Source organism: Miniopterus schreibersii (assembly GCF_964146895.1).
Source record: "Miniopterus schreibersii genome assembly, chromosome: 10".
NCBI lineage: Eukaryota > Metazoa > Chordata > Mammalia > Chiroptera > Miniopteridae > Miniopterus > Miniopterus schreibersii.
Window position 1 is genome coordinate 35,603,983 of NC_138110.1, and position 72,089 is coordinate 35,676,071.

Here is a 72,089-nt window from a genome sequence, read left to right on the forward strand (position 1 = left end):
TTTTTCTTAAACATCACCCTCTTAAATTACTGAAACTCAAGGTCCAACAAAACAAGATACACTCATATATGTCATAAACTACATTTTCTATCTCAACTGGAGCTTGAATTCGGTTCTCATGGTACATGTCTGCCCTATTTATAAACAGCACACATTAAATTGAAATTAGTGTCTAGGGTGAAATAAAGAAAAAACATTCTGCTAAATGTTTTACCTTATTAGAACTTGACCCCCTGCTAAAACTTTCTCAAATATTGTTCCTAAACAGTTGGAACTGCCCATTTCAGTCTTGGAATGACACATTATTGCTCAGAGGGATTTTTTATGACTAGGTTTAAAATGGAAATGCCAGCAGATTTAATTATGGTACTACTGCAGAGGGCATACACAACACATTAGCATTATTGCGTGAAAAATATCAATCTGCTCCATGAATATATTGAGCACCCTTAATATTTTCATTTGCATTTACAAAAACTCACACTTAATTTTTCATCAAAGCTAAATAAGATCTTACAGACAAATGCCCTCTGAAGATATTTCCGTTTGAAATCCCTTATTTTAGAAAAGGTGGTAAGAGAATGTGAAGAATTATTATTATTGATACAAATCAAATGGACTATGGTCCTTCTGATTGTCATACGTGACTCACTTTTCTGGGGGGCAAATAATATTATAATAAGCCATACATTCAACTGTTAGGCATTTAAGAGAATGCAGTTATATATATTTAAATGACTCAAAACAATGCTGTTATAAAGCTAGATGGAGCCATTGGCTAAGATATTTTGGGCCAACTTTTTTTTCTTTCCTTTTTTTAAAAGTCCATATATATGGCAGAATCAAAAACATATACGAAAAAACTATTTTTGTACCTTCAAAAAATATGGTCCTATGCTACAGTAGACAGTATTTTCATCTGAGTTTTAGTCTCCCCCAAGCCGTCAGATGGTTATGAAGTGGTCCACTGCTACAGACAAAAACTTTTTCTTTGTCCAAACTCTGACATAGCTTCTAGTTGCTTAAGGCCATGTCACTAGGATAACCCCAGCCTCCACTTAAAATGCCTGCCTAAAAAAGCCTGTAATTAAAAATCCTCCTCTGACCTATGAGGTGTAACTCTTATAACACCTAAAATTGTCGCCTCAAGAACCTGGGAGCAATCTCTTTGGAATGAAAACATCCAGGGGCCAACTTTCACTCTCTGCTTCCCAGTTCCTGAGAACAAGGGCTGAACTTTGGTGGGCACCTTATTCCAACTTGTGCCATTATACCACCTGCCATAAGGATATGTTTTCTTCTGGATAAGTACCAATTAGCAAACCCAGATGGCCTAATCACATGGATCAACCCCTCCACCCCTTAACGTCCTTCAGTGCCTTTTCTTAAGCACACCTCAATATTTACAACGTCTCCTGCCTTTCATTTTAGTGGAGTTGCGCTCAAGTTACACTGAGTTTTCTCTTCTATTACCATAGTCATCAATGAATAAAATCTGTCTTTATAGCTTTTTACTAGTGTCCAGCTTTATCTTCGACACTACATTCATTCAAAATAATGATGATCCTGTGTAGCATTTTATTTTTTAATCTTAGGAGAGTCAGAGGGACTTAGACCCCATTTATTTCAACTTCCTCTTTTACAATAAAGACACTGCAGCTTAAAAAGACTAAGCAAAGCGTGCACCAGTAACTGGAGCTGAAACCAGGAGCTGGCTCTTTTCATTGCCATGTCCCTGGTTTGGGGATAAAGTTTCGCCTTCTACGAAATCATTTTTAAAGTAGAAGGAGGGATGGAATTAGTGCTTTAGCAGATTCTGAGCTAAAAAAGGCTTTATTTTTCAGATTTAAGTTCAACTTTTTACAGGTGTTATGATAAACAAGACACATACTTGTGCTAAACAACAAAAAATACTGTGAAATTTCCTAACTTAGGCAATAAAGTCCAACAATTTGATCAATTTAATGTACATAATTTGAATTAGATTCTCCTTTTTTCACACTGAGGTTAGGACTAAAGTGAAGATTTTGCTCAAGATTAGAGCAAATGTTAGAATATATTAGAGCTGTTTTAATATGTAGATCTAATTCCAAGGCTCAAACACAAATACTCTATACATTTTATTTTATGTAATTTATTTCTTATATGAATTTCATAACCCCTAAGAACAGGACTTGGTCTGATATATTTAGCATCAACAGTGGGGCAGATCTAAGATTTCTGATTCTCTTATCTCCATTATAAATATGAGTAAGCAAATAAGTCTCCTTTTGGCAAAAAAGAGGAAAAAAAAATTGAAAATGAGCTTTAAAAGAGATGCCTGCACTTTTATCCTTACTCTAAATCTGTGAAAATAGCAAATAATAGCCTACTAGGCAAGATATGTCATTCACTGCATCTAGCTGGGCTTTAAACAACACTTCCTTGATTACTCAGTGCATATCTGCAGGCACTGGAGTGATTAGGAGGAAAATAGTGCAATTGCAGCGAAAGGCAAAAACCAGCTCTTCTAATGGTTTGGAATTGAGATCAATGATGACACAGTTCAATTATAGCATTAGTTCTTGATGTCAGAGAGGGGTTAAAAATGGATTATAATGACTCTTTAGCAGATAAATTTGGAGCAATTAGAGGTCTGAAAATGTCTCTTTATGTAACTAAAAAAATAATTACCCTTAAATTATCTGGGCTCCAGAACCTGTTTCTTTCGCATGTTAGAAGCTGTTTTAAAATTCTATTGCTTCTCAATGTGGACTTAATTGACTGAATTTCTAAACTCCAGAACTCAAGTGAGGACAGATCAGATTTTAAGTTAGTCTGGACTGCAAGCATTTAAAAGGTTAGTAAGTAAACATATAATGAAAAAAATATTTTTAAAAAGATAGATTTTATTAAAACCTAGTGGAATCTAAAGAACTTAATAAACTGATGAACAGAATAGATTCAATGGCATGGAAGCATAGATGAGACTGACGAATGTCAGAGGGATGGAGGAGGGCGGGTGGGTGGAGGGGGAGAGAGTAACTAAAGAATTTATATGCATATATGCACAACCCAAGGACACGAACAACGGTGGGGAGAGGGACTGGGGAGGGGGAAGGAACGGGGTGGAATGGGTCATTGGGGAGAAAAAGGGACATCTGTAATATTTTAAACAAAAATAAAATAAAAAACTAAAATAAAACCTAGCATAGCACCTTGTAAACAGTAGGGGTTAAATAAATGCTTATTGAATTAAATTTTATGTTCCTTCTTTAGATGTGGCTGAAAAGTAGTGACTAAATACCAGTCATGCCAAACAATCTCAGTTCAATGGCACTGTCCCTAAAATATTAGACTCTATTGTTTGATGCATATAGGAGTTGAATAAATTTATGAACTAAGGCAACACAATTCTTTTCTCGTATGTGCTGTGGGCTAAGACTATCAATTTTGAATTTGTTGTTCTCTAAGTTCCTAACCTGTCCCTGGGAAGTCTATGTTTGCGCTGAAGCCATAAACACTGCCATTGCCTTTTGTTTTCCCCATCATTAGGATTATTGAAATGACATATTTATTGCTTCATCTCAATCCATAGATGTATTTTAGGGAGAAAATTTAAACTAAATTGTTTTTTTTGAGTTGCACAAATGGACAAAAAGAAGCATCTTTGGTTCATGGATGTTTTGTACAAATTAACAAAGCTTTCAACTTGGCTACTGTGAAACACATCTAGACATTACATATAGAAAAAGGAAAACTGTGTTATCTTCTCCTCCTTCTGTTTGCATTAACCTGGTTATTTAGGTCTCTCTTTCCTACCCTCTGGCTCCTTTTGGGCCTCTGTTGTCTGTATAGTCTTTACTCTGACAGTCTATTATGGCATTTAAATTACTGTCAATATGGAGAAAGCATAAAGAAAGGAGAGAGATTTCTTGTAAAATTATTGTTTGTTGATGCTGTACATTATGTAAGATTCTCTATATTTTCTTGAACAGGTATAGGAGTTTTCTCTTGCTCTTAAAAATTTTGAAATTACAGAAATCGCTGTATTTCAATGAAGGTGTTAAGCAGTACTTATTTCTAATGAAGACTCTAATGTTTCTGACATGTTTATAATCTCATTTAAGTCACATACCAATACTTAGAAGTAGATATTATTTTTATTTACAGATGATAAAACTGAGCTTCAGAAAACTTAAATAACTTGCTTATTTTTGCACAATTGATTTTTTTTTACAATTAGATAGCCTACTTAAAAAGATAAAGTAGAGGCATTGTTCATAAATTTTAATATTAATAATATAACATAGGTTCCCAATGCTTTGATGTTTACAATGTATTTTCAAAGGGCATTAACTTATTAATTCCAATGGAGTTCTTTTGTTTATGAATTTACTTTTGAAGGGTTTTAGAGAAGTCATGCATTGCCTGTCTCAGAAGAAACACATGTACTGTCTATATTTCAAGACTTTATGTTTTGATTTCTTGAGATGCGCCTGTGATTGAGTTTATATACATCAAGATGATTTCAATTCTTCCTCATGGCTTGGATCACTCTTGGTATGTAATGTAATGACATTGTGAATTTCTGGCATGTTCCAACTACACATTGTGAAACTGAATGAAATAAATTTTTAAAAATTCCTTTTTTGAATGATAGTTTGCAAAAGTATAGCTTTTCTTTTTTCATTTAGAAAAACTATAAAAATATTTTCTCATTAACTCTTGTTATGTTATCTTTAAGGTTTCTAATTCAATGGTATAAATATCAGGCAACATAAAAATTTAGGTCTGGAGCTTGATCTTTTACTTGGGGGCTTAAGGATACTTTCTAACAGAACTAAAACTTCCTTTTGGTTAATTTTAGTTCATGTGTCTGTATTTATACACAAAAATTTCCCTTGCTAGACCAACAGTACTTTGAGTATTTTATTGTTTTTCGGTTGTTAAGTGTGAAGGAGCAAATTTTTTAGATTTATGTTGATTAGTATAATCCAGTGATTTGGGGTAGGTGCCTCATATAGGAAATTTGGCATAATTTCATTTCAGTAAGTACTTACAGAGAAGCTACTATGTTTCAGACATTATGCAAGTGCTGAATCTATAAAAATGGATAAAACATACTCTGTTCTCAAAGATCTCATAGGGCAGTGAAAAGCCATATTAAAAGTATGAATGTAGGATTAGCAGAAAGGGACTTTAAGAGATGTCCTAACACCTGATTTGATGGCCTATTGCTCATTAGCCTTTCCAGAGCTGGTCTCCACTATTACTTCCTATCAAAATGTGGACACATAAAAGGGACAGGGAGATTTTGAGGGGCCACAGGAGAACACTTCTATGACATTTTGGTTGCTCATTTCCCCAAAGCCAGAATGATTATTCTTTATCTCAGAAATCTTCCCTCTTCAACCAATCATGTAGCTTCACATAAAGAGAAAAGAAAGGGCAATAGTCATATTGATTAAATCAGCAGGTGGTATTCTTCAGCCAAACCCTCTCATACCTTTGTGCCACAGGACATTTTATTGACTGAGCCATGAGAACCCATGAACAGAGATGATATTGGATCTCTCCAAAGTTTTCATTCTTAAATCTGGCTCCATTTGCTCTAAGAGACCATAATTTGAGCCAATGTACAAGAAGAGGAAGAGGGGTTGGATTGATGGGGGAGCTGGATTCCATGTACTGATGCACATGGACCTGTCCACCACTCTGGCAGCAATTACAGAAAGAATCATCTTGCTACAAGATGTTGTGATCTCTATAGCATGGATAGATACAAGATCCATAAAGGACCTCAAAGTAAGGTTCTGGGAATGAGGAATGAAATAAATGGCACAGTGCACAGAAAACACTAATAGAGGGTTTCAGGGCAACATTTAGAATTAATGAAAGAAATGAATGAAGCAATGGGTAGAAAACACTTTCTCTATTGTCTGGTTTTTGCTGCCCATCATTTTCAGGTCTCTCTACCTTGCCAACACTCTGGACAGATATAGCATTTATCTAAGTATAGAACAGCTGCCTGTAAGGATATAACATCCTCACCTCCCACGTCATGGCACCAAAGATGCAGTTCCTATTCCCAAGGGAAGCTGAATTGGAAAGAAAAGAGAGTGTGTTTGGCACCCCCATGGTTTTCTACAGGACACAAGGATGTGCGGAAACCTGGAAATGTGTCAGCTAAACAGTGGGGCTGCACAGGCCGACTGAGAGGCTGGGTAGCTGAGCACAGTGAGCGTATGTGAGCTGATGATGCAAATGAGCTTTGCTTCAATTTTAGCAGCTGTCTCAGCATCAGCCTATTTTAGTAGTTTCAGGTAACAAAGCCTTTTGATATACCAGAAATCTGCCTCGGCCATCCTTCTTATTTTCTCTTATCTTGGGTCCTACTCCAGTTAGAAGCCTCCCTTTGACAGCATGTGCTCTGGAGGTTAAACAGAACAATTAAACTCTATCTCATCCTTCTCAGAATTTCTTGCTATTCTGAGAAACTGTAGCCAATTCTTCCAAGTCGATCAAATATAATATTCGTGTAAAGCTACTGGAGTTCAGCCTTTATTGTTTGTGGTTTCTCTTTATAGCAATATTTTATATCAAAAATCTCTATTGTATTTCCCATATTTATGATTCAATAGGAACTGAGGAGACTCTGTAGGGGAGATTGTCTAGAAATCTTTTGAATTAGATATGATCCAAAAATCAATGTAGGAACATGGATTTATTTCACTGGAACATCTCTTCATGCTACAAGTCCTTTGAGGGAAAAGACCCTGCTTATAAATCTTTGAATCCCCAGCCCCCAGAGCCTAGCACCATACTTTAAAACGGGAAAGTTCTTGATAAATAATTGCTGGTAAAACATATGTGCTTTTAAAGCAATATGTTCTTCCTCTGAAGAGTGAATTATCTCAAGAAAGGAAATATAATACATAATTAAAAAAATCTTTTGGACCAAACTTTTCAAATTAGTTTCATCAGCATCTTTTAAGGAATATTTGTAAGGAGCCATTTGTTAATAAATTCAGACTCAAATTTCCTCTCAGAAATAATGGAATCTGTTTGTGGGAGATAAGAGTGAGGATCTTTTGCAATTTGTAAAATGAAAACTCACTCAATCTGGCCTTGCCACTTGTCACCCACATATACACTGGTTCTTCTTCCATCCTAGACTAAAGTTGTTAAAGAAAAAACTGCTATGTAAAGAAAAAAAAAAGTCCATTATGAAGTTTGCCATGGGGATTCCCTTTCCCCTCCCCCCCAAACCATCATTTCTGGAACAATATAATTATAATGCTTTTCTTCTCTCTCTTGCTATCTACAGTTTTTATTCCTTTGTAGCTCTTAGAATAACGTGACTGAGAATTCTGTTTATGCGTGTGAGCTGAATTTTCCTTTAACTATTCAAAACATACTCCTGTGTTGCTGCAACGGCAATGCTATCACACTCTGACATTTTGCTTTTCCCCTTTTCAATCCTCTTCTTTGACCAGAATCGAGTTTTCCCAGCTAGAAGACAATTCAAGAGCTTTGGGTCAAAGGGGTGCTTTGACCTAGAGCCCTCACTCGGAGAAGATGAAGGAACGATTGAAGCAGCATTCTTCCCCTTACCCCTTACGGGAGATCTCTGCTGTGCAGGTTGAGAACACACACACACACACACACACACACACACACACACACACACACACACTCACCCTGGTAACATGGCCTGCGCCATCTCCTTCCACCTAACACTAATTTGGGATTCCCCATCTGATGGGCACTTGCACAATGATCTCTTTCATATACAGGGTGGTAATTTCACACTAAATACTTCAATTATTTATAAATGGATCTCAGAGACCACAACCAGCAGCTGGGCTATAGAAGCTGCTTTGACTGAGGCATGGCCAACAGAACCACATGCTACTTTAAAACAGGGTTATTAATATTTATGTGGCTTGATCAGCTGGTTTAGATGCAGTTCTTCTGCGGGCTGTGTGGAAGAAGCCTTCCTATTTTCCCTTGCCTCTAATTATGAGCTAGTTATTTTCTTTGTCAAACTTTAGGGGTAATGGAAGGTTAGGCACCTGGGCTGAAAAGTGTGCCAAACACTTCCAAACCATAATGCTTCCTCTACTTTCCCTTCAGGTTTTTGCAGTCAAATAAAGTAGGGAGTCTGGAAGCTCACACTATGAACCTCGGATGAGGATTTTGGTGTTAAATTTTGACAGAGTAACATTGTATGTGTGAATGGCAGTGAGTACTCTGACATAAGGGAAATTACCAAAGTAGATTGAGACTTGGGTTAATGAATTTACATCTTTAAAGGAGAAATACATACATACATGAAAAATAATCAGTACACTTAAAATGCACTGCTGCCAACTCCAGGTCTTGCTTGCTTCCTGATAAATATCTACTTTGTTTTCAATATACTACTATCTAAAACAGAAGTCTTAGTGCTCCATGATGTATTAATGAAAGAGTATAAGGTATTGGCTTCTGAGAGTTCCATAATTTCTCAAGAAGTCAAATGCAAATGTAGAAAAGTGGTAATTCTAATGTGGATTAAACAATGATGGTTCTTTTGAAAAGATGATGTGAGTTTGGTGTAGAGTTTATCTTGTGCATTGCATATCTGATGATTTCTTGCAGTGGTGGTTCAATAGCACAACTGCAACAACTTTGTCACCTCCGTGGTGACAACCATTAGAGGGCAGCACAGTTACATTTTCTTAGCAGGAAACCAGAGGGAACAGATGATACAAACCTTCCTTGCAAAAGTCTTCATGACTAAGGCAGTGTATCAGCCACCAGGCAGTTTATGCCCTTCCCATTAAGACAGACAGATAGTAGAAGCTCATATTGACAAATGAAGCTGTGCCAGTAAAATGTCAGTACAGGAATACACTACACTCTAACTTGTGTGTAGTTATAGTCCTTATATAAAAACCATTTTCCTAAATGCCTTTTTCTGTTTTAATCAACAGAGGCTGATTGACTTTTTGATTTAGTTTTTTCATTATCATCTGTCCCTTTGAGATTTGTAGTGTTTGTGTGCGTGTGTGTTTGTGCGCTTGTGTAGTTTGGGAAACTGTAAGCAAACATGGGAAATTTCCCTCCTAATAAAGTCCAAATTCCCAATTGTTCCATGACCCAGAGCTACAGAAAAGATAGCTATTGTGGAAAAGATGGGTTTAGACACACACAGAACTAATGACCTGCAATAATGACAAATCACCTTGTATGTTATCTCATTTGTTAGCTACGGACATCTTAGCTGCAAGCTGCCAGGGAGATGAGATCTGGGTAAATAACCCATAATTACATTAGAGTAGATGGAGATTGATTGGTGAAGGGAAGTTGTATCCTTTGGGATCAAAGAACTTTTCCTTTGGCTCTACTGATGCATTAGTTGTTACAGGATAAATAAAAACAAGACAGTGTAGCTTACTATACACTTAAAAACGCTCCCTACCTGCCCACACACCTACCTCAATAGGTAAAAGAATACCTCAGGAGTAGGAAGAAGCTCAACAGCTGAAGGGGTGGAGCGTGTAGCCCAGCCCAAGCCCCAGAACGGAGCGTGACTCAGGAGCACTCTCATTCCACAGCCCACTGGGCTGGAAACTGGGGTAACGAGATAATTGTCTCAGTTTTTAAATAACCAAAGCCAACATCTTTCCTGATTCGTTGCTCTTTTCTCTGATCTCCCAAGGACCTGGTCTGCTCAGGCAAAGCTTAATAGAAGCAATTCAGGGATGCTGAGTTTGAAAACAGAAACGAATTTAAATGTAGAAGGATAAGAAGAATCACGTTACCTTTGAGAGTGGTTGCACATAATTAGCATGTAGGCAGCTTCCTCACACTGAATATAATGAGATATTTTCTGTCCTTTTACAGAATGGGACTAAGAGGTAAAAAGTGGGGACATGTGATTGGGCACTGGAGGTTTGCATATACACTGTACATTCAAGGGAAACAAAAAAGGTCAGAGAAATATTCCGTGCACATTCTTGAGACTGAATGAAAGCTTGTATCGCTGAATTAAGTTTTCAATCAACCTAATTGTTAGTCAAAATCAATGTTCTCATTTTTTCCCTGTGTACTTTGACATCATTTTTGACTCTTCCAAGTACTAACAGCTTTGGCCAAACTCTGCTTTCGGGAGCTTGACAAACAGTGGAAAACGGAAGGCACACATAGAACTTGACTCTGCAACTCTCACTGCCACTCTCAATCAGCCACATTATCTTTAACCATTAAGCTGCATAGACTGAATTTAAAGCAGGTCATACCTTTACATTGTACTATATGAATAAGGCCATGGTCTATGCTACCGGAGCTGACCATTGGGCAGGGGAGCCTTTGAACACAGATCAGCTGCATTAGTGAGCACAGTTCTCAGGGGTGAGAAGTGTGGCTATGACTGACTTCAGAGGAGAACTGAGAAAGGCATTATTGAGCTGCTTGGGCATCATATCCCTATACTCAGACTCTTTTTATTAAGCAAGCTACAGATTGATGCCCATCTGGGAGGTATCTTACACTACTGCATTGTTTGTGACACTGGACATATCAATCTGTTTACTCCCCTTGCCCATTAAACTAAAATCCCTCTCTTGGGTGCCATTACAATGTACTACAAACTGAGTGGCTTAAACATAGAATTTTATTGTCAATTTTAATGTCTGTTTTGGAGGCTATATGCTGGAGATCAAGGTCCTCCTCAGGGTTGGTTCCTTCTGAGGGCTGTAGGGATGCATCTCTTCCATACCTCTCCCCTAGCTTCTGGTGGTCTGTTGGAAACCTTGGAGGTTGTTGGCTTGTGACGGTATCTGATCTCCGCCTTGATCTTCACGTGGTGTTCTCCATGTGTGTTTACATTGTCATCTCTGTACCTGTCACCAAATTTTCCCTTTTTATAAGGACACCAGTCCCATCAGATTAGGATCCCACCCTACTCTAGTCTGACCTCATCCTAACTTAACTAGTTACATCTACAATGATTCTATCCAAATAAGGTCACATTTGGAGGTACTCAGGGTTAGGACTTCAACATATAACTATAGGATGGAACAAAATTCAACTTATAAAAAGGAGAGACTTAATTAATAATGTGAATTTAATTTATTTAAATATGGCTTTACTGTTTGCTCTTTATCTGTTCAAAGTAAACCATAATATTATTTAAAGAGGCACAATGGAAATATTTTTATGGTGGTTTATGTGTTTCTTGAATTTTTCATTGAAATAGTGTATTTTTCTAAATAGTGTAGCTATACCTGTTTTTTGGAATTAATGTAACCAATTGGGACAATCAGAGAACATTATTTTGTTCCCTTTCCTTCAGCAGAAGAGCTCTTCAGCCAATTCAAACTTCTGTGATGCACCTAACAAGCCCATTACGATACTAATAATCCTCAGTACCACCAAATTCTCTTTGCCTCTAAATCCCCCAGGCTTCATGTTAAGTAGCTTCCACTTGTTCCTTCCTCCATGGGTACAAAGACCAGGTGACCAAGGTGCTTTGTAGAGAAATCTACTTAATAAGCATTATTAGATTTCCTCTTTATGTTCCATCTGATAAATAATTTTTCACTTAGGTTTTATTCTAACTCTGAATCATCTTTGTAGCTCTTATCAAACCTCTCCAGGATCTCCTGATATTCTTCAGTGAGTTATCTTAGAACTAGAGAGAAGTCTCTAGGCAGGTTTGACTTCAGCACCATAGAGGAAGGCAAACCATTGTGGATTCAGATGTGTCTGTCATTTTCTTGCACAGCTATCTGCAGGTGAAGTGACAAACCTTCCTCTGAATTCTACACTTCTCTTTTTCCCAGCTGTATTTCATTTCTTTAAATTATGTCTATTTAATTCTCTCTGTGAGCTTGATCCTAGGGCTAGAAGCTGCATGATGAGGCTCCTGGTGGTGAAGAGATTATAGTCTAGAAGTTTAGATATCAATTCACCTCAGGACCCTTTACACCCTCAAAAATTATTGAGGACCCCAAACTCATTTTTTTCACTTAATACATGAGGAAGCTGAGGCCCAGAGAGAGGAAGTGATCACTCAGTGTCCAAATGCCTGGGCAACAGCAGGGCATGGGAGTGAGGGGCAGTTTTGTGGGACTCAAAATATTTGGGTCTGCGAATGGTGTTGCTAGAAAATCCAGGAACCTTTCTCAGGACCATATTGGTAATTGAGTGAGAAGCAGCCAGGCCCTCATTCGTGTTATTGGTGTTCCACACCCCTCCTCCATAGCAGAAGGAACCAAGTAGGGGAGGGCTGGGGAGGTTCTGGGAGACAGGTAGATGGACAATGCCTGCATCCACTAAGGAGTTTCTGATCTGGGCATTTAGTGTCACTCCTCTCTACTGAGGAGAGGGTAGTTTCACTCCTTAGTCTTCTCCCTCTGTGTCACCCATTGTCTCCCTCTGTCCGTTCTTTTGCCCCTTGCTCTGGCCATCTTCTTCATTTACCTTGGCTTTGGCAGGGTCACGTCATCAAGCTTTCCACGTCCATGATTAGCTGCCCTGGAAAATGAAGAAACTGAGCACAGAAACAGCATGGGAACTTTGCTAAACTAAATAAGATTTTTTAACCTTTCTTGGACCTTCCTCCTGCTCACAGGACAGCGGTCCTGACCTTTGAGTCAGCCTTTTTATCATCACTCAAGAAAGATGCCAAGCTTTCTGCTCACACCCCTGGGATGTATTCCTGGCTCCCTGTCGGCAGCCTCTGCAGCTGATACATTTGTCAGCCTGGGCCATGGTGTCAGTACCTTCCTCTAACAGTTTTGGTTTCGATATGAGGCATAATTATCACCTCAGTCCTCCATCTGTACTTGTTACCTGCTTTACTGACTCTGAGTTCATTTCTTTCCATAAAAGAGAGAGTTATCATGGCTATCCCCAAACTCATATTTTGGGGTAATCTGTTTTGTCTTTATAAATTATATTCTGAAAAGATGAGGAAAGATCATATTGGAAAGTTGCTCATCTCTAAAGCTTTGTCTGTTTAAATCAAGTTCTTCCAGGTCCATAGAAAATTGGAAGAAAATTTAAAGTTAATTTATATTTTCATTCTCTGTGGTCATCACTTGCCTCAGCCTTCTTGTCTGAAGCCAGTTTCTTATTTAAGATAATATGGGCTATGCGTTGACCCCATGGTTTTCATAGTTGTGTGTGTTTTTTTAATGTTTGTTGGAAGATGCTGTGAAACTCAAAGAAAAGGAAAATATAAGATTTATTGCACAAGTGTAATACTATTTATATAATCATATCTAGGTAAAAAATAAATAAAAACTGTGCTAACTCCTTGCACTGGCCACATCTGTGCCTCCCTCTCCACACTCTCCTAGCAGGAGGCAACTAGAACTATCAAGCATTGCAAACTGCGTGCAAGCTTCTCATCCTAATTCAGAACACAGTACTAATATTTATTTTTGCACTGTGACAGGTTTCAACTGGCTGATGAGAACAGGGAAATGGCTGTATAACCTGGGATTTTTACTCACCACAGAACTCAGTTCTTAATTCTGCAGGAAACTCCATATACCTACAAGGAAAAAATGCCTCTTGACATTCTTAGGAAAGAGTTGGGGGAAGGCAGGGCTTGGGGAATTTAGGGATGGCCAAGTGAAGATACCCAGGTGATCTCTGAATGAAATGAGCTTACCTGTGATGTGGCTATATCTATTAGTAGCCAAGATTTCCTTGGGAAATATTCATGTAAATCCTCTCATTCTGGGAGAGACTGCTGCTTTTCTAAACAGAGCTCACCTTTACTCTCAGGGTCAATAAAGAGATGGAAGGTTCTCTAGGCTGGATGCCTCCTACCACACGTAACCTGAGGCTTGAGTTAATGAGAGGAGCCAATCGATCCCAGCAATACTACAACCACAGAAGAACATTTTGCACCTAATTAAATTGTTTTCTAAATTATGTAGTTTTTCTTCACAAAGCTCTTTTTTCTTATTATGCATGAAACCTTGACATGTCTGTGGACACCGCTGATATTTGCAGGCTCATGCCATGGAAGGGGCAAGATGAATATTCAGAATGACCATACAGCCTTCACTGTCTGAGGTCGGGCACTAGGGACAGTTGACCATTAGAGCCATACCACCTGTCATCTTTGCTGTCCAACTCTTCATCGCAGACTAAAAAGTAGGTACAGTGCTTGGAATGACTGAGCTAAGTAAAGATAGGCAAAATTGCACATTTTTTAATATTTAGATTTCAACATATTTTTATGTCTGAATTGATATCAGCAAGAGAGGTTTTCCTGCTGAACAAGGTGGTAGTTGTTCTAGTAAGGATTAAACTTTCTCTTACCCCATTATATCCAGGTGGAGTGTTCCAGAAAGTACTCATTCCCATTAGTACTTTGCAGGGGTTTGTTCATTATAGATCCAGTTCTGAGGTTCAAGGCAAAGTATTTGCAAATTTCTACCCATAATGCACAACTAACCCCCAAGAAGCTAATTTTTCTTCCCACTCTTTCTATTTTATGATAGAGGATTATGTTGATGTCATGAAAAATTTAAAAATGAAAATTCTTGCCTGCAGAGTAACAATGCTCCAGGAAACCCAGGAAAGATGAGACTTCCTAATTAGACATTCAGATGAGCAAGCCAAGCACAGCAGAAGAAAGTTGAAAAGGAAAAATATAAGAAAATAAGTTCCTAAACAGCATTTGATTATACATAATCTTCTTGAGATAAAAAAAGAAAGTTGTTATTTTTCTTTTCTGTTCTGTTGGAGCTTAATGGAAGAGTTAGACTTGTAAACAGTAGGACACTTTTTGTGTAGGCCAAAAGAAGACAAGTGCCCCATGAGGTAACAAGTTTCCCTTTCAATCGAAGTGCTCAAGTAGAGCCTGAGTCATATCAAAGATACTGTGACGAGGTACAATACATGACCTCTAAAGTGCCCCAAAGCTCTGAAAGTACATACAACTTTATTAATATTTTCTTACTTTCAAGAAAATAACTTGAGCCCTGGCCGGTGTGGCTCAGTTGGTTGGGTGACATCCCTGCACTGAAAGGCTGCCAGTCGATTCCCGGGAGGGCACATGCCTGGGTTGTGGGCTCAAGCCCCGGCGGAGTGGGGGGAGTGTAGCTGATGGATGTTTTGCTCTCACATTGATTTTTCTCTCTCTCCCTCTCTCTTCCTCTCTGTCTAAAAATATGAAATAAAAAAATCTTAAAAAAAAAAGGAACTTGAAAGTGGAACTACGATTTTGGGGCATCTACTAAGTGGCAATTGTCTTCCAAACAACACGAAGCATATAGTTATCCATCATTAGTGTTGGTCATTTTAATCTTAATACCTTAAATTTACATATCTAAAAAGTTTTTACCTGCACTGTGTTGTTTGATTCTCTTATAAGCCTGTGAGGTGGGGAGGGCAGATATCACCATTCCCATTTTGAAGATGGGGATACACACCGGAGAGGCTGTGTAACTGATCCTCAGACACACAGCTAGTTCAATGAAGGTTTACTTAGGGTTAAGCAAGGTGGACTGGGCGACCAATAAGCATAATCCACTAGGTTGTCTGCCTCTGTAACAGCTCCTGAAATGAGAAGCTGGGTGTGCCAGTTTTAAGGTTTTGTGTGTTTTTTCTCACCTGTAAAATGGAAAGGATTAATAACCACCACATCGACTATAAAGATTTATCAAAAACAAACAATACGTTGAAGGTTAGCATGGCTTTAGATGCAGTTTTCAAAAAAAGTGTGGTTATTATATGTGTGGAAGTATAAGATACAATTGTGCACCATAAAAATAGCAATTGATAGTTTATAATAGAGTGCAATATACCAAACAAATTTCAATTTCATTCACAGTTTCTATTTATTGAATTTGTTTATTTGGTTTCTGCTGAATAAATGAAAATATCTCCAAAATACAGAAAGGTAGAAAGGATAATTTTTAAAAAGTCATAGTTCAACAGCAATTTATTAATAATTTGGTGAATTTTCTTGTCTTTTCTCTAGATACAGTTTTTTAATTTATGTTATTTTTTAAATCATCACTGGAGGATACGTTGTTATTGATTTTCTTTTTAGAGAGAGAGGAAGGGAAAGAGAGAAACATCACTCGGTTGCCTCTAGTATGCGCCCTGACTGGGGATTCAACCCACAACCTAAGTATGTGCCCTGACCTGGAGTCAAACCCTCAACCTTTTTGGTGCACAGGACGGTGGTCTAACCAACTGAGCCACCTGACCAGGGCTTTAGATACAGTTTTTTAAATAGTTTAGTTATATTATTAATTATTTAATAGTTTTATAATATATTTTAGATATTACATCACATAGTTTTACAAAACAATTTTTAATGACCGTATATAATTTCATCGAAGGGATTAATTATTTTCTGATTGATAGGCATTTAGGTTGAAAAAGAATCACTTCTAACATTTACTGGTTATCTTCGATGTGCCAGACCCACTTAAGTAAATTAAGTAACTATTCTCTTCTTTTCTTTTATTAACAAAGAAACAGGCTTAGGCTCGGTAAATCCAGGATTTGAAGCATCTCATTACAAAATCTGTTTTTCTAGCCCATATCTACTGTAATAACACAACACAACTTTTAAAAAGGAGCATTCATCTAAGAATAGTTGCGCAGACTACGGTGTTTGGAGGGCCAAAGGAAATTGATGTAGAATTATTTTTTCTGTGACAGTTTTCTATAAATTTTCAATTTAGATCCAAACATTAAGGTTCCCAGAAAATAAGGGATTGCTTTGGTAACCCAGATAAAACATGTCCACACTCTAACATTACCATAGGGGAGGATCTGGGCTCAAGCAACTGACTGACATTTAGAATTCAATAGAGTTCTAAGTGGAGTATAGGATCCTATGGAAATCTAGGATCTTCACTAACTTCATTTCCTCCTTGAACTACCGGGTAGCCTTAGGTGCTCCCATTGTGTTTTCATTTATGATGTATTAATGCTTTTCGATCTAAAAGAGAAATGAGGGACAACTGTTCTAACCTGGAAAATGAACCAAGGACTCTATTCCCTGAAGGCTAATAAATGTCCCTTTTTAAAAACACAGAAAATTTAGTTAATTTAAATGATCACATCTGTGATTCAAAATACATCTGGCCTTACAGAAAACAGCTGGGTCCAGAAGCCAAGCTAGTGAAGGCTGAATACATTGGAGCAGGAAGATAATTGGTCTCAGAAGTAAAGGCTTCCAAATGCACAGCTATTCAACATTATTTCAAGGAGTGTCTCTGGAGGAAGATTGATCTTGACATGCCATTCTTCTTTCTGTGGTGTCCTCTGACAGTGCATGAAGACAATGACAGTTAGCAGGGGAGCTGGAGAGAAGAGCTCCCAGAGCATTTGCAGGAGATTCAATTCAGTAGCAAAGTGGATCACGATGTAGACTCTGTGCAGTCCACTGCCTTCAAAGCAATCTCTAACTATGAGCAAAAGAGTAAGGCCATTTGAAGAGGCATCTAATGGCTTGGGATAAGGGTGAACATTTATCTAGTCCTTTATGCCAAAGGTTCCTAATCCACGGGCCTGGAGGTTCTGGGAAACGGAGCGACTACTGTCAAAGCTGGATTTTTGATGTCTTCAAGAGTAAGTTTTGTGCACAAAAAAGATTATTCGTAAGTGACTTCTTTTTTAAACATTAATACTCAGTTTAGTAAAGTTAATCATTTAAAGCCAGAGTTTTTCCTTTGACTTAAAAATCTTAATATTTTGTTATATAACACTGGTAAATTTTTGTAGAATCCTTTGTTAATGTTTGCTACCATATACAAACTTAGATCATTAACCTCCTTTAAATATTTTAAGCTGCAATTATAAATTTAATAGTAGACTTCCTTTCTAAGTAATCCGTCCGATTTAACAATTTTCCCAAGTTCTTAGGCATTTTTTAGACATTTCATAAATTTATATTATAAAGGAGAAAGCAAATCTTAAGATCCTGTAAGTCAGTTTCAAGGTCTGGTCCTAGGCCAGCAGCAGCAGCATCACCTGGGAATGTGTTAGAAATGCAAATTCTCAAGCTCCATTCCAGAGGTACTGAATAAGAAACTGGGGGATGGGGCTAGCAAGCCCTCCAGGTGATTCTGAGGCATGCTAAGGTTTAAGAACCAATGCTTTATATGTTCCAATATTATATGCAAACATAAAATTTCAAATTAACATCACAAATCTAAATCAATTCCTTAATTAAAGATTTTCCATCAAAATCATAGGTTTATGCATTAAATACCCCCTATTATGTCAGCTCCTCTTACACATTATCAATACTTAAAATAACTCTCATACATTAGGTTATTTATAAGTTTAATTTGAAAAATATGAGTACTAAATAGTATAATTTACTTAATTTCTTCTTAAAGAATTTACCCTCTAAGGAAACAATAGTGATTTACCTACCAAGGGAATTGAGTTTTAAATTACCTTGTTAGCTTCAGGAGGTTGCTAATTGACCAGACATTTGGTTGGGTGGAGACTTGGAACTGGTTACATTCAAAATAAGCTTCGTTAGTAGTAACCATGACGTAGAACCCAAAGTTTAATGAGAGGAGTGGTTACCTTAGCGCTCCTTCTTAGGTGTAAGATAGTGCACTCCTTGATTTCCAAGGGAAATTACAGTCCACACCTTCCACCCTTGTAAACCGCATGCTCAGATTTTGTTAATCAACCTAGTACTTCTAGTCTGAATTCTTTTGTTGCTTTTCCTATCTATCCAGTGACAATGATCTCCATATTTAAATAACTTCTGGCTGAGTTCGGTGTATTACAGAGCTGTCTGATTTGGATTTCACTATCTATAGAGGCCATTTCCTTGAAAATGACAAGGGGCCTGTGAGCCCTTGTGCACCCTGCATATGGTCAATGAATTATAAGTACTTGGTTTTATTCATATACCTGCAATTACTTTTCAGTTGAGTGGAGATGCTGTTGTACTGGTAAAATATGGCATTTTAAAGCATTATTGATTTTTATTGTAGCTTTTTGTCATTATATATTATTTTCATCTGAGGGTGCTAAAAATAAGCTGAATGTAAATCTTCACAAAATCCTTTTCTGTTAAAAGGGTCCTCATTTGGAAGAATGCACTATTAAAAAAGGACAGTTGCTTTATGTGAAATGCATTTTGTTATTTGTCTTATTAATTATGATCCAAAAGCAACACATTTTCAGCCAAAATGAAGCAATTGGGCACTGTGGCTACAAATATAAAGTGAATTTTGGTATAATATGCAGGTGTAGAGATGACACTGTCTACCTACCATCATCAAGAGGTTATATTTATAATGGATTTTCCAGTGGAGTGTTGCAGATATAATTCTGGTTAGCTTGATGAATTTTTTATTTCTACTTATTGTAAACAAACTGCTTAGCAACACCTCCACTAGCACCACTGCAGGCCATCTCTCCCCTGGAATATTGCAATGGTCTCTTTGCCTTCACCCTTACTCACTGCACCCCCACGTATCTCTCTCTACCCATTCACACAGCCTCCATAGTGATCCCATAAAACCCTAAATCAGATCATGTCACCCCTTCACTCTAAATTCTCCATGTTCCTATCTCATCTGAGAAAGAGCCGTTCTGTACAATGGCCTTGGGTCCCTCTGTGACTGACCTTTATTTTCCTTTCTGACCTCATCTCTGCTTCTCTGCCCCAGCCACACAGAGCTGTGCGCTAAACACATCAAGCATATTTTGCTTCAGGTAGAGCCTCCCTTGGTGCTCTCATGACTTCTTCATTCACTTTCTTGAAGTCTTTGCTCAAATGTTACCTCTTCAATAAACCCTGTTTCATCTAATTAATTAAAATGGCAAAGTCTCCCTCTGCACTGCCTCTCCCCTTGCCCGCTCTTTGCCCCATAATACTTACCAGCTTTTAAATACATGCTTGGCTCCCTTCTCCCTGAACAATGTACACTCTATGAAGGGAGGGATTTATGTCTTTTTTCCCCCTTTCTCCACTGTATTCCCTATGCCTGAAATAATGCTTACACATAGTCAGCACTCAACAAATAATAGTTAAATGAAATAAATAAACAGACTCCAAAAAGGAGAAGAGATCTGTTTATTACTTATCCCACTACCTCCCATTCATGGTCCAAGAATATAATTCTACAAATTCTTGCCCCAGTTCTCTCTGGAAGGAAACATCTCCCAGTGGATGTGCTGTGAGTCAAAAACAAGGTGGGTGTCAGCTTCATTTGCACAGGATGACTATAGCTCCCAACTCTAACTCCCATCTATAATAGAGAATCAGAATTCTTGCAAAGCTCTCTCCCTGTCCTCCCACCCACTTCCCCCACCCTGGACCCAGTCTCAAGCCTGTAAATCAGAAGTGGGGAGGATGGGACCTACCCCTTTGTCACTCACTTCTTCCTAGGAACATTCAGGGTCATAGCAATCTAGTATTATAGGCTTAACTTTTTTATCTCTTTAAAAGAGCAAGCTTAATAAATCAGAACATTCTTCTGGCTTGAATTTTTTATCTAGTTTAGGCCAAAACATATTTACTGTCTGTGCTCAACAGCGTCTGTTGTTCTGTCAGCCCTACACTTACTCTCCCCACACTGGGGGTGGGGTGGGGGTGGGGGGGTCGGAAGGCTGCAATCTATGTTTCCCAAACCTTCCCTCTCAGCTGTCCCGCTGTGTGCCCTCTCAATGAAAAGCACTGGCAGGACATTGCAAAGTGAAAAAGAGGAAAAGCCATGTTTGAATCCTTCAGGCAGTAGCCTCTGGCAGGGACGGCAATGGTGTTGGCTCTAGCATTGTGCAGGGCAATTCAGCAGCATAATAGGAGTGCAGCTCCCATTCTTCTGCTATGGAGTCAGGTGTGGTTCCATCAAAATATCAGTCTGTGGGCTCATAGAATTCAGTCCAGGAGTGGTCATAGGTTCTGATTTTAGACTGACAACCATTGCCTCCTTCCCTCTTCTAACACTCCTGCCTTTAACCTCAGCCATTCCAGCTCCTCTGTAGCCAGTGTCCTTCCAGGATGTCCCTCTGTGTTAAATACATAGAGTAGTTTCTCTTTTCCTGACTCAATGCTGATTCATGGTTTGAATCTTAAACATATGATTTTGCTTCATTTTCCATGTGTGTAAATCATAACAATAAGGCTATTGTTCTCTAGAATCAGAATAACAAAGAGAACCTCTCAGTTGATGGGCTAACTAGAAGCAGGGTATTCTATGTGCTTGGCTGGGGGTGAATATTTGGCTTTTTCTGGCTGGGCTGAAGTTGGAAGCAGGGTCAAAAATTAAGAAAGCTGTCAGTTATTAATCAAGTCCTGGTTATTTGCGATCTATTATTACAAAAGTGGTTGCTTGGCTTCCTAGATTGTTATTAGAGATAGGAGTCTGACTTCCTTCAAGTCTGGCTTATAGTATCCTGGCTTCCTGGGCTGATGATTATAGATAAAAAGTTAGTTTCTTGGGCAGGTTGCTGCTGGTTCTTTTTTGTATAAGGTCTGGTCATTATCTATTTATATATTCAGTCTCTCAGAGTTAATAGTCTTGTGAAAGCTTCCTTTTCCCACTGACCTTTGGGAAGAGTGTTGGATCTAGGGCAAGGCTACAAGTTGGGTGAAAGGGAAGATGAACCATCTTGGATCTTTTAAAAACTTCAAGTCAGGTCATGAACCATGTAGCATAGCGAGGGTTGGTATCAAGCGACAGATTTGGTATTTCACCCTGATGCCAGGAACTCAGAATTACCTGGGCCTGTCAACTGACTTTTGAGATCCAGGTTCCTAACTAAAATCTAGGAACATGAGGAAAGTGAATTTTATTAGCTATGTAAATTTAATAGCTACGTAAATTGACAATTTGCTGCTTATTTTATTTATTTATTGTATTTTAACCCTAACCTGAGGACATGCTTGGAGAGGAAAGGAGAAAGAGACAGAGAGACAGAGAAACATTGGTGTGAAAGGGAAACATCCGTGGATTGCCTTCTGTCCGTGTCTCAACTGGGGATTGAACCCGCAATTCCTTCCGTGCATAGGACAATGCTCAATGAACTGAGCCAATCAGTCCAGGCTGTTGTTTGTTTTTCAGAAACTTTTTTTAGAATTATATTTTTAGGAGTTTGTGCACATTTCTAGTAACCCCTGAACAATGCTGCACACATTTGATCATTTCATCTCTTTGCTGGTTTTGGCCAAAAGAAAAAAGAAAAAAAGAAAGAAAAAGAAAGAAAAAAGCCTTGCAAGAGAGTCCCCAAAGGAGAGTTAACAGTTACATTAGCAGCAATCACATTGTGTGGCTTGGTGGGTGTTCCAGTCTGCCTGGAATGGGGCCCCAGCAATGCTCTTTGCACGACATAATTATAAATGAAAATACATCTGTGGTGAGCACAAGCATTTCAGCCCATGATATTGATCCTGCATTATGTCTCCTTCAGCTGAGAAGTCATGGCTTGTTAAAAATACAATATATTTTCCACTAAGAAATTCATTGCTTCTACAACTGATTTCTTCTATTTTGTCAAACCAGCTCTTGGTTTCCTCCTGAATTCACTTAGTACCAATGGGCACAGGATGGGAGAAAGAGAACATGACAGAGTTATTACGCAAACACATTGGTTGTGGCAAAAGACCAGAAAGAAACATAAACACAGAGCCTTGTTATTTCTGGATTAATGCTGCAAAGCTATCAAGTAGCATTTGCTTTTTTTTTTCTTCTGTCTTGCTTTGTGTCCTAAAATGATCCGGATCATCCTCACCTTGTGGAAAACAACAGCCTCTTAATCCAGGAGACTTCTCTTCTATTGGCAAGTTTTACTGATTCTTTAAAATTTCTTTTGCTGGACAGACTGCTATTCTCAGCTGCGGTCTTTTGTGATGGTGGCATAGTGCTGGCTCAAATGTTTAAGCAGTCCTCCCATTTTTTCCCCTTCTGGAGATAAAAAAAAGTCCTTGTCATTTGATACCCTTGAAGCAGAAGCAGGAGCTTCAAAGGACTCCCAGGAGAGTCACGGGGACAGGTTCCCCAGCTGCTTTCCTGAGTGATGTTTCATATAAACTCCTTCCAAAACCATTGGCATCCCCAGCAAAAGGCCCCAAGAAATCTGTCTCAGGAAGCAGCATGCCTTAAAATAGATTTTTTTAGCCTGTGTGTGGTGGGAGTATGTGTTTTAGGCTAATCCTACAACTATGCCTTTGAGTTGTCAAATATCTATAGGGACACTGAGATACCCAGACTGTGTATGTGTGTGTGCATGCGTGTGTGCGTGTGTGTGTGTGTGTGTGTGTGTGTGTCTATCTCCTGGGCATCCAGCATTATTCAGCATCCGTAGTGATCAACTTGCAGTGGGAAGAGCCTTCAGCAAGGCTCTCTAGTTGGCGATAAACTCCATTTCTGCTAAATTGAAGTACAAAGGTAGTCTGTTTAGGTATTTCTTAAGGGAAGAGCCATTTTACTGCAAGTTCCCATTCCTTTCCCAAGCTTATTCTCTGCATGAACTACACAGCATGATGCCTTTTTTCCTATAAGAAAGATTCATTCAAGCCCAATGAAGCCCCTTCTAGTTTAATGGGTAGAGAAAGGGCTTTTCTTCTGATTCTCTAAGCCATAGCAGGATGCAATAGCTGGGTGGTATTTTTTATTTTTTAATTTAATTTGATTAAACCATATGATCTCTGGGAAAGCATGAAGAAGGTATATTTTAGATTAGGACTTTCACCTTGGCCTCCCGGTGTTCCCTGCCCCTTCCCCTTTTAGCTCTCTCTCCCTGCACCTCAACTAAATAAAGGGGGCTACAGTGTTGAAACCCAGGGGCCTGACCTTGCTTTGGAGAATTTGGCAGACTAGTCAGGCTGCCAAATTCCTGATGATCAGAGGGGTCTTGCTGAGGACCAATTTCAACTGGAAAGCACATAAGCTTCAATGGGCTATTTCAAAGTTCATGCAGCTTTAGCACTAATCCTCTTAACATATTAGTCCAAGTGACTCACATACCATGATGGCAGTGGCACAAAAGCCTCTTCCATTTTTATTTACATTTCTTTGCATGGTAGAGCGCAAGCCCATTCATTCTCCTCTGAGATGCCTCCCTCACCATCACGCCCTGCCCCAAGGTGGATGAAATTGTTTGAAGGCCAAAAGATGCTTAGACTAACATATTTGCAGATTTTATATAATACTGCTTTCCCAAAGCACTGGAACACTTGCAGCTTGTTGGCTTAGTGATTTCTTTTTTTTTTTTCTTTCCCTTCTGCAAAAGATAACATCTTGGCTGTAGACAAGGTAAGCATTTCCAGTATGAATATTTAATGAAGATGAAGTCAGCATGCAGCATGCTGTTTATTTTGCTTTCTAATAAACCCATGCTCAGCAATGGTCTTATTACTGCTGCGATTTCTTGTGACAATTTCCTACCTTCTACGCTCAGAAGAAATTTCTTTCAACATTGCTAATTCTTTGGATAAATTAATTACATGAAGCCTGAAGAATTCAAGGTTGTAAAGCAATGATCAGCTAAAAATAACTCCAAAGAATATTTTTTAACCTCCAAATAACATGTGCAAGTTCATACATGACAGAAACAGAGCAAGAAAGAGCGAACTCTGAGGTTATCAGAATCTATTTCAGATTCCAAATGGGTCTCAGATGTCATGGGTACTACCAAAAAATCTATCATTGATGGGATAAAAATACTTGTGTGAGCAAAGAGTTAGAAACCAGAAAAAGACATACTGTTATAGAAAAGTCTAGAAACATCAGGAGAGAATGGGAAGCATCAAAGAGAACCGAGCATATGACAGAGTCAAGATTATGTCCCAGTCCCCAGATCACGTGCTAGCTGGCTGTGTGACCTTGGACACGCTACTTCTCCTTTCTCTTATAAAATGTTCAGGTATAACTAGTATAGCCATTCATTGAAAACTTTTTATATCCCAGCCAACTATGTTAGGCACATTATATATATGAGTCCTCAAAAATTACCCAAAAAGGTTGGTATTATTATGTCCATTTTAAAGTGGTACAAGGCTTGGAGAGTTATCTGCCCAAAGTCCCGCTGATTGTAAATGGTGGATATGGGATTCACATTTAGGTTTGTCTAACTTGAAAGCCCATTTCCTTTTAATTATGCTATTTTGAATTTGCACAGCTGGAAAAAACTCTAGTGGCCTTTGATAAATATAGAGAAGTAGTTACAACCATCTATTTTCCTCTCCTCTTCCCCTGAAGTATTATAAAAAGGACTTGCTTTGAATGTCAAAATAGAGTAATACCAGAGAAATAGAGAAAGGAAGTCTTCATTTGTTCAGTTTCACAAGACAGCTCATAGTAGAAATGAAGGTGTCCAGAAATAGAAGGTGAAATGTTGAAGTATGTGTGCTTGTGTTTAAAACTTGTTCATTTTTAGACCAGTGGGAGATTAGTAACAAGATTAAATGGAAAACCAATCATTTTAGAACAAATTTGATATCTTATCAAAAGAATTAAAGACTCCCTGTGTCATTGGCAACTCATCCAACCTCAAATAAGCATCAAAATGTGTCTGATGACCAAGTGTTTGTGTTTGAAAACTAAAAGTAACAGTTATAAGGCTTAGAATGCATTTCTTGTATGTGTAGTCATTAGTTCTGCTCTTTCTGGTACTCATACTAAAATTTTAAGATACATAGATGGGAATAACTGGTACATTGCTAGCTAGGGACAGAAACACTAATATAACTAGATCATCAGATGGGAGAGCCACCTGATGGATTTCAGAGATGATGTGATGGAAATACCATTGACCTTGAAATTAGGTGAGTTCCTGTCACAGATCCACAATGTGTGACCATGAGTCTTAGTTTTCATGTCTATAAAATGAGACTAGTAATACCTACCTCAAAATTGGACATTAAGTGTGATAACATATATAAAAGCACTTAACACAGTTAGTGGCACATGGTAAAAACAAAAAAGATGACCTATCTTTATCACCCCTTTATGTTTTACCCAATTCCCTCATTTCACAGTTGAATTCAACTTATCTTAGGAAAGAGGTCAATGGAAGCAGAAGAGCTGTTTGCCATCTTCGTCACGATGATCTTTCAAATATCTACATATGCACAACATATAATTGAGCCTCAGACATGTCCTTCCCCTTCCAAAATATCTTACAGATTTTGATGGGTCTTATTTTCTCTTTTGAACATTTTCTCTGATTCCTAACATATCACTGGTTTTGAGATACAATTCAATATACTATCATCATTAAAAATATAATAATTAAGAACACTGCCTCTGCAATTAGATTGCTATATTCAAATCCCATACACAACATCTAAAGTTTCTATGATCAGGAGAAACATAACCCTCTATGACTCAGTTTTTCTCATTTGTAAAATTAGAGTAACAATAGTCCCTAACTCCCATTTTTGTAAGCTAATACTTTTAAAGATCTTGGGAATAATACCTGGGAAGTAATAAGCACAAATGAAGCTAGTTATTATTATTATTATTAGTAGTAGTAGTATTTTATCATATTTTAAAATGAGAGCTTATTGCTCAGGATTTTCATGAGTATCTGAACATTCTGTACATTTAATGTGTTCTTCCCACTCACTTTCATGCCTTTATTTGCATATGGATATCTGTGGATCACAGGTACAGTTATTATGTGTGTAGGTTTACATAGATTTGTTATACCATATATTGTCTTTGCTTATCTTTTAGATTCATCGTTATGTTTCTGAGATTTATAACACATGTATAAGTGAACCTAGTTAATTTCTTTCTTAGTTCCATATTCTTTCTTAGTCATGTAGCTTCTTTCTTTATATTCTCCCCTTGAAATCCATTTAGGTTGATCTAGCCTTTTGCTTTCCCCAATTTGCCTGGTTTTTCATTTGGGATGTCTTCCTCTTGCTGGATTGCAGGGATTCCTTATGTTGTCTAACTATGAATCTTCTGTCAGTTATATACAGTGAGAAGCAGTGTACTATTGCAGTTATTAGCACAATGTTAAGCCAGACTGCCCTGGTTCAAACTTTGGTTCCCTCATTCACTAGCTTTGTGACCTCGCTCAAACCCGTTAATCCCTTCTGAGGTTCAGTTTCCTCATCTATAAAATGGAATAGTAGAAGTGACTGTCCTGACTTCATGATGAAGACTAAAGGAGTCAATGTATGCAAACAACTTAGAATGGAGCCCAGTACAGAAAGGCTCAGTTGTCTTTTGGAAGCTTTTGACATGCCTGATACAGTAACTTTTCACTTTCTTTTTTTCACTCTGTCTGAACTCTTTACCCCAACTTTATGCACACCCAATTTAATGTATTCTCTCTGATGGCCTTTTGTGTTCTTTGAATCAGGAACCATATCTCAGTACTTTTTCATTCCCAAATCCTTAATAAACTGCCTGGTCTATATGGGAGTTCATTAAATGTTTATAGAATGAATGGATGAATGGATGCTTTGGGTATCATATCACCTCTCTCATTACTAAAGTTCTCTTTCATTTCTTCAAGGTATAGTTGTGTCCACCTGAAGGACAAGTTACTTTTCTCCACTGTGCCTGTGATTAAATCAATGGAACGGCTCCTTTTGGAGATTTATAATAGCTTGGCTCCTGAGACCTAGTTCCTTCTACATTTAAAATTTATCTTCAACAGAACTAACTTCTATCCACATATTGCTACCATCTGCAAACTGAAAACATTTATTCTAGTTCCATCACGTGGATCAATTTTTGAAGTTCAGATGTCCCTGTAGTATATAAATGGAACTACACTACTGATCTCTTGAAAAAAATTCTCTGAGTAAGGCCCAGGGAGACCTGCCCAGGACCCAGAATGAATTGTGGGTGGACTTAAGGTTAGACATCCCATCCAACTTATAGGTACATTCTCTTAGTTTTTTTGTGTATTGTTTTTTTTTTCTAGCTTAAAATTATAGAAATTTTCAGATGACTTCAAAAAGTGACCTTGAGTTTTAAGAGCCTCTGAACTCATATAAGAAAAATGTGTTTCCAACCGTGGTAGTATTCCTTAACTTGGCATGAAGCTTCAATTTTGATAAAAAAGAACTTAAGTGTTTATAAACATAACCCATGGACACAGACATTAGTCTGGGGAAGACCTGAGGGTGGGGTGAATATGGGGTGAAGGGGATCAATGGGGGTAAAAAGGGGATATCTGTAATGTTTTCAACAATAAAGATTTTTTTAAAAATCAATAAAAGGTATCTCATAGAACAAAAGGTAAATGATAAGTACGTATTTATGCAACTTAGAAGGGCTGAGAAAATGCAAGAAGGAATGAAAACAAGCAAAAAAAAAAAGGTGACATTGAATGATAATATGGTTTTTACAATACATTAGAATCTAGTAGGATTTTAATTTTTTCATAATTCATACACTAAATATTTGGCTAAAACTGTGAGGATAAATGAAAAATTTATAAAAAAGGAACATAGGAGCTGTTACATTTTCTCTAAATATTGCCAAAGCAATAAACAGATGTATGGTGAAATATTTGCTATTACTGTTCATGTCTAAATGAAAATGTATGGTCACTTTATTAGTTTTGATTTAGGATTATCATTAGTGAATTCTTATTTATTCTACCTAACCTATTAAGTATAAGACTTTCAAGGGGTCTGAGTCATAAGGAACATGGATATATTACAAACTCAGTGTTTCCTATATCTTTATTTAGTTTATCAGTATCTTTTGCTATTTTAATGACTCTGTTTTCCACCAAGTTGCCTTAATGAATTTTATAATTTTTAGTTGATGGGTGGGAATTAGTACTTAGCAACTAAAATATTACCTGTCCTGTTTCCCCTCCTCATCTAGTTTTTTTTGGCTCTCCTAAGTAAATCATATTAATGTAGTCTGGGTATTACACTTGTACTGAACAACAAAGTTGTGGTTTTCATTGACTATTTGCAATGGAGCCTCTTTCCTCCCCTGTCCTAAGCAGGACTGTACACAGACTCAGAGCTCCTCTCATTCCTCAAGTGTACAGGGCTTTTGAGGTTTTTTAATAACACATAAGGACCAAACTAGGAATGCATGGACTTCTCCCTGCATTCATTCATTCATCAAACAGGACACTTATTCAGTGGATGCAGGAAAAAAAAAAATGTTGTCCTGTTTTTACCGAAATGGCATCGAGTTAAGAGACAATAAAATTGTTACTACATTGTGAGTTAAGTACTCTGGGGACTGTGAGAGAAGAACTGAGAGGCAATCTCACCCTGAGAGGGGAAGAAGTGATTTTTTAAAAAGTAATTCTGGGTGAAAAATGGGATAAACTGAAGTTTCCAAAAATGAGTCAAGATCAGTCATGGGAGAGTGAGCAGAGAGCATTGCAGGCCTGGAGAACCATGTAAACAATGGCTCGGCTATATAAAACTCCATGTCTGGTTTGAGGACATTACAAATCTCTCAGAATTTACAGGAGGAGGAGAGTAGAGATAAATGAGATTGGGAGAGTTACAAAAGGACCTTCTTACCCGTTTCTTCCCTGCTTAGGAATGCTGGGTTGGTGTAAATTCTGAGAACCAGAACCTCATCCACATTACCTTCCCTCAGATTCATGGCAAAGGCCATCCATACGTATCCTTTGGCCCTGTTATGGACTGAATATTTGTGTCCCTTTCCCCACCCCAGATTCATATCTTGTAATCCTAACCCCAGTCTCATGGTATTTGGAAGTGGGAGCTTTGGGAGGTGGTTAGGGTTAGACTAGGTCATGAAGGTGGTGTCCTCACAATAAGATTAATGCCCTTATAGAAAGAGGAGACACAGGATCTCTCCCTGCCATGAGAATACAAGAGGATGAAGGCCATCTGCAAACCAAGAAGGAGTTCAACAGGTCCTGGATCTGCTGGAACCCTGATGTTGCACTTCCAGCCTCCAGAACCACATGAAAGAAATGTATGTTGCTCAAGCCATGCGGCCTATGGTATTTGTTATGCAGCCTGAACTAGATACAGCCCATTAGAAATGCTATTCCAGGAGAGTTGTGTGTCTTTCTTGCACCCCTCCAGCACACTTTCCAGTTTTTGGTGTTGCAGGGAGTGTGTCAGAGGCCTCAGTCTTCCTCCCACTAGAAAACCCCTGTGCTTCTATTGCAAGTGGGCCAATATTAAAGTGGACAGGAGTTTGCTAAACTTCACTAATGCAGACAACATCCCCTCTCCCCAAAGGTGCTGTTACGCACGTTTCCCAGGACAAGCAGTGCTGCCTGCCTTTTACTTGTATAACTAGGTGAGGCACTCTGGCGCTTCTCACAGCTGGAAAAACGTCTCTTCAATGACTGGCTCACCCTCCTCCCAGGCTCATGAAAGCTTGATCTGACAAGGCGCTGACTATGTAAGTCTGGGGCTTAGTAGGAAGATGTGGACAGAACACAGACATCTTGAGCGAGAACACCCAGGGCAGGACTGCAGGACAAGAAGCTATGAAGGGAGGGTTGATATTTAGGGAATACCAACATGGAAGAGGAGAGGGGAGCCACAGGAGAGTAGAGGAGAGGGAAGAAGATTGGCCAGAGAGAGGAGAAAAGGTTGTGCCAGGAGCCAACTGGGAGAGAGTTTCAAGGAAGTCGTGGCCCAGAATGAGTGTCCGATGTGCAGGAATTTAAGTGAGACAAAAGGCTGAAAAGCGTTGCCTTTTGCACCAGGAGGCAAAGTGGAGCCTTGCAGTTGTGTTGACAGCTGGGCTCTGTGTGCAATGGGCCAAAAGCAAGGTTTATGTCAGAGGACAGCTTGAATGAGTCTACCTTAAACATTTTGTGAAAGAATCAAGGCAGGACTGAGGCTCTGAGATGCAGAGTAGAACAGGGTTCAGATAGAAGATAAAACAAGAGTTTGAGGATCACAGGAGACCACAGTTACCCTTAGGAGTTTGGGCAGGGCCAGGGAGGAGCTGCTGGGGGTGGCATTCCCTTCCTGCCACCATCTGTCCTTGCCACAGCTCTGCCGGACCCGGCTCCGTACAGGTCACGAGCCGAGGTGGGAAGTGCCTGGAGATGAGGCAGAGGCAGGGTCCTAGAGAAGAGACGACTGAAGAGAGGGGACAGGAAGGGAAGAGGCAATCCCAAATAATGTGGAGGGGACAGACAGGGGCTGCTTGCAAAGGACTGGAACCGAACAAGTTTAAGGTAAATACTGTAATCAGTACTTCAACACCTTAGCAGGCTTGCTGTTTAAAAAAAATTAAACGGCCTACACTTATTTAGACCCATCGCAGGACACACGTCTGAACAACCGCGGTGATTCCGAGAGAAGAGGAGAATGAGCGCATCGATATGGGCTTATTGTTCTCAGCCATTTAAGGCTGTATCTTTATGTTGCCAAAACAAGCAGTTAATTTAGTTAATTTAGTCAACCAGCCCGGTCATTTCAGGAGGGAAACAAGGCTTTCAGAGCAATAATGTTTCAAAATGCAGGCCCCAAGCCCCAGCTGTTTGGCTGGACTTTCCCCTTTTCTGTTTGTAATATTGGCATTGAAAGGCGGCTCTTGAGGCCTGGAATGGAAATGAAAGAAAGGCTGTTAAAACGTGAACAGTAGCTGAGGATTATAGCAAAAAATAAATAAAATTCTACAACATCTTCTGATACAGTGATTGTTTTTTAAAAACATTGTATGTTGTTGTATGATTTCCCGTAAAATCGTAAGGATTGATGAGAGGCCGGCATGGGTATTATTTACATTTTAGAGAAGTAGAAATGAGAGCCTCAAGAAATTACAGGTTTGGAGCCATTTTAGGCAACACATCACAGGCAGGACCGTAAACAAAGATTGTTTATTTCAGAATCCCACTCCTGGGCTTCATCTTTTCTCCCGTGTGATCTCCACGTTGTAATGAAGCAATCTCCCTCTAGCGGCACGCACCCTGTGGGTGCCCAGGGCCTCTTTGTTGAAGACGATCATGATGATGGTGATAATGGTCATCATCTGCAATGAACAAATGGTAAGTAGCGAAAGGGAGCCAAATGAGAGATAAGTGTTTACAGAATTTATCTGAGAATTGTGTAAATGGAAAATTGATGGAACATCTAAAGAAGAACAGAAACATTGGGGAGCAGGCCTCTCTTCATTTCAGCTCAATTAAACTTTCATTTTTATGACACTGAAAAAATGGAAGAGCATTTTTAAACTAGTTCCTAACAAAAAAGAAACGTAAATACCAGGATATGATGACAATTTTGATATAAAGCAACTAATAAAATTCCAAGTGGGGAGTGAATACCTATTAAAACTGAGCATCAACTCTAACCACCAGCAGATGTGAAAACTCTTCACCCTGAGGTCATCAGGAAAAGAATTAATGAATTCACAAATAATTCTTTTTCTAATTGTCACATAAGAAAACTTAAGGCACTACCCAAACACCTGTGGCAAGCAATTTATTTGGCATTTGACTAATGGCGTGCAGCCCCGAGATGTTATAATGTTGGCCTGAAGACTACAATGCTATGCTTTGCTACTACAATCTACAAAATGACACACAGCAGGACAACTTTGGTTATGGACTTTTTAATGTGTATCATCTTTGTTTTCTACCACAGTTGAAATTTTTTTTCTTTCTTGCCCCATTTTGGAACAAAACCACTGCGAGCTGGAACTGAATTTCTACTTTAAGGGTAGCATAATCTGATCCAAAATAGAGCACAGTGCTGGCTAGAGCTTTCTATTAAATTCTACTTCCCTATAAAATATTTAATCGGCTGTACAACTCTGGGCAAACGACAAAGGCACTGGGTCTGACTTTCCTGGTTTAAGAGTTAGGGTCTTTCCAGTTTATCTGTTTCATCGAACCAGTGAATCACTACACAAATTGCTCTAGTGTGAAATATCACAGTTGTACAGAAATCAAGGCAGAGATGACCACAGTGACATTATTGAGCTCACAGGAATTATAAGGACATTTGCTGTGGGCCTTCAGCAAGGCAAACAGAGGCAGGAGAAATAGAGTGAGGTAAAAGGCACTCCCAGAGCTGCTTAGTTCAGAGTATACCTGGGGGGAGTCACCTGCATCTTTCCCAGCTGGCAGTAGTCCAAGAGGCAGAATTTTATCCCGGGTTAATATTTCTGAAAATGCATTCTTCAGAACATGAATTGCAAGGATAGTTTATAGAAATTACATTAAAGAGGGCTCAGTGGTAGTAAAAATATGGAGACATGCTGGGCTACATAAAATCAAACACAGTTCTTCCCCCGAAGGGTTTTTAGAGACCTTGATGGACTAATAGGCATTCAAAACTGCCTGAGGCATATTTCCCAGTATTCAGTAGTTCCCAAACTCATCTGAACATGAAACACTTTTTTCCCCTCATGAGCATTCTCAAGGGTTTAATTTTTCAATGAACGTATTCTGCAAACATTCCTGGCAGTGATCCTCGGCAAGTTCACGTTCACCCCAGAGGGGGACCCAAGGGATCTTTTCAATGTGAGGTCCTGGCATTTATATTAAACCTGTCCTTAACAAGCCCTGAATTTACAGATAACTCTTGGGGCAAAATCAGCTTCCAGAATTCCTAAGTTTGCCTTCCATTTGTTTTTGTTTGTTTGTACCGTTTTCTTTATTTGCTTCATCTTAACCTCCTGAGTGAGGATTGGTTCAATTTTAACTAAAAGAATATATTTTTTAAAAATATATTTTTATTGATTTTAGAGAGGAAGGGAGAGGGAGAGAGAGATAGAAACAGCAATGATGAGTCATTGATCGGCTGCCTCCTGCACGCCCTCTTCTGGAGATTGAGCCCTCAGCCCCTGCATGTGCCCTGACCAGGAATCGAACCACGATTTTTTGGATCAAAGGTAGATGCTCAACAACTGAGCTGCACCAGCAGGGCACTGAAAGGATGTTTTTTAAATGTGTCATCTATTTATGTATTTCCCCCTGAGATGTTATTAATATATATTCCTTTGTATTCATATAGAATTTCAGGAAATATTTTATCATTAATCTGTTTATCATTAAATTGTTGAACTTTACAACTTATCTTCACTGAATGGCAGTAAAATCTCCATTAATGTGTCTGGTTGGTTTTCATATATTCAATTACATTAAAAACCCACTACATCCTATGTAATTAATAATGCATAAAGTTTCAAATTTCTGGTCTTCCTAGTATAGGATCAAAATTTGAGAATTGGCCAAAAGACATATAATGTTCCTTTATAATTTTTAAAACTTTTTGAATGAGAAGAAATTCATTTTAGAGATACACAAATCAAAGGAAAATCTAAAGACTTTTAGATGACTCTTTATCTTCCATTTGAACATACAAAGGATATCATAGTAATTCACATTTGGGGAAGCAAGTTTAAACAAAGGAAAGCAAAATTCTAAGTGGAGGGTGAACCATTACTTACTACAGAGTCTGACTTCTGCCATTGGACAGCAAAGAGTCACTTATGATGTGTCCAAGAGCAATTTATGATTTTTATTTCACCTGCAAATAATCAAGAAAACAATATGTAGATGGAAAAATGGCAAAGTGATTTTATCAAGGTGCCATACGTATGCATTTGACAAATGCCTCTTGTTATTTCTCAAATATATTCAGTTTGATGGGTGCCTTAGTATGGTTTTGCTCAGCATATTTCTAATCATTTTGAAAAGCTTCATATAGACCCTGAGAAATACATGACTGAGATTCATTTAATTTTAGCTTATCAGGATACTGGTAGGTGAGAGCTATTTGGTATCTAAACATTTCTCCATTCTACTTAGATATAATTTTATTAATCTAAAAAAAGCACTAGGGTGGACTGCAAAAGTGTAAGAGCAATTCATATTTATTGTTGTCACAGTTTATCTGTCACATACTCATATTATTATATCTATCCTATCAGATGCAAGATGCTTTAGCATAATAAAATAAAAGAATAATTGGGGAGAGTGAAGTGAAATATTATTGGTTTAACATTTGAGGCCAGACTGTGAGGATCCTTACTGATTACAATTAAAATTGTATATTTAAAAATTATATGTTTGAAAGTTAGGAGAGTAGATTTTAAAAGTTCTCATTACAAGAAAAAAAGTATAACTTATGTGTGGTGGTGGATGATAACTGGACTTATGATAATCATTTCGCAATACATACATATATCAAATCATTGTGTTGTATACCTGAAACTAATATAACAACATGTATCTCAATAAAAAATTATATCTCAATTTTTAAAAGAACACAAATACTTGATTACTCTATCGTCTTTTTTTCACCCTGGCATAACAAAATCATTGCTTGAATTTGAAAGACATTTCAATGATTAATTCTTCAACCCCTGCACTTTTTGGTTTCAGGAGACTTTGCATTCTCAAAAATTTTCAGGACCCTGAAAAGATCCTGTTTATGTGGGTTATACTTATCAACATTTAAGGTGTTAAAAATTAAAGTAGAGCCATTTATAAAATGTAAGCATGCACAAGCACACATTTTATTAGCCATTAGAGCAATGGCATTACTTATTATATAGTTTTTGGAAACTTTTTTGGACACTTGTAAGAGAATTGGAATAACACAGGCAAAAATGTTTTAGTATTATGAAGACTAATATGGACTTTACGGACACCTAAAAAGGGATTTAGAAACTCCTACGGGACCCTGGAATATAATTTTGAACTGTTGTAATTCATTAATTGATTTAACAAATATTAACAAACATCTACTATGTGCTGGTCACTGAAAAATACTGCAGATGCATGGTTAAAGGCCATGACCTCTTGATACTTTAATTGCTTAAACATAATTCAGCCTGTAAGTTTCAAAATAAGCCTCTTGAAGGCAGAGATCATGTTTTAGTCATAGTGTAGCCTCAAAGTTCTGTGGATATACATTGTAAATGCTCAATAAATATTTGCATAATAAATGGTAGTTCAAGGCTTATGTGTACCACTAAATTTCTATCTTTTGTCTCTGAACCTGTGATTATATACTTTATCTGAAAACAGAGTTACACCATCTTAACCAAAGAAATGTGAGTAACTGACTCTTATTATATTGCATTCCCAAAATCAAATAGAGTGAGAAGACTAGAATAGGAGAAACCAATGTCATGGCCAAAGAGACATAAAAGTCAACTGATTCTATTCAGTTCTGTAACATCATTCTTTGAGGAATTTTGAAAGTTGAAGATGGTACAATGGAACATGTGTCCAAGATACCCTCTTGGACTCAGCCAGACCTGGGTCCAAATGCAGCCAGACCTCAGTCCAAGCTGTGGAACCATGGGGAAAAGTTTTATTTTTCTGAGTCTATTTCTTCCTCTTTAAAGAAACAAGGTGGTTGGGGGTATGTGGGGGAGGTAATTAAAGCCAAATTACATAATGGATATGAATAAAGTCTACCACCGTTAAAAGACAATACAAATATTAATTATAACAGTTTAAATCCTCAGTAATTAATGTCAGCAATTGTTATTTGCATTTACAGAGAGAAAATACATATGGTAGAAAATAATTCCAAAGATGTGGGAAAGAGACAATGAGATGGTCCCAATTCCTTTATAAATTTAGGAGATAGGAGTGAGAATGTAGATGTAATATTAGAAGGGCCTCTGATAACAATAAGAAGAAGCAGAGGGTGACATTGATATGAAATATGTGCCTCAGAGAGGAAGGTTTTGTTTTGTGGGTGTTTTGTTTTGCTTTTTTGCTGGAGAGCAGAGGTGGAATGAGTTTGAAAGAGAAATGTGGAGGCCTAAGAGATTCTAAGACCATTTTATGCACAATGGCTCTTGGTTCATAATTGAATAAGAAGCCTGCTTTTAAGTTTCATAATTTCTTGGCAATTTCTATGGCTAGTTATTTCAGAAGTTTTTCTAGGTGATCACACACACACACACACACACACACACACACACACCCCGTGTTTCTGGAAGTAGGAAAATGTGAAGAATGGAATGATTAGAATTTCACTGGTTTTGAACCAAAAATAAAAACACAGGCAGAATATTTTAATTAGAAATATTTCTGTATTATTTTTTTAGTCATGAAAATTATATGATTTTCCTTCTGGGATATATTACACAATCAAATGCCAAGACACATTAGTCTTCTAACAGCTTTATTGAGATTCTTCACATCAGATATATCAATCTGATGAAAAAGAAAATAATAAGGTTATCATACATGACTTCAATTTTAAAAACAGTCTTTGCATATATGCCTATATAAGAACTGGTTTTAGGAATACTTTATTGTTTATATTAACTTTTTTTTTTCATTTTCAAGCAAAGTAAATCTCTGAAAAAGATATCTAATCGTTATCATAAACAATTAAAACTAACTTTAGCATTTCTAAGATTTAGTGTTAAAATGAAGAGAAAAGGTGCTGAGAGAGAAATAATTTAAGACCAATGTAAAATATAGGCCAAGCTATATAGATCACCTTTTACATTTACAGCTATTGTAGAAAAATGAGTTCTTGAATACAAGTATTTTAACCCTGGTTACAGATTCCAGGCATGCATAGGATTACAATTTTTTTTAACCAAGAGCTTGGATACTTTTCAAAACTCAGAATTTTTTGTGAATTGATTCTCTCTCCTTAAATTCAGTTCTTCTATTGATACTGAATAAACACCTTTCACTAATTCAACAGATTACTCTGCAGACAGTACATGTAGAGTCACTATGTAGCATTGAAACTGAGAACCTTAATTCGTTATGCTGGGAAGAATAATATCCTATTGCACCAAAATGTCTAAAAGCAGAATAAATAATGAATTATCAGGTGAATAAACTGTGCCCCACATGTGCCTATAAATATTTGTATCTAATTTGGAGTTATTCATTTGTGTTTGTTCTGATGGTGCATCACATCGATTCACTGTTGTGTTGTTGGTGACAGGAGAAGGCAACAGACATCCATATTGAAGTAAGGCAGATACATGATTTATTGGATTTCTGTCATTAGTCTGTACTAGCTTACCAAATCTACTTAAGATTTAAGCCACTGCCATCATATTCTTGTCAGGTAAAAATTAATCAAGACTTGGCTAGAATGCTGTGATAAACATGAACATTTAACCCATGAATCTGAAAATCTAGGTGATCTGGAAAAAGTTAATTGAAAATAACAATTTAACAAAACTAAAACAAAAAGAAATAGAAAGTCTGAGTAGTCCTATATTTATGAAAGGAATAGAATACATCATTTACAACTTTTCCATGATGAAAATCTCCAGGTACAGAGGACATAATCATTTATTTTTACCAAACTTTTAAGTAATAAATAACAACAAACATATAAACATATTCTCTGGATATAAATTATCCAGACAATAGAAAAAGATAATACATTTTCCAACTCACTTTGTGAAGTTAGCATAACTGTGATACCAATAAAAATTACATGGTACTTTTTCTTAAGACCATAGACACAAAAACACAGAAACAAAATATTAGGAATTTAACTAAATCTAGTTATATATAAAAATGATAATCACAACCAAATTGGGTTAATTCCAACCCAATGTGGCTTAATATTTGAAAATCAATCACTGTAATTCAGCATTAACTAAATAAAGAAGAAAAAATAGTATGGTTAACTAATTTAAATAGGCATTTAATAAAATCTAATATTTGTTTATGATTAAAACTTAGAAAATCAGAAGTAAAAGAATAGAAGAAAACTTCTCTAACCTAATTATGAAAACCCACAAAACTCTTATACCTATCATCAAACTCAATAATGAAATATTAAAAGCTTTTCTCTTGAGTTCAAGAATAAAACAAGGATTGCCACTGTAATCACTTCAATTTAACATTGTTCTTTGGAGATCATGGGAGCTCTTTGTTAGTGCAATAAGGCAAGAAAATAAAATAAAAGACATACGTTTTAAGAAGAAAGACTTAAAATTTATCATTGTTTATGTAGGAAATCTAAAAATATTCTATAGATAATTAGAATTAATAAGTACATTTAGCAGAGCTGTTAGACACAAGGTAAATAGTATTTCCATATAAAGCAACAAACAACTGAAAATAAAATAGAAAGCCATTATTTACAATAACATAAAAAATATTAAGCTCCTAAGAATAAATCAACAAAATATATGTCCATAGACAGAAATCCACAAAACTATTTAGAAAGCTGGTTACCTGTGAGAGAACTTCTATTATTATTTTTTTTTTTTCTAAATTTACCTTAAGATAAACTCTATGTTTTAAAATATATAAAAGCCCAAACATAACCATGGCTTGAGATCCTTTTCTTCAACAGGTGAAAGCAATATATCTGGCTAGACCTAGTCCTATGAAACCAGCTCAGAATTTTCGTTAATGGCAGATCTCTGCTATTTGCTTCCTCTTTCCACCCTTTAATAATTAAACAGAAGTACCCTAATCCAATATTCTGTTGTCCACTGAGATTATCTCCTCTTGATTAGAACTGCAATTAATTCTCTCCTGTGTATTGTTTCACATTCCAAATATCAGACACCTCCAGAAGATTCAGGACTACAAATAATGTCTCTTTAGCTATAATTTTAAAACAAACACTTCATGTGCTATTTACTTGTATTTTGATCCAGTGACAAATTTGAATGGCTTTATGTAAATGAACTCTAAAATGTAAAATATTTTACTTAAGAAACAATTCTCACTCATTCAGCTCTCACTAGGAGCAAGAAGCATGAAAGTTTGGGGAAAAAATGTTTCAAAAGATTCACTCAGACACAAAGTTAAAGAAAGCTATAAATTTCCCCTCTGGTGGATTAAAGTGCCACAAAGCAGGGACTAACAAAAAGTGGGGGGAAATCCTTTCTGACTAGCTGACATTTTACTTTCTTTGGAAATAAAGGTGAAGATGTCCCTATAACTGCCAACAGCTCTATTCAAGTTGAGAATTTGCAGACAGCTGCTTCAGCTTGAAACAAAGATGCCATTTCCTTGATGGTTTCAAGTCTCAGAGCAAACATTGGTCTAAAGCCTGCAGTCATTCTATTGCTCATCTCCTGATATTCAGCTTCTGGAGACAGAGAAATTGTCTTGCAAAAAAGACAGATTGTTAAGAAAGTGAAAGGCATGCTATATTGATAATTTTGTTTACAGAGAGCAAGTATAAAAATACTTTGCAAAAAGTTTCCTTGTATACTTTTTGCCTTTCCTGTCTATCTCCATCTCTATGTTTGCTTTATACTCAGTGCCACCTCAGGTCAATTTTGCAGAAATAGATTAGGCAGATTGGGCTGCTCATTTCCCCCTGTTCTAAACAGATTCATTAGCTCTATGCTGCAAAGAGAAGCTACCATTTTCTCTTCTGTTCTCTTTGGATCTCTGTGATTGCAGAAGCTGAGCTGATTTTAGTGACATAGAGAAGGAAAAAACCACCCCCTGCTCTGCTTTGCAAACTGCCATTCATTTCAGGAAAATAACTCTCTGCCTGTTGGCTGGAGATCCAGCTGCTTGTCATGTTAGACCATGTGGCGTCTGCTGCTGGTTCCAGCTGTACAGCCGAGATCAGTGCCCTAAGGACTGAGCACAGAAACGCTGTGATCCCTGGCGGTGACAGGGTCTCAGCTAACAAGCCTCTAGACATTCAAGATGAAATGTCATCACCCCAGCACAGCTATCACTGAAGGATGAAACAAAACATCTAAAGACCTTTAATAGCATCAGAGTCTGGGAAATAAGTGAAGCATCCAGGTGTAGTTCCCCATTTTATGGAGTTGATGTCAATTCTGTTAGCAACTGTGACCTGTTTTTTATTACCTTCATCCCCAACACTCCGAGATGAAAAGATAACTTATAATAACAAGTTTTTCCATGATTGAGCTTAAAGCATTTTTAGAGTTTACTGTTAGTTGTCATCCATTACTCAATAATTATTATGAAACACCTATTGTGTATAAGGTTAAGTAGACAAATAAATTAATAGATTCTCTACCTTCATAGAGTAACAAGTAAGAATTAATAAATTTTTATTGCAGGTTTCAGTCCTACTCTGCTGGCCGTAATCCTATGACTGGTGTCCTTATGAGAAGAGGAAAATTTGGACACAGGCACATGGGGAAGAAAACCATGTGAAGACGACAGAGATTGCCGTGAGGCATCTACAAGCCAAAGAACGTCAAGCATTTCCAAGAACCACAAGAAACTGGAAGGAGCCATAGAACAAATTCCATGTCTGCTTCCAGAAGGACCCAACCCTGCCCGCACCTTGATTTCAGACCTCAGACCACCAAAGCTGTGCAACACTGAATTCATGGTGTTTTAAGTCACCCAATTTGTGGTAATGTTTTATTGCAGCCCCAGGGAACTAATATTTCTTATCTTCAATTTTTGGACTAGGTTATAAAAGAGAAGCTTTCGAATTGAGTATAGTCCAAAGGAGCTGGGAAAGACACAGAACACAGTAAGTAGTCAACACACAGCCCCCAACCATGAATTCTTCCTTTAAAGCCTTATGAAACTAGTTCCAATCTTGTAACAATTGATAAGGGCCAAGATCTCTTTCTGGGGCTACTTCTACAAGTACTGCAACCTGAAGAAGGTTCTATAAGCCATACACTGAGAAGGCACCAGTCAGTGGGAATGTTTTTCTCCAGGTCACTTCCTTTGTTAGAACAGATAAGACTCAAGCCCGAGCTCCTTTCCGACTATGACAAAGAACAAATCATATGTGCTATCAGCTGTCTTATAGCTTTGTCAAAAATGAAAGAACAGTCATTAGAAAATGACATTATCTTGGTTGTGGATGTGGCTAAATTTTTACTGAGTCTAGTATTTTTTGGCAATATATGATATAGAACCATAGCAATGCGTGTGTTTTAAAAACATGCCAGTACTAATACATCCAAAGAGTGCCATCCATCAAAATAGTTACTTTAGCACCACACCTTCATCCTTGCCACCTCTACTCTGGACATTGCTAGAACTCCTCTTGTGCAATTTTCTTCAAATCTGGTTAATGAACCAGGCAAGAAAATCAGCCTCATAAATTTATAGCCACATATAATTTTAACCATTAAAAATGTCATCATGTTTGATGGATATTACCCACCTCATCTATCAGAATTGACTTTGAATAACTTTTGACCATTTCCCCAAATAAAATCCACCATCCATGGAGTAATATTCACTTCCAATGAGCACATTCAAAAGAATAATAGCTTCTAAAATTCCTTTCAGTTGAATGCTTAGCACAGTGCCTTGCAGATGGTTGACACCCAGTAAATATTTGTGGGATTGCTTTAAATGAAGTGTGTGGGATCTGAAGACAGCACCAAAGGAGAAATTCCAGAAATAAAATTATAAAAAGTATTGCAACAATATGTAGCTTTCCAACATGAATTGCAGAAAGAAAACAATATTCAATTACATAGTTAAATTGTAATTCATATTAAAAATAAGAGATATAGCTTTGGTCAGTGAGGTTGGACATTGTCCCATGCATGGAGAGGTTACCAGTTAGATTCCTGGTCAGGGCACATGCCCTGGCTGTGGGCTCGATCCCCAGTAGCGGATGTGCAGGAGGCAGCCGATCCATGTTTGGCTCTCACATGGATGTTTCGCTCTCTCCCTCCCTCTCTCTTCCTCTCTCTAAAAATCAATAAAAATATTTACCTTTAAAAAAATTAGAAATATTGCCTTATTGCTACACTAATACAAAATGTATCTTACTGTTAAGAGATACAATTTTATAGATTTTACACATTTCAAACAAAGAACACATGTACTACTATGCTTATGACTAAGTTTTGCTTTTGTTTACTTTTTCTTTTATTGGATGATGAATAACATAGCGAAATATGATTTCATGAAAAATTTATTTTTTTGTTCCATTTTGTTGTTAGGCTTCACCTATTCATTTTCTTGTCAAACTATAACTGTGAAATTAGAGGCTACATTTATAAAAGCAGCAGGAAAGCAGTTAGACTGATTCAAAGACTAAAGCCACTAACATTGGGATAACTAATGCACAGTCACCATGAATTGTTTTCTTACCCCGAGAACACTGTCGAATAAAGTTCAGAGAGGAAAAAAATGAATTATAGCTGAAAAATTAGACAAAGAGTATGACTGGATTATAAACAGAAAAGAAAGTGATAGAAGATGTTCAATAAAACATTTTTGTGATTCAATGTGTGATAATATTTTCCTTCAGTAGCTGCATCACTTCACCTGACTTCTTGGCCACTTACACTAACAAATGTAAAGTGACAGATGAAAGCAAAGCCACTAACTTTTTTAAAAAGTGAACATGAGTATTAGGCATTAAAAGTGGCTCAACCTGTAGGAATGTAAAATGGGACAGTTGCTTTGGAAAAAAGTTTGGAGGTTTCTCAAAAGGTTAAACAGAGAGTTATCATATGACCCAGCAAGTCTACTCCTTCTTATATACCCAAGAAAAATGAAATATATATCCACAGGAAAATTTGTATATAACTGTTCATAGAATCATTATTATTCATAATAGCCAAAAAGGAGAAGCAGCCAAAATGTCAATCAACTGTGAATGGGTAAACAAAAATGATGTATTTATACAAAGGAATGTTATTTGGTAATAAAAAAAAGTAAGTAGTGATATGTGCTACTAAATGAATGGACCTTGAAAACAATATGGTATGGGGGAGTAGCCAGTCACAAAGAACCACATATTATATGATTCCATTTATATGAAATGTCCCAAGTAGGCAAATCTATAGGGACAGAAAACAGACTGGTGATTGGCGGAGGTTGAGGGAAGATGGGGAGATTGGGGAATGACTGCTAATGTGTGTGGGTTTCTACTCGGGGTGACGAAAATGTTCTAAAATTGATCATGGTGATGGTTGCACAGTTCTGGGAATATATTAAAAACTATTGAATTGTACACTTTGATGAGTGAATTGTATGGTAGATAAGTTATATCTCAATAAAGCTGTTTTAAAAGTGGCTCAAATATTTTCCAAAAGCCTCAAGACCTACTTTAAAGACTTTCTTTCTAGGTAGTATTAATTCTCCCAGATAAAAGATAAAGAATGATGTTGAACTTTCAGTACCTGAGAAAACTCCAGCTCCTGATGTTCCCCCAGCAATAAAATGGGTTAAGTCAAATTTGGGATAGAGGTATTTTACCTGTTTGTTGTGTTTTTTTCAGAGCATGCTATGCTTACCATGAGTCAGGGTGCTTACATTTGATATCTTGCAAGCACAACTAGTTCTTAGGGGACTATATGTGTTCTTATGGGTCTCTGATGTTTCTGAGTGTCCCTAATATCTCAAAAAGTTGATGCCATCCCACTAAGCATTTCAAGGACATTGTCTCATTTATATCCTTAAATTATGGTCTGGCTACAGTTTCTTTAGGATGTCAACACTGACTGATGTCCCTTCTATTATTATTTAAACTCTTAGTTTTGGGGCATTTATTTGTAACAAGGATTTACCTAATTTTATGCATATTGTCTTATTTGATCTTTACAACAATGCAACGTTGCATAACACCAAGGGGAACACCACACAACATGGATGCAATGTTCAACTCAACAGCTCTAATTTCATTATCTCCAGATGGGAGCCTTCTCCAAAATGACATAACCAGTAAACAGTGGAGAAGAATGTGAGCTTTGGCCCATCTGCCCAGAAAATGTACTAGGTGAGACTCCAGGCTAAAAGTTAGTGGAGGCAGTTTGTTAGTACAGTGAAGGAGGGGTTCATGGCAGCACAGCATAGGGGCTAAGCACTAGGTTCTGTTTGCAGATAATGGTTGTATCACTTAATATTGTGGACTGTGTTCAATTACTTTTGCTCTTTGCCTCATTTTCTCAGCTGTCATAACAGAATGATAATATTGTGTAATATTATTTTGACGTTTCCAATGTGATATTCCTTGTAAGGAAGTCAATACAGTGTCTGGTACACTATAAAGCTATCGACAAGTGTCAACTATCAAGGTGTCTGTGAGTTTATGACTTTATAGGGCAATTATATTACTGACTCTGTTCACACTTCAGAAGCAACTGTTGAATGGCAGGTCTATCCTATTATTCCAGTTGTCTTAGTGATAAAAGTGGATCTCCATATCGTGGGTGGATTAGAGAAGAATTAATCACTAATATTTTCCATATCTAAATTAGATACAAAACATAAGTCCACTGACCCTTGAGCATTGAGTAGTTTGTGCTTAAGGACAGATGAACTGTGTTTTACAGAGCTGGAGGACCGGGACATATTTTGCCTCTATTCACTTATATACAGGCATGGAATGATGTTTAGTTATCTCAATTCCCCTGCACAAAACATCTGTATTTGAGAATCTACATTTGAGAAACATTTATATTTGAGAAACAAACCATCAATATGAGTCCTTTAAAAAAAGCAGTGAGGATGGTCTCTATACACTAGTATGGAAGCTCTTCAAATATACTATTTAGCAAAAATAAAAAATAAAAAAATTAAGTAATTGAGTCATGGAACTGTGTGCCTTATATGATAAAATTGGTGTAAGCAGGGGGAATATAAATATATAATTATGTCTTTGCACATAGCACAAAATGACCTTATGTATAAAAATATATGAATGAACAATAGTCACCTCTGAGAAATATGAGAAGTGGGTGGACATGAACAGCTAGAATGGAAGGACTCGTTACTCTAGGCCATTTCGCACTTGTTGACTTACTCTTGTGAATGTATTACTTATTCAAAAAGTTAAGCACATAATTAAAAAAATAAATCTCTACAATGGCTTTTGGTTAGGAAAATTTGCAATAAATGGTAATTGTTGAAGAACAGAGGGGAAAAAAGGGCCATAGTGAATTCTTAGTTGTCATTTAGGGAAGAAAATGCAAATGAGGAGCCAGTTGTTTTCAATCACCATATTTATAATTGTAAACCTGAGAATAAAAAATAATAATTTCATAGACCACAAGGAGAAACCCCAGGTGGTGATGGTTAGCTAAGGAGGAGAAAGATAGCTGAGCAGCCAGACTGTTTTCTGGAAGATCGTGACCTTGAGACCAGGTGTGCAGACACAATCAAGGAGAGTCCAGCTCAATTATATTTTTACACTTACTATTTTAAACCACACAATTGTTTGCTCATAATTTACAAAAAGCTAAGAGTTCAAAAAGAGTTTGCTTTAGCACATTATCTATGTTATAGGACATGAGATATGGCTAAATGCATAATAAATTTATTCATCTTATAAAACTTTTAGTTAGTATAAATATATCCAGGAAATCAACCAATGCTATTTTGTGCTGAAAAAACAAATCAAGGTTTATCTGAAAATGGAGAAAACCACCATTCAGAGCTAGGAAGACTGTATCATTACCACATGCCCTGCAGTACAGAAAATCACTTTTATATTGTGATATGATGTGATTTTTTTTTAAAGGTTGATTATTTACAAAAGTGATTTAGAACAGTTTCATTATTTGGGATTCATCTGAAAACTGTAAGCAACTTGAGGTCAAGATGGTGTCTTATTTATCTTGTACTCCATTATCAGGCGCATAATAGACACTAAATATGTTTTTAAGAATAAATTTAAGATGACAAACTCAGCTGTGCTTGTTTGTGTTTCAAATTGATTTAAGGCTAACAGACCCAGCTCTGCCTAAGTGAACAGTGGGAGTGCAACGCTTAGTGGGTTGATGTCATTTATAGCCTCATGAGAAACACTTTCCCCTTTTCCTTCCAGAAGGAAGATTGGCCAAGGATAATGGGTCATCTAGTCTGAGACATCTTGTGTTACAGAGAGAATTTTAAAAAAACGAAAAAAAACATAGTGTGACTTGAGTTTCGTTCGTCCTCTGGCCATCAGATCGCTTGTGTGTGCGGGAAGAAAAGAGCTAAGTAAATCACTGCTGCTTCGAGCCCTCAGGCACATCTGTCCACAGGTGGCTTTTCAGACTGAGGATAACATTAAACAGGAAACATAAAACTTGAATATAAATCCCAGCTCTGCTACTTCCAACTGTGTGGCATTGGAAAATTCATTTTACTTAAGCTTTAATTTTCCCCATTGGTAAAACGGGATAAGTAGGAAGGGAGAATTGCTGGTTTTGATAACCAGACCACTAAGATCCCTGTAGATTCTAAGAAATACATCAGAATATTACATCAAATTACTGACCACCCTTTCTTCTAGTTCCCACGCTTGAGTAGTTTGTTCATGGATTTTGTCCATACATACCACATAGGTTTAGCTGTATGGATTTATTCTAGTTGGAATTTGGCAAATCACGTTTGTTATTTCAGGTCTCATGCTAGGTATGCCTCCCCTGGGCTCCATCCTTCCTGCCTATGCAGACTAGACCTTAAACTTCCAGTTTCCCAATCTTCCTGACAACCCTCTGCTCTCTGGTTTGGTGTTTTCTGCTGAATTAACAACTCAATGTTGGTACTGCAATTTCTAGCTCTAAAATTTTATGATTCTTAGTGAAATAGCTCTTTGCAAGAAGAAATATTTTGAAGTCTCTTTATTCGGAAATAAATGCATTTATCCCTAAAATTATACTGAGCACAATCGAATTTTTAGTGACTCAGAGGCATTCAAGATCTTTCAATAACTTAGTCATTATTATGCATATCAATTTTCACTGTATGCAATTGTTAAGGCATTTTGATTATCAGAGTTTACTGCAAATTGGCCTACATCCCTGTGACCGGTGGGTCTCAGTGTTGTTAGCTAGCATTTTATCAAGCCTTTGTGTACTTAAGACTATTCTTTACCACCCATTCTTGCCTTGAGGTTTTCTATTGATTTCTATTGACTCTTCCATCAATTCCTGCAGAGCTTTCAACTCTCTTACACTTCAATCCCTTATTTATGCAAATACAATTTTTACTATTTTTATCTTAACACTGGAGATTTTTCTCCATTACTTAGTTTGTCTAAATTCATCTCCTATTATTTTAATCTACTGATATCCATAGAGAGAGTCAAATGAGTTGAGAATGTGATACATAGCTGTGCACATGTGTTTCTTAATCATGGAAAGGATAAATTAAATATTGTCTCTCTTGGCTTTTGTACTTATATTAATACATTTAATAAAAAAATACAGTTAAATATCACTATCAATTTATTTGAGATAAACTATAAATACAACAGTAGTTACCGTACCACAAAATGTTTTATGGTTTTTAGGGGAAATGATGAGGTGAAGATAGCTGTAATTTAAACAGAGAAGAGAGTCCCTTTATTGTGTTACTTAAAGGACAATAGACACCACCCCATCCCCACCCCCAGCCAACATCTCTCCTAAAATTCTAACAGGGCCAGGGTTTTCATCACTACTGCCACCTTGTTTGTAAAGCACTACATTCAGAACATCTCTATTTTTTGCAGACTCATTCTTTAGGGATTCCTATAACTCAACTGAACCCATTTTTGCAATTTATTTGTTAAGTTTTTAGCTGCCTCTTGACAAAGTAGAGGTTAGGTCTTAGAGAAAAGTAATGAAGATAGGTATGTTTTGCGGGGAATAAGAAAGAAAAGACACAAGGAAATATTTAAATTATAAAATACAGAGTAACAAAAATTGGTCATGATGGTGTTATTCAAGCTATAGGATAGTTGTTGTTTGAGTTTTATGTAAGAGACAGAAACAGAAGATTGGACTGGACAAATAGTATGATACAATGATTGCTTAGCCCTGAGATACATGAAGAAATGAAGGAATGGGTTGCACCAGCAGGTCAAGGCTAGGTGAATTATCCCAAGTCATAAGAAAAGAATTAGAATGCAGGATTAACACAAGTAATCACAGACAAAGAGACCACAATGCGAGCAACCCCTTACAGGATTCTGCACCAGTCCTATGCAGCAGAATTTAGTGGCTGATTTCTTGAGCATTGCTCAGCCGGGGCAGGGGAGTGCATGAGCAGTTACAATTGACCCTCATGCTACAACTGGCAGAGAGTGACACAGATTGTCAAGGTGACACATACCGCTGTAAAGTCTGGCCTTTGTAAAGTCTGGCTGCATATCAGAGTGTACCCTGGAAACATCATTTTTGCACCCAAACTATCTAGATATTTCTAATACATGTCCATCACTTTGGCATCTAACATTCTGCTTTCTGAATTCACTTTTTTTCTTTTTCAAACAAGGTGCCTCATTAAGGTCCTTACAGGAATTGGCAGGAGGACTTGTGAGCCTGTCTTTCTGTGGGTCTTAGCCAACAGGGCCTAAAGTGGCATTTTCATACCCAAACTCCAGCTGTCTTTTCTTCTGAAGAAAACTTTTGTGGCAGAGTGCAAATAGCTCAGCAAGTGATTTTAAGGTGGATGTGAAATTTCTGCTGCACTGCCAAAGGGGGATTTCTTGGGAGCCTGTCTCCATGTCAGTCTCCACAAACATCAAGTGGTGCCTAGTGGCAGCTAGACTGACACTTACTGCATGGTCCCCTGTTTCTGTTTATGCTTAGAAAAGATTTTTGGCATCAACATCTGGATTGTGTGGGGATAAAGACCCATCACCTTCTTCTGGGTTCATAAAAGGATAGCAGCAATCGTGGCTAGCCAAATGGAGGACATGGAACATTTGGTGAGATAAAGCCCCTAGCTAAGTGAGAAATTGCAGTGACCTTATCCTGTTTCCCAGATAACTTAGCTGAATGAATCTTACATTTAGTGCACTTCCAGAGATGGACAGTGCAGCAGTCAAAGAATGAAATCAAATCTTTAGGCCAAATGGAAGAGACAAAGCCATGTAGAGGAATACCTGATATGAAAAGATACATGGAAAAGTTTCAAGACAGGTAATTTAATATAGAATAAAACTTTAGTGGTAATTTAAATGTGATGATATTGCCTACAGAGAACGTCTCAAGTTAGTGGTGGATTGAATTGATTTTTAAAAGATATTCCCAGTTCTGAAGAAAATGATAACCAAAAATGAATTTAGAAAACCAGCCTGCTGGATGTTTACCTCCTAACCCATTTCTTCTTTTTTTCCCTGAGCTCACAGTTTTGACAGCATTTCCCAGCCTCCCACAAGTGGCCATGTAAATGAAACAGGAGCACGTGAAACCTGTGCTACCTCCCAGCCAAGCCCATATCTACCTCCATAAGAGATGCTCTATGCTTTTGCTTCCTTCTGACTGGATGTAAAAGGGGTCATCCCCCAAGCAACCTTAGAAGCCACAGTTTAGAAGGTGCAGCATCCCTGTGGATTATCACTTGGAAAAAAGTTGCCCACGGATTAGAAACACTCAGTTTGGACTTTGCATAAGCAAGAAGTGAGTTTCTATTGGGTTTGAACCTTTATGCATTTTGGAGTTTTTATAGCAGCTTAACTAATACAAACAATCCTTGAAAATATTCATGTGGAGAAGCACTCATGTTTTTCTGGCAGCACTGTCTAGAATTCCACACAGCCATATACCACATGGTGCAAATTAGGATTTGGCCCAATAAGACGCTGTAGGGAACCAAAGTTTTGCCACCCTGAAGCTACTTTTCTGGACATTGATTTTAAGGTGTTTGTTAAGAAACAAGACTCAGAAAGAACCTTTGACCCTCCCCCCTTTACTGCCCAAGATATTCAGACAGAGAAACCTGCTTCAGAAAGGAGATGTTAAGATGCTGCCTTATCCTCATTTGAATTAAGTATGGTAAGTAGAAGGACTTTAGGCAGGGGACTGTTAGCTAGAAACCTCCCGAGTCCCATTGTTTCTGAGTTGCTAAGCAAGGATTCCCCTGCCATATAAGTTCCCTATATCCCCCTCTTCCTCAACTACTTGTAAATCGCCATCCTCACTTCTGAAATCTAAGACTCCATTCCCCCCCTTTCTCCTTTGTCCAAAAATGTCATATATACCCAGTATTACCTCACAGTCTTTAGAATTTTCATGCCTATGTAAATTCCCCATGTGCATGTATTAACTTTGATTTTGTCCTGTTAATCTGTCTCTGTTCATTTGATTATTAGACCAGGTAGAAGAACTGAGAAGGTGAGAAAAAAAGTATTACTCTTTTTTGTTAACTCCCACCACACTAAATAGCATATCAATGAAATTTTTTTTCTTTCTTTCTTGATATATGCAACTGACTTGAGACTTTAATGGCAGTGCATCTCAGGTTATATTTCTCTAGGTTACAGTGACCTGAATGTTTGGGATCTATCTGCACGATGCCAGTAAGTTTTCTCATTACCCTGCATTTCTCAGGAAATGTGCTGTATTCCTTTATACAAAGCTTCATTAAGAACAAAGTAAAAAAATGCTTTGGAATAGTTTTGCCCATTAATCTAGACTTGTTCTTAATATACTGTAGAGGGATGCTCCTTCTGGTGTCCAGCTGCTCTGACTTTCACCAGCTTGCAACCTTGGCCAAGCAGGTGATGCATTTGGGGAAGACAATGCTAATGCTTTCCTAGGTGTTCTGTGTGATAGGAAGTTAGTAGCTACATTTAAAGACTCAGCAGAGACAATGGAAGAATAATCTCTGCAATGGCCATATGCTTTGCTGGTTTTTCTACAGCAAGCAAGTAGCCACAGAGACAATGCTTCATATGATGGCTGCAGCCAGTGAAAGAACTAGAACAGGGGCTTCTGAAGAACTCGAGGTGAGCAAAAGCTTAAAGAACAGGACAAAAAGACTTTCCATGGAGGTTCGTGTCTAGCTTTACACATGCACAGACCCTTGCACAATGCGCATCTACCAAGATTTTGGGTTTAGGAAATAATTTTCAGGGGAGAGGCTGGCTGGTGAATCATGATCCTTGACTCTTCAGCAAGGGGGTTTCTCTTATCCTCTGAGCCAAAAGATCTCAAATATTTAGGACTGTCCTCTCCCATCAATCCTTTGTGATTTGACTTCGAATTCGAATATCTTGGCTTCCCAAAGTAACATTAAGACATTCAGACATTCATATATATATATATGAGCTAATACTAATTCCAAGGAAGAACACTTAAAAATAGCAAAGAAAACAAAGAAACTAATATATATGTATATAGATATATACATATTTCTGATGGTATCAAAGACAGAATTCCACAAGCTTGAATGCCTTGTGCTATTCTGTTTTTGTTTCCTAGAATAAGTGGGCTAAAGGCTGCTTCACTTGGAAGGAAGCTTCACTTTCAGAGCATTTGGACATCCGCATGGTGCTGCCCATTGGTCAGTTGTTTTTCACAGGCAGGGTCAGGGGAAAGGTCCAATTAAAACATGCTTACATAAATCCCTTTCTCATTTGTAGAGTTTTCTTTATTCTAAGTATAAATTGCAAAGCTGCTTACTAATTTTCAGCGGTTACTTTGAGTCATTAAAAATTACTGATTTCCAATTTTTTTTGATCAGATAATATGTCCCAGGAAAAAATATATGTCGGTTACAAAAAATTGGTTGAAGTTTTCTTTAAAGACCAGTATCTTATCATTTTGTGAATATTTTCTTGATATATAAAAGTAAATAGTCTCTATTTGATGGGTATATATGCATATATTTGTTTATTAAAATGAGTTTAGAAATTAAATTATTCATTCATGTTGATGAAAATTAATTCAACTACAATTTTATGTTCTGTACTTTTTTCTTACATCATTGACATCTGCCAAAGTTTATAAACTTTTAAGCATTAACAGGTGATACAATAGACATCATTATAAGCCATTCATCACCTTTATGTCATTACCACTTTGCAGACACTGAAGGAATCCTCCATCCTACATGTGCCTTCTGCTGCCTTCCCAGGCTTAGGGGTTTGGGGGACACATTTTTGCACACATCCTAGGGATCAAGGAGACCAGCACCTAGTCCTTGAAAATCATTTGTGCTGGTGGTGTATCCTCCAGCCAAGCTCTCTTCAACATACTTGTCATTTAGGTACACCTCCACCTGGAGTTTCTATTTGGCCTCGACCAAGAGAATTCTTCCTGGTTCTCTCCACTCAGACTTTGGAGAACCCAAGAGCCTACTCCAGGGCCACAGGTTCAAACTCAAAGAAGTAACCAGAAGTCATCCTGATGATGGCAGTGGAGAGCAGAGGGCCACGTTTAAGGGCCACGTTTAATGCCATCCTTCTCAGCTCCACTTTCTGTCTTGGTGACATACTCTTCCCTCAGACAATTGACTGGACAGGCTCTAAACCATTACATGACCTTACCATCCACAGCACAGGAATTATGCCCAGTTGTTAACAAAAGAGTTATCCTGGAAGGGGGTGCAGAATTTCACTCTTCCTCTATCCAGGTTCCTACCCTGCCATTATCATTCAGAGTATCAGCAAAGACAGTTCTTTAAGTCATAAAGACAAATTTCTCACCTTGAAGAATCTTACTGGGAAGAGAAAAGAATTTATGGTGATGACTATGACTTTCCAGGGCCTTATGAGTATGTGGAATCCATCAATAAGCCCAAATTTCTCTTTCCTCTTCTCTATTATAACAACAACAAAAAATAATGATTCTCTAAGGGAGTGAAATTGTATATATAAAAATATATATAAAGCATAGATATATGCTTTAAACACTACCGAACCTCCTTGCTTATGACATGCAGGGAGAAAAGATTCTTCTCCTAATCATAATATTACTCCAGAATGCCATTTGATAGCACAGGAAGTTCATAAGCCATTAGGATAATGATTCTTAACATTGCCTGTCAGTAAAATATGAAAATCATTTTTTGTTACCCATTTGTACTCATTTTATCTCACATTTATTTAGTCAGCAGCAGAGACTTTCAGAGGTGATTGTTTCCCACTGATTAATTTCCAGTTTTAACAGTTAGAGCACCAGATGATATACAGTAATCTTTTCTTAACAGTACATTTTTGCAGAAATAAAGATTTATATCTCAACTGACTCATTTGGGTGGTCTCATAAAAGTGAGGGAAATGGTTGCACATTTTGCCACTGGCCTGTTGATTTTTATCCTGAAACACTGAGAGACATTCATTGCCAAGGTTAAGTATGAATATAAGGAAGCTTGCTTCAGTTTCTCTTGTAACTCATTTACTTCCCTTGCCCCTCTCCTTCTGACCCCGCCTCTGTTTCCCTTCACCACTCACTAGGGGCTCAGAATTTTCTTATGGCTCCACACCCCCCCACAGAAGCATCTGAATTGCTGCCCAGTTTCTTAGGTTGCAGATTTCCCATAACCTTTTCTCCAGAGTCCCTCGTCAATTAGGTCAATGTAGAGAACCAGAGTACCTCTGCTCAATTTACTCAGAGTTCTTCTAACCAGATATTGTCAACTAATTTGAGTTGATAGATGGTGGTTTATGCAAAGTGTTACCCCCTCCATAGTATTTGCATTTTGATTAGCTTCAACAGAGCTAATCCTGGGCTTATGGGTAAACATTAATGACTAATGTGAGTGGAAATGCAGACAGTGAAGGGAAGGAGAGAGGAAGCATTTGGAATGTCTTTCCAAATCTCCCAAACTCTATATTTACCTGCTTTTTTAAAAGTTTAGACTTGCCCATAGGTATTATTTTCAGGCACTAAACATTTTATTACCTTTTCTTAATGTTGTGGCTTATTTCTTTGACAATAATAATGCTAATCGCACTATCATAATTTTAAAATTCCCACAGTTTTTGAGCACCATCTCTTTAGTTATGATGACCATAACAGCAACAGCAAAACACAAGAATCTAACCCTGTCTTCAGAGTTGAAAGTTTTTTGAGATGGGAGTCTATGAGTGAGAACCCAATCCTATTCACTTACAAAAATAAAGAAACATTTTTTAAATCTTGGTATACAAAAAAAGCAATATTAAAAATGAGTACACTACAGGGACTTTCACCCACTTTTCAAATACTATAATTTGCTCAAGGCTGACCTCTATGTAGCCACACTCAGCCATGCAAAGAAGGCATTTTCCCTTTTCCCAGGAGAAAAGATGCAATTTTAAAAATATAAAGAAGAGATGATAGAAAGACAATGGGGGAGAAATCACGTGCCATTCCTTTCTTTTCTTTCCTGTGTTTTTCTCTAACACTCAATATAAATGCCAGGGGGGAAAAAGAACCCAAACTTTTAGAAAGCAGAATTCACAATTCTCAGGCATGTATCTCTAGTCAGACAGACACCCTATCTAGTTCTAAGCAAGAGTGACACCCTTAGGAGATAAGAATTGGATAGGATTATGCAAAAGATCTCAAGCCAAAAGTGGAGCATTTAAACATATTAGGTAATCCGACACAGATGTTGTTAGGATCAAGATCAGGCTCCATTTCTTAAGCAGAGAAAGGCCCTACTTTGATGGATCCCCTGTGACAATCCACACTGCTGTGACACTGAGCGCAGACATAAAATGTGAGGTGCCATTCCCAAAAGGCTGTCGGAATTATGTGGTTAAGGTTACAGACAACCTATCTGTAAGTAGATAAGGAAATATCTTTCATGCTTTCCCCTAACTCTTATGAGGAAAAAACTTTTAAGTATTTACTTACCTTAATGCTTGGCTGGAGTAAATATACATAATTTTAACACTAAACTGTCAATGAAACGTGACAAATATTTCTCTGTTGGAATTGTGCTGGAACGCAAGGTAATCCTAACTGTCACTGAGAGAGCATGTGAAATTTGCCATCCAAAAAATGGTTTTCCCTCTAAGCCCTCTCACATGTTGTAATGAAATTCCAAGGAGCATTATCAGTTCATTGTAAGGCAAATACTGACAATCCCTTCTTGCCCAATACTTACAATTTAACTGTAATAACACCAAAGCAAAATAAACAAACAGAGGTTTGCTGAAATTGAGTTCATAGTGTAATGTGACTATGACTCATTCTTGATGGATAATAAAGAAAAATGTCATATGGAGGAAAGTGGAAAAGCCGAAATTGTCCCCCAGAGGCTTCAGAGCAAATGTCTACTGACCCCTGAGATGGCTTGACCTTGGTAGAGAAATGATATTTTGAAGTAAATGACTATTGGCCTCTCTGAATTCTCTTCTGTGAGAGTCTGCCTGTTAGCTCTACCCTTAGTGTCCAGGGATTTGTTTTATATTAAAATATTGAAGGGCTTGGCTAAAATGAAGAGTAAATACAGAGATTTTTTGACATTGCCTAGGTATTCTTGATATTCATGGAAGGATGTTGAGAGAATTAAAGACCCGGCCACACCTTTGAGTCCTTTGGTACTATGTAAAGGAACTTGTTATAATTGGAGAGAGCAGAAGGAAATGAATTCCAGGGTAGAAGTCAATAAACCAAATATTTCAGCAGGAGCCCAAGCCCAGACCTGAGGTAATGAGAGCAGCAACAATTTCTTTCTACAGCTCTGGTTCACACAATGTAAACCCAATAAGCAAGAGGAGCCAGAGCCCCAAGACCTATAGCTATAGCTCAAACAATAGCAACTTTGCACATTGGGAAGGGTGCTTTTGTTTGAGCTGAAATGTCTGGTGAACTTTTCATAACTACCAACAATCTCAAGAGAGGGTGGCAGCTGGGCTGAGCTCTGTGTAACAGCTCTCAGTATTTTAGAATCCCTGAGGAGGCTGAAAGCTTCCACAGGCACTGCATTCATTATTATTCTTGGTAGAAAGATAAGAGTAAAAATATTTATTTTTATATTATATTGATAAAAAGAAAAAAAGAAAAACCAGGCCCTGAGAAAATAAATGTTTTTCTAGGTGAGGCACTGAGAAAGTAGTTTAGAGTTAATGCCTCAATATGAAAAAGGTATTTGTTGATCCTAACAAAATGATGAAACATAGTGAAGCTTACTAATAGGTACTTAAGGTTAACTATTTGTGACTGTTACATTAAAAATAAAACCACTCAGCCCCAGCCAGTTGGCTCAGTTGGTTGGAGCGTGGTTTGGTACACCAAAAGTTTGTGGGTTCAATTCCCACTCAGGGCACATACCCAGGTTGTGGGTTTGATCCCCATCAGGGTGCATATGGGAGACAGCTGACCAATGTTCTCTCACATCGATGTTCCTCTCTCTCTCACTCTCTCTCTTCTTTTCCCTCTAAAAATCAATAAACATATCCTTGGGTGAGGATTAAAAAAATAAATAAAAATAAAGCCACTAAAGCAAAACAACAAAGGACCACCAAATGGTTACTGAAAACACTGGCCATTCTTTATTTTAAAAAATAATATAATATTAGACACATTAATGTACCTGTTTGCCAATCATGTGAAATATTAGGCAGTGAGTAAATACAGAGGTGACTGAAGTATAAGTTCTTGTTACTGACTACAGCTTTTCTCCCTTTTCAACAAGGCCTGATAGGAGATCCATTTGTGCCTATCACATTTTGCCTCTAACTTCAGACAACAGTGATAACTTCCTCCTTTAATCCTGTGGCATTAGCCCAAATCCAGCCTGCAATCTAGGTTTGTGCTCTTGGCTAAAATCGAACCCAGGACCCTTCAGTCTGCGGGCCAGTGCTCTAACCGCTGAGACAAACCCATTAGGATGGATCATACTTATTTTTGAGTCCCTATAGCACAAGTTAAATGTCTGGTACAGGGTTACTACAACAAGTGTTTGTTGAGAGAATGAATTAATCAATGAATGTATATTCATAAACTATTTCACCAAGATTGATACAATGAAATTGCAATTAAATGACAATAAAATCACACCAAAATTACAAAAGAAAATGTGACTCCAATTGACATGCACTTTAGTTTTCTCACAATGATACCCAGAATAGATTGTAAATAAATATGAACCTACATTACTGTGTTTCTTAATTAATTTTAATTTTAATTTTAAAGACAATGCCTACTTACATAAATAGCCCATTCCAGTTTCCATTACCATGTGTGAACTCATCATAGTGAGATGGGTTATTGTCAGATAAAATATAGAATACCCAGTTACATTTAAATTTCAGATAAACAATTGTTACCAAACAAAAAGAGTTCATTTATCCAATGCTAGCAGAGCCAAACACTAAACATCAAGAATTGCAGTGGAAAAAGACTGGTTATTTTATTATGAATGGTGCTACCTAAGAAAAGGGAAGTTCATGCTCAAAAATCCAAATGCCCTGATCCAGGGTTTTTAAGGGTATAGGAATAACAGGTGTGTAGAAACACTAGTGGAACAAGTTTTAATTGGAGGACTTGGGAGCTTGGCCATTTATGGTAAGGGGAGTCAGCACTGGATCTACCTGGACAATGAACCCTTTTCTTCTGAAATCATCTGGTTTTCAAGTTCTGGTTATGTCTTTGTCCTTTGGTTCTGTGTGTGTGTGTGTGTGTGTGTGTGTAGGCTGTGGGTAGAGCTGAGACTTTGGTTCCAGGTACAGCTAGAGGTCAAAATTGTCTTCTCTGCATGTAGTTTGGCTGCATGACTTGCGGTTTCAGTCTGTTGTCTCTGAAAAGCAACTCACTATCTTATTAAACAGCATAGGACCATTTTGAGCTGGTTCTGTGGTTACACAATATAGAATTTTAATATAAATAACTTTTTAGTATAAGAATTGCATGGGCCACACACATTAAAAATATTTATGCTAAAATTCATATATTATGTATCTGAAATTTAACTATACTTATAGCACAAAATTATCTGAAATTCAAATTTCACTGTGCATCCTATATTTTTATTTGCTTAGTTCAGAAATTTAGCAAATTTTTATTTGCTAAAAAATTGAGGGGGAACCATATATCATACCCATACTACAAATGGAGCAATGAGAAACTCATTGCTTGCTTACTTCTGATCAAATGTTTCCATTTGTTTGATGTATGCTTTTCCTGAAGAAAAATACAGGGGTTTTACTCTTCTGAGTGTCCTACTTTTTCCAGAGCAGCACCAACATGGGCAAATCTTCAAGTAGTACTGACTTCACTGTGGTTCTGGTAGAATCTTTTCATAGAATCTCCTTGTAGGAGAGCAGTGTTGCAGACAGAGAGCTCAGCAATAAGCACTCTTTCCCTGGCTGCACCCTTTTTTCCATAGGTCTTCATAGGAAGTTATTTTAAATGACCAGGTGAGAGGGAACTGGAAGTTTCAGCTAAATAAATGTGTTTTTTGGTGTGTTTTTTCTATTAAAGTCTCCATTTTTATGATCTGGAAGCAATAAAGCAGATCTTTTTCTCAGTCAAAGTTTGAGTTAACAGGTTTGGGAAGCAATCTCTGAAGAATGGGGAAGAGGGAAGATAAATCTGGAAACAGCATTGGAGGAAACATCAAGAAGGCTCTATAAAGGGGGACTGGTCTTAGAGCCAGCCAGCTCTGGGTTCTAGTCATAGTTCTACTTAGTTGCTACATGACTTTTAGCAAGTTACTTAAGCTCTCTTAGCCTCGATTTTGTCACTTGTAAATTAATAAAATTAGCTTTAGCCTTCAGAATATTTATGGATATTAAATGAGCTTAATTCTTTGGCACATGGTAAGCACCCAATAAATTGTGTGGGTGGTGACTCTGAGCTTTTTGTTGTTGTTTTGCATTCAACAGTATGAGCAAATATTTCCTGAAGATGGTCAACTTTCTTTAATCCAGGTTAAGAAAACTTATGCTACGTTCACTTTACTTGACCTCAGTGGTTAAATTCCATTTATTTCATCGTGTTCTGATAGTCACAGCACCCAGTTCTTAGTCTGCGGCCTGAACCCAAAAGTGAAATCACAAATATCATTCAAGGGTCTCAATCAAGTTAACAGTGTCTGCAGGGTTAGAGGAAGAAATAAGGGCAAAGCCAAGTAAGAGACTACAAATTCAAATTAAAACAAGAAAAGCATGCTTAAAATTTTAGATAAGTACCATATGATTTCACTCATATGTGGAATTTAAGGAGCAAACTGAACTACCAAGCAAAATAGAGACAGACTCATACATAGAGAGCAAGCTGACAGCTGCGGTGGTGGTGGTGGTGGTGGTGGGAGGGAGGGTGGGTGCTGGATGGTGGTGGTGAAGGGATTGAGCAAAAAAGAAAAAAAAAGAGAGAGAGAACTCAAGAACTTGGACCACAGTGTGCTGATTGGAGGGTGGGTGGACGGGGTGAGTGGAGGTGGAAGAGGGCCTAGAGGGGATAAAGGGTGATGAAAAAAATAAAATAAAATAAAAAAGGAAAAAAACAAAAATAGTACCTTGTCAAATTTTAAAAATAATAATAATAATAAAATAATTATTCCTGATCCTGAAAAACAAAGATTTTAGAGAAAAGTTAATTTGATTTCTAGAAGCTGCGTGCACCCAAAGATAACCACTGTATAACAAAGCTGAACATTCCCTTCTCCTCTCACTTGTCACGAATATTGTGGAGACTAGCTGAAAGGCCGATGCAGCCAGGCTCTTCCTTAGAGACAGCGAATAGCGAGTTTCCCCCTTTATGTAGACTGAGGACACCACAGACCGCTCTATATAGGGATTCTCAGCTTTTTTTTCAAATTTTTGCCAATAGTCCCTTAAGGAAACATTGCAAGGCAGAGAAATTTCAATCTTTCTTTCCCTCGTTTTTTACATTCTTTTATTCTTACTCCCTTCTTTTCTTCTTTTTTTTCTTTTTTCTTTTTGGTCCATAATAGATGCACCTTCTAATCACCCTTTTCAGATAATCAAAACGACTCCCTTGGCCTCTGATGTAGGATTCATTTAAGCCAGGCACTAAGGATTCTTTGTTTTGCCAGATTCCTATGTCCATTAGGGTTCAATGGAGCCTTTGCTGGCAGACAATAGTCTTGATCTGTGGCCTTTCTGCTTGGCTAACTGCTCCTAAAATGCTAACACTGAAAGGCACTGGAGGAGATTCACATTACCAAAACCAAATTAGCAACAAAAGATTCAAACGAAAGGGTTGCACAAACCAGGGAGATTCTCTGCCATGGAGCTACTTATTGCTCTCCTTTTTGTAGACTTTCTACAGCTTAAGCAAAGGGCTTTGCCTAACCACCGCTCTGCCTACTGATATTATCGTGAACCAAAAGATGGTCTGGATGTCGGCTCCCTAACAAGCTGTTATCTTAAAGCCTGCTTTCTCCTCACTGACTCTAATGAGTCCTCTAACAGCATTGCTTTCATTGCTCTCCTTTTGTTCTGCCACTGAGAAAGGAATTTAAACAACAGTTATTCAAGAGCCATGGCATTTATCTATTGGATAAACACGAGCCTGAGATTCAGTTGTGTTCCTTCCAAGCCTGCCAGCTCCCATTTTTGCTTATCAGCCAGCCTGGTTTGCCTCCCACCCTCTGCAGTTCTGGTCCAGCTTTGTAAAGGCTACAGAACGCTACCTGGCACAATCCTAAATCTCCTTGAGGTAGAATTCTAAAAGTACACCCAGGCTCTTATAGGGTCCATTTATGGATCACTAAATATACATGAAACTAGAAAGACTCTGATTTTCTGGAGATCGTGGACAGGTTCACTTGAATAGTGAGCCAACTTAATTAAAATCCAATGAAACTTGTGGTTGAACACTACAAGAAGTATAGCAGTTGACAGGTCCAATGTAACAAATTTGGGCATTTAATGAGATTTATGATTAGACTTGTATCTGTACCATTTTAAAGGAATCAGTCAATTTGGATAAAAGAGATTATGTTTTTTCACCACGTAGAGATAAAAAGCACCAGTTGAAATTGCTCTAGAGTAGTAGTTTTCAACATTTATTGCACATTAGAGTTATCTGGGGATTTTATAAAATTCAAATGACCAATTTTGGGACCCCATCTCTTACATTTTTGATTTAACTAGTCTTGGGTAGGGCCTCAGCATTGATATAGTTGTAAAAGTTCCTCAGGTGACCTTATTGTGCAGCTGGGAGTGAGAACTACTGAAACTTTGGCTGCACATTATGATCACTGGTGGAACTGTCTGAATAACCCAGGCCTGGGTTCCACTCACACCAAATGAAACCCAATCATTAAAGCATGAGCCTAGTCATCTAATTTTGTAAATGTCCCCCAGGTGCTTTTGATGCACAGTGAAACTTGAGGAACACTGTTGTAGGGGAAGGGAATCAAAACACGCTCCCCCAAAATATGACACTTTGTCATGGGGATCATTTTGAGCTAGAGGCAACTGAGAATCAATAGATACAGGGAGTTCTCCACATTCCCCTTATCTGCTTAAAAGCAGGGATTAAATTCCCTCTAAAGAAGATGACCCCTGACACCAGGGGGAGATGAGAGACTCTTAATATCAAAGTTGGTGAGTCTATACCAAGTTGAGTTTGCATTGAGAGACCTTAGTAAAAAAGCCTTTATCTTCCATTAATTCCCCATGTATTTTCTAGTCACTTTCCCACAATTTATCATTCCTTGAAGTCCAAACCCTCTTTCCTTTGTTAAAAGGATCATATGCCCCTGAATCTAAGTGCTTCTTTGAGTTTCACTTCTTTTCTGTGAACTCCTGTGCATGTAAATATTAATAAAAATTGTGTGCCTAATCTGTCTTTTGGTAAACTTGCACTCACAAACTTACCTACATGTTTGAGAAAAGTTTTTCTTTCGCGACATAAGGACATAATGCGAAGATACGTTTTTTAAAAAATTAAATTTATTTGGATGACATTGGTTAATATGATCACATAGGTTTCAGGTTGGGTTTCTATGTTACAAGATCTGTATATTGCACTGTGTGCCCACCACCCAAAGTCAAATCATCTTTCGTTACCATATATATAAGTTTTGATTCAATGTTAGGAACAAAATTTTCAGAACTGAGGACTGACTGCTATGGACTGAATTCTGTCACCCCAATTCATATGTTGAAATCCTAACTTCTGATGCTATGGTAACTGGAGATGGGAACTTTGTGAAGTGATTAGGTTCAGATGAGTTCATGAGGGTGGAACCCTCATCATGGGAGTAGTGCCCTTATAAGAAGAGACCAGAGAGGAGATCATCTCTCTCTCTCTCCCCTCACCATGTAAGGACACAGAAAGAAGAGAGTCATCTGCAAATCAGGAGGAGAGAACCCGACTACTCTGGAGACCTTGATCCCACACTTCCTAGACCCTAAAAACTGTGATAAATAGATGTATCTTGTTTAAGTCACCCAGTCTGTGGTATTTTATTATAGCAGCCCAAGTTGACTAAGACACTGACCAAAAATATAACTGTTTGATTTATAAGATTATGTTAAGCTTCTTCCTAGTGTATTTGACATTGATGAGACTTGACAAACACTGGCTAGCAGTTTTTGCATTGCATAAGGATTCAGATCAAAATGTTTTTCAAATTTAGGACCTCAGAGCCACAGCTAGAAATATGTGTGTGTGTGTGTGTGTGTGTACTCTTATTTCTCACAATGCCATGACTCTTTAGTATTTGTATTTGAAGCAATACAGATTTTTTTTTTTTTTTGCTTTTGCAGTTCCCTAATACCATTTATGTAGTGTTGACCACATCATTACTCATGCTGCTGCATCAATCATTGTACCACCTGTGAATACTGGCTTCCAATGACTCTGTCAAACGAGGGTTGTTGCTGGGTTTTATTGAAGAGGACCACAAAGTCTTACTCAGCATATGCAGGAAAATGTGAACAACTCATTTGCTTTTCTGATCATGGAATATTTACCCATCAGAATGTTATGATAAAAACATAGAAGAATACATCTTTCAATCACTTTTTGGGCTCTATTCACTGCATTCCTAAAATGTAAATTGCCATTTATAGACCACCACCAGTAGAGACCACAGGCCAGGGACTGTGGGCAGAGTGAAAAGAGAAATCTCATTTGTACAAGCATTGTCCCTCCTTTCCCCAGCCCAGGGTAAGACAGTCCATCGTGCAGCACAAGGATTGCTTGTATCAGAGTCAAGAGAGAACATGGACTGGCAAGGTCTATTGGCTTGTGGAGAAATGATCTCAAAAGCCCTGGGAGGGAATCACTGTAGCCACCCACCTGTTTCCATGGTGGCATCCACAACAGTCTGAAGCTTGTTGTAAAAGGGTTGGGGCTGCCCTCGTGCCAGCTGGATAAAGGATGTCTGACACCACATTACATCCTCAGGTGTTGAAGACCAGAGATAATGTTCATATCAAAATATGAATGTCTAGATTCACACATGGGCCTTCACCCATGGCTCAAGTCTTAAGTCTGACATGATTGAAGTTCCCCCAAATCAACATGTCAGCATCTTTCTGGCAGCCCAATCTCCTGTGATCCTGTGCAAGAAATATGATGCCAGAAAACCAGAGTTATCTGCCTGCCATGCTGTGCCCTTGATATCCAAGCCTGCCACAAGAATAACCCCATAGATGTGAATCTGAGAGTTCCTCAGGACATCTGGTCAACCCCATGTCTAGAAGTGAAGAATTGGAGGGTACCCAGAAAGCAACCTAGAAACCAGGACTGAAGACCATGTGGATCCTTGTTCAAGCCTGGGCACCTGAGAGTGTTTGGCCCATTAGTTGTCTGGATCTAAATGTAGTATTGTAGGACCACTATGGAATTCTGTGTCTCAATGATACAGTGATTGTGTGTGATAGTACAGTTCTCAGAAAATCCTAGAGGAATCATCTGGTGTTCCTCGTTTCTAATTCTTCAGAAAGAGATGGTAAGGAAATTAATTTGGTTTTTATATATATCAACTATACATTTTCCACCTTTGGAACTGAATTTTAAAAAGCCGTCTCTAACCTCAGTTGTTTTTTTTATAGCAATTCCATATTTATGCCACATAGAAAAAAACAATAATTTACATTTTGTTTTGTTTACAATGACAAAATGCAGATTACATGGTAGAGGTAATGGTAACTTACTGGAATTCAAAATATAAAGGATCAAGAGAGATAATCCAAATGTAGCTATTTGAATAAACTTCATAATTGTATAATTATAGTTTTGTATAAAAAATATCTTTTTTGCTAATAAAAGAACACACTGGGCGATATCTTAATCTTATTCTTTCCTCAGAGTTATTGATTTTCTTGATATCATGTCCTCATATTTAAAAATTTAAAAAGTACCAAATCAGATTCCCAGAAGTAATAATTTCACAGTTAATCTGAATCCTTCTGCAGTTCATCTAATCATTACTTGATCAAATCTAACTCACAGAGTTATTGTCTCATAGGAGTGAAAACATTAATGATTTTCTTTTCAAAATGAACTGACTTATTAATGAATCACACCTGTGGGTAAAAAGAATTCTCGCATTGACAGCCATGGTGATTCCTCTTTGTTTTCTTCCTAGTTATTTATAAATAATATGTAATACTAATTCACAATAAAAGGGTGCTTAGAACAAAGACAATGGGGAGATGACTTAAACTCCAATGAACAGTTATTAAAACAAAATACATAATAGATATTGGGAAAGCAATTTACCAATCTGCATCTAAATCCAAGCTCAATAACCTAACAGAAACAAATGAAACTCACTAATCAGAAGAAGGTGCACATGAATTGGAAAGGAACTTAATAGGAGCCATTAGGCATTGCACATGCATTAGCAAAACTACTTGCTGTAGTTTCAACCTAAGTACACTCCACTCCAAAGAACAAACAACTCAAATCAATAAATATTTATTAGTGCCGACTGTGTTTGGACAAGGTAGAGGGCTGAGTTAGGGGATATCAAAATGGGTTAGTCACATCTAATTTATTTAACTGAATCGACTAAATAGTTTACTTAATCACTGAAATGTCTGTCTAGACTTCAGACTATTAGGTTTTAAAAACAACTTAAGAAGACATTCAATATTTCGACCAACATGGTTATGATTAAACAAAAGGATTTGCCATGCTTACCAGTATTTTTCTTAAATATTTTGAAAATTTAGAAAAAATGGATAACATGTAAAGACAGAAAGTGGGTGCCGTTCTAAAATATATGTGTGTGATTTTCAAAATGTTCAAAAAAATGCTCTTATAGAAACTAAAATTCACTTAGGATTTGTATTGTGCCCAAAAGAAAAAGGAATTGTAAGAAATTAAATACTTATATATGTATTTATAAGATGACATTCATTTCAAAAAACTTACTTTATTATTTTTGTCCCTTTCAAAATGCAATAACTGAGTAAAATTGCCCATGGTAGGGCAAACATGGCATTTGTATCATTAAGTGTCTCATGAAGGGCTTTAGGAAATGCCCAAGCACCTTAGGAAAGCCAAGGAAACATGACTCAGTGTAGGGCACTAAATGATTAATCAGCTCAGCTGTGTTGTCTTTTAAATTATTGTCATCCACTGCTGTAAGCGCTCAAAGGGAGTACAATCCAAGTGTGGGACATTTTATTACCCAGCAGGAGCAGAATAATAACATTTTTGCAGGATTTTTATTTTGGTTAAGTTTCTATTACATCATTTAAATAAAGAAAGGGGGAAAAATAAAGTCAGCTTGAAAGAATTAAGTGGCACCTTTAAGGAACCAACAGTAGTAGTATCTAGCATTCACTTGGCACTGAGTTAGTCAGGTGCTCTATGAGTCTCATTCTATTTAATCTGGACAACAACTATGCAAAAAATCATCATCTCCATTTTACAAAGGAGGAGGAAATTGGAATTCAAAATTTAGGAATTTGTCCCAAATCTCATAGCTAATATATCATCAAGATAAATGTGAATTCTGGTCTACCTTGCTGTCAGCAAGCAAGAAAGGTTTGGGTGGAATTGGCCTGTAGCTATAATTTAGGACCCATGGCTTAGGTACGTTGATTGATTGGTTAAATTGGTTGGTTGATTGATGGATTCAGTCACTGAGCACATATTTTACTTCAGGAAATGACCAAGGCCCTAAATGACAAAAGAGCCCTTCTTCCAAGGAGGTTAAAGTTTAAGGATTATATTTGATATCAGCATTAACTCTTTCAGAATTCATACTTTTATCAAAGAATTTGGTGAGCAGGACCCTCCTACAGAAATTATGCTCATAGGGAAGCACCCCCTGCCCCAACCTGTTGCATCCACACTCTCAGGAAATAATCTCTGTTTCTTTGTGTATTCTAGAAATTTTCTAGGTATATGGAAATATGTAGATAATATCTAGTTTTTACAATTTAAAAATAATAGACAAAATATTCTGCATTTTCTTCAACCCAAATGGGCAAAGAAATAGAGATCTTGTAGGGAATTTATGTGTGTTGCTTTACCTTCTTTGCATTATCTATCCATTTGCTCTGCTACTACTGCTCTCTGTGATTCTCAGGTACTAAGGATGAGCAGTAGCTCTATCATGGGTTCTGGGAAATAGGCTGGTGAACATATATTCTAGGGTCTGTAGGATTTCTTTTGCATTGGGACAGATGTTATATGGTTACAAAACTCCACCCTTGGAATGGTTTTAATCCTTTTAATTCTGTGGTCTAGACAGCCTCCCTTAATCAGTAAGTAAAAGCTGACATACGAGAAGAAACTATTTGTCATTTAGAATCTAGTTCTTGCTGTCAAGAAATGCTGTTTCCCAAGTGTAGGTATAGAATTTACATGCAAGTTAGAATTTCATCAGTGTCTTAGAGCAGGAAAAATAAAGTATTGATGAGTAGGAAGATTCAGAAAAAAACCAACAACATCACTTTCAAGCATCTAGAAGCTCTGGCACTGCTGGGGTCAGGAGTAACTGATTTTCCATCACTATCAATAATTTAGTTATAAGCAATAATATAATTTGGAATTGAGAGGGAACAGAGTGGGGTGCCTATTATAACATCCTAGCTATTGCTTTTCCAACAAGAAATATTAAATGCCTAATATATGCAAATGCTGAGATTTTCTGATTTTAAAGGGCTGGTGGCCACCTTCAGCCTTCCTGTCCAGCTTACTGGACTCAGCTGGACTTACACCAGCTACAGACCTACAGGTAATGTCTCCTCTGATGAGTAGTGCAGTCTTGATGCATAATATGACCTAGTATCTTCACTCAGAAGGACTTACTTTGTAAAACATATTTCCAGGAGAAGGGTAAAGACTGCATTGAGCTAAACTCATTACAACCAGTCTTTTTTTTTTTTTTTAAGGTAGCAAAATGCAATAATGTTGTTTAGCACTGGCCATGTAGTCTTATCCTGCCTCTGTGGAGCAGAGGAAAGCCAAATGACTTATTCAGGAAGCAAACAGAATGCAGAGGTAACTTTCCTTGTTAGACTTTAAAATTACTTAAGATGTTAAAAAAAAAAGTAGAATAACATTGAGGTCTGAAACGACCTTATTCTTATCTAAAGTAGATGCTCATGGAGCACTAGGAGATCCAAGGGGCCAGTGATCCTAAGACATTGAAAGCATAACTATGGGTCCTTGTGGCTTTTGGCAGGGTGTAAGGAGATGATTTACAGCTTCTTTTTTTCCAGATTCCCAAAGAGCCCGTAGCTCAGAAGAGGCTCATATAGCCTCTCATTTATCTAGTCCCACTTCCACTCACAGCCAGATTTATTTTTATTTATTTTTATTTTTGTTAAATATATCTTTATTGATTTCAGAGACAGGAAAGGAGAGGGAGAGAGAGATAGAAACATCAATGAAGAGAGAGTCATTGTTCAGCTGCCTCCTGCAAGCCCCTGAATGGGGATTGAGCCCACAACCCGGGCATGTGCCCTGACCGGGAATCGAACCCTGATCGCCTGGATCCTAGGTCGACGCTCAACCGCCGAGCCACGCCTGGCAGGGCCACATCCAGATTTAAAGCGGTTTATTGATGTCCCCTTCCATGGCCTCAACTAATCTTGGAAAATATGTCTTCTCCTTATACAAACTTTTTACTTTCAGGCATCAGTTTTGAACTGCCTTTCACAGACATAAAAACCCTTTCAGGGTTGGTTTCTGGGATTCTTCGCCTATGCTTCGATAGAGCAATTGTACTTCTATCTGTTCTGTGAATTGGTGTTCTGAATAGCACATATATTTCTAAGATTCAATTTTCCTAGAATGAAAACTATTTCTTTTGAATTTCTAAAATGATAAAAATGGATTTGGGGCCACAGTGTAGACATCACCTTGTAGTGTAAGTAATAGAGCTCCTTAGAGTTGTGCAGTGCACAATCACACAACATGTGATAACACTGAATAAAACGTGGTACTTTGGGGCAGAATTTCCCTAAGCGTTTTGGAAATTGGAAAACATCCTCCTGGGGTGATTTATCACAAGCTTTTCAATGTCTTATTCACTCATCTTACTCAATGGATTTATCATGTGAGTTGTTTAGCCCATTGTGTGGGAAAGTTTATCCCTAAATTCTCTGAAACTTCCTTAAACTGAATTTTTAAAAAAATATATTTTTATTGATTTCATGGAGAAGGTGGACCCGAGCACACTGAACTACAGTACAGTGGGGACCCGGCAGGTACACCATCTACAGTAATCTGAAGGAAATATGGGAACTTGGCAAGATGGGCAAACAGTTGGGACTGGCATGTAGTTATGGAAGGCCTGAAAGCCCACAGGTAAGTAGCTCTTCACAACAGGCATCAAAGGATCATTAATTATTCTGCTTGCTGTCGCTTGGGGGAAACTGAGAGACAGGCTGGATACAATGTTCCCAGTCAGCCAAAGAATAAGAACAAAAAGGAAAGTAAAATTTGGGCAGTTTTCAGTACATCAAATAGCTCTATAGTTATGTCGGATTCCAAAGTGTTTGAAAAGATTGAGGTTAAAATAGAACAGCACTTGTCTTGAGGGCGATAACAGCAACCAGGATAGTCAGGGCCTTCTACGCTTGGCTTGGGGAAGAGGTGCGAAGTCTATTTATACACCTGAGAGAGATGTGTTTCTTAAGAGATAATTCTCCAGGGAACTAAGCAAAGTTGCAAAGAGAAAGAGTATGTACTTGCTATAGACAAACTTAAGTGAAAAGAACTTTGCACCATAGTTTCAACCTAAATTCACTTCAACCTAAGAATTGACTTTTGATATAGAAATGAGGATGGGTATGAATTTGGATCAATAACTATTTCATTCATTCACTTATTTACTCTCAATTGAGCAAATGATGTGTTGAAGACATTGAGGTAGCTGTTGTGGGAACACAAAAATGTTGAAGATATCCTCAAGGAGTTTATAACATTATCAACTTGGAGGAAAGTGAGTATTTGAGAAAATAAAAGTTCCTGGAATAGGGTGACTTATTTTCAGGCACAGCGTGGTTAGAATAGAAAACCATAGCAACAAGTCCTTGGCACTACTTGGTGTCTCATCACATATCTAAACTGCCTGAAGATTAAGGGTGGGATATCGAGCAAATCTTGCAGGTACTCTTTTGTTGTCTGAAGCAGGAGGCATCATTTCACTATAGCTTCAGCTTTTTATCACCTCATGATTGCAAGAAAAGTGGATAAAGTCGGAAAGATTTAATATTTATCTTTTTTGACATATCACGTAAAAACATCAATATCACATTTGCAGCTTACAACCTGACTTTCAATAACAACAGTGCAATGAGACCTATGACAGTATTATGCTATACATCACCTGTGCCTACTCATATTTTCTTTCATAATTTATAACTATAATCGATGATCTTCTACTAAATTATATTGACATTCTGTGCATGATCCCTTCCCTCAAGACAGAAATCAAGAAAGGAGGCAACAGATTCAAAAGAAGAGGTTTACTGAAAACAAGGTGGAGGTAAAGGAGACCGGGAGGGAGCTTGATGCATCAAGGGAGCACACACTAATGCAGAATATGGCTTCACAAACTGCTGCTGGGGTCTGGCTTAGATACACATAGGCAAGGAATAGATTTTTTAAAAAGTTTCAGAACAAAACCATCTGGACAAAATTCCTACAGAGGAACAAAATCAGATTGGTTTTATATTTCCCTGCTGCTTGAGATATCAAGGGGAAATAGGACTCTACAGCTACAGGGCTGGGAGGGGAGAAGTTGTACCACAGCAGGTCTATACCCAAAAGCTTTAGGTATGGAGGCTAAAGCAAGGTATTCTTTCAGAAAACGTTTCAGGAAAATCCCTGTAAGTCAGACTGTAGCCAAAGGACAGAAGAATCCAAAGTAAAAATTCAGATTCCTTGGAGAAATGATTTTGAAATAATATTTAAATCAGCTTAGAATAAAATTAGGTGAACTACCAAAAGCAGCCCTGGTAAATGCTAAAAGTTCCAGATCATATTTATAAAAGGAACATGAAGATATAATGAACAGAATATGTGTTCTAGACACCTAGATTTATATTGGCAATATCAAAAGATTGTTCATACTTGACTTTGAGAATAAAAAAGATGCATATTTTTGAAGAATTTATGGTTTCCCAAAAAAGTTTTAAAAAAATAATAGTATGCAACTCTAAAAAATAAACAAAACCACAACTGAGATAATAAAAGACAAAATATAAGGAAAACATATAAGAAAAGCAGAAGAGTATGTAAAAAATTAAAATTAAAATTTCAGAATTAACATTAGACATATCAAATACTATAAGAATAAAAAGCTTAAAATTCCATAATAAAAGACAAAGAATTAACAGGATAAGAAAATCTACTCTAGCCAAAGTTTCCTGTAAGAGATAGAAATAAAACAAAATAGCATAAAAACATTAATTGTAAAATAGAAAAATATTTATTAGCAAATATGACAAAGGAAATACTAGCTGATTGGTTAGTTGGTTGGTTTTTATCTGGTTAAAAATAATTACTTTTAAGTAAGTAGCCAAGACTCTCTCTTTATTTAGAACAACCTAATTCTCAGGTATAGCTAGGTTTGAAGCTTAAGGACAACCTAATTCTCAGGTATAGCTAGAATTAGGACAACCTAATTCTCAGGTATAGCTAGGTTTGAAGCTTAAGGGGCCCATTTTCTTTGTAAGAATGCTTGGGATAATATTTATTATTTGACTATACTTGGAAATCAAGGTAACCCAAGATATATTCTATTGAGTGGTGTGTTCACTCAAGGGAGACCTGAATAGCTGTGAGCTGCTAAGACATATCAGTTGATTTTATTCTGAAGGTTTTTATACTTGGAGCATATGCATTTCGAATCCCTATAAATGCATAAGGATTTGCATGCCCACATTTAAATGCATACCCACAATGCACTGGGCACACTAATGTAAAAAAAATTCACAGTGAAACTCTCAACTTTGTTGACTCACATTCATTTCCTATGAAAGCTACCCCCCCTAATTTAAATAGTCTAAAGGAATTTTGACAGCTTTCCAAGCAGTTTCTCTGTAGAGACACAAATAACATGTATTTCCTTCTTTGTGCTTAGTTCTGCTCTTCAATAGGGACAAATGATTAAAAGCAAAGCTACTATCAACATAGAGATACTGAAAACCCAGAGACAACCGGAAGCAGAATTACTTATCTTTAAAAAGAAAAATGGTTTGTGGGTTAGATCCAGGACTAGGTACATTTTTAATTGGAATTATT